At 54.5% G+C, this 69,359-nt stretch overlaps 2 protein-coding genes across 4 annotated transcripts in view; both read left to right on the top strand.

Annotated features, from left to right (window-relative positions):
* The first annotated feature begins 27,430 nt into the window (after positions 1–27,430).
* Positions 27,431–59,895, top strand: PAXBP1 (PAX3 and PAX7 binding protein 1). 2 transcript variants are annotated; one of them, XM_054713439.1, is made up of 18 exons: positions 27,431–27,834; positions 29,139–29,267; positions 33,551–33,730; positions 36,079–36,300; positions 36,809–36,912; positions 37,933–38,150; positions 38,607–38,796; positions 42,409–42,532; positions 45,679–45,778; positions 45,858–45,973; positions 47,586–47,785; positions 48,810–48,954; positions 49,534–49,655; positions 50,436–50,512; positions 50,877–50,943; positions 55,150–55,296; positions 56,738–56,892; positions 58,765–59,895. In XM_054713439.1, exons 1-18 carry the CDS (start codon positions 27,507–27,509, stop codon positions 58,886–58,888), a joined length of 2,748 nt encoding a protein of 915 aa, XP_054569414.1. In that variant the 5' UTR covers positions 27,431–27,506; the 3' UTR covers positions 58,889–59,895. The 2 variants fall into 2 exon arrangements, with proteins under 2 accessions (XP_054569414.1, XP_054569413.1); XM_054713438.1 differs by lacking the exons at positions 50,877–50,943; positions 56,738–56,892; positions 58,765–59,895 and having other exon boundaries at positions 27,447–27,834; positions 55,150–55,196.
* A 6,091-nt stretch (positions 59,896–65,986) lies between these two features.
* Positions 65,987–69,359, top strand: part of SYNJ1 (synaptojanin 1) — a 57,507-nt gene continuing 54,134 nt past the window's right edge. For both annotated transcript variants that reach the window (XM_054713402.1, XM_054713396.1), the window contains exons 1-2: positions 65,987–66,118; positions 66,890–67,030. In XM_054713402.1, the coding sequence (XP_054569377.1) occupies positions 66,907–67,030 (124 nt within the window). In that variant the 5' untranslated portion in view covers positions 65,987–66,118; positions 66,890–66,906. The remainder of the gene's footprint in view (positions 66,119–66,889; positions 67,031–69,359) is intronic.

Below are 69,359 nucleotides of genomic sequence, written 5' to 3'. Positions count from 1 at the left end.
AGACGGGGTGTCGGTGGGAGAGCCCACGGGAGGTGATGAGGAGAGACGGGGTGTCGGTGGGGGAGCCCACGGGAGGTGAGGAGAGACGGGGTGTCGGTGGGAGAGCCCACGGGAGGTGAGGAGAGACGGGGTGTCGGTGGGAGAGCCCACGGGAGGTGAGGAGAGACGGGGTGTCGGTGGGGGAGCCCACGGGAGGTGAGGAGAGACGGGGTGTCGGTGGGAGAGCCCACGGGAGGTGAGGAGAGACGGGGTGTCGGTGGGAGAACCCACGGGAGGTGAGGAGAGACGGGGTGTCGGTGGGAGAACCCACGGGAGGTGAGGAGAGACGGGGTGTCGGTGGGAGAGCCCACGGGAGGCGATGAGGAGAGACGGGGTGTCGGTGGGAGAGCCCACGGGAGGTGAGGAGAGACGGGGTGTCGGTGGGAGAGCCCACGGGAGGTGAGGAGAGACGGGGTGTCGGTGGGAGAGCCCACGGGAGGCGGAGGAGAGACGGGGTGTCCGTGGGAGAGCCCACGGGAGGTGAGGAGAGACGGGGTGTCGGTGGGAGAGCCCACGGGAGGTGAGGAGAGACGGGGTGTCCGTGGGAGAGCCCACGGGAGGTGAGGAGAGACGGGGTGTCCGTGGGAGAGCCCACGGGAGGCGGAGGACTGCAGTGACGCGCCCCGTGCCCAGGCAGCCAGTGACGTGGGGTTTGGAGAAAGCCCGGGAGCCGATGGTCCCTCCGCCGCGGGAGGACCCGCCCTGAGGCTCCGCGTCCCAGACTTCCAGCCTCCGGGCCTGGGAGACGATCATCCTCGTTTAAATCACCCAGTGGGGTGGGGCGAGTAGGAGAGGGAAAAGGGGGGTAGCGGTGATGGGAGGAGGCTGACTGGGGTGGTGGACGCACCGTACAAATACAGAGGCTGTTCTAGAACTGACTCCTGTAACCGGTGTGACTCAGTAACCAATGCCACTCAGTGCGTTCGATAAAAAATAAACACAGAAATAGAAAGAAGTAAAGCACCGGGTTTGTGGGACCGTGTTACGTCGGCCCGGAAGCGAATGCACCAACACGTCAATAGCTTCAGCTGATGTCACCCCACAAAGGACAGGATCTGAAGGGATGGGATGATGGTAGACGACAGACAGACAGACAGACAGATGACAATATGTAGACAATAGATAGTTAGACAGATAGAAAGGTGATAGGTGAAAGGTAGATGTAGCTAGACACATCCACACATAAGTGATAGGTGATAGGTGACAGATGCATACACACGTACATGGATGATAGACAATCGATAGGACCAGAGAGAGATGATGGAGACAGACACCATAGCAGTAGATGGAGATGACAGGGATTGATGGAGGGGGCAGGTAGATATCTTAGAGATAGCGGAGAGAGAGATGAGAGAGAGAGAGAGAGATGAGAGAGAAGAGAAGGATGGGTGAGGGTGGGTGGCGGTGGGGACAGGACACACGGGGGGGAGGGCACTGGGGGGACAGGGGCAGGACCACGGGCCTCACTCCTCCTCCTCGGGCTCTGCAGGTGCCTCAGGCGAAGTGCCCCTCGTGGTCAGACCGCCCCAGCTGGTGACTGCGCGTGGGGACGAGGGCAGCCCGCGCCGAGAGTGGCCGCCTCCCGAGAACGCCCGGCCGCCCGCAGGTTCCAGACAGAGCCCGGGGCACAGCCGCCATTCCGAGGAGATTCAGGCCTGAAAGAGCCACACCGCCCAACAACTGCTCCCTAGAAGCGGGCAGCGCCGGAGGGAAGCCGGGCGCCCCATCGATGACGGAGGCGCCAGGGGTGAGGCCTGCCCCAGACGTAGCCCCTCACCCTCCTCACCCTCCTGCCCCCTCGCCCTCGGCGGCCTGAGTGCCCACGTTGCCCCGCCCAGCACCGGCCTCCCGGGCACAGGCCGCGGCAGCCAGCGTCCCACCACAGACGTGCGCCTGTCGCCTGGCCGCCCGCACCGTGCGTGGCCGGTGCTGTGAGCTGCGCGGCTGGCCGAGGGGACAGCAGTCACCATCGCTCAGCGGGCAGTCGGCTGTCGCCCCTCCCGGGCTCCTCTGACCGAGGGTGCGGCTCGGTGCGGGCAGCTCGATGGTGCCGGCACCTGGGGGGGGCCCGTGTGTTTCAGTAGCGCACCCCACGCACCGGCCCTCACGGAGGACGGACTCTCCTCCTGCTTCCCTGCTCCTCCTTCTCCCCTTCCCTCCCTCCCCCCCCCCCCCCCCCCCCCCCCCCCCCCCCCGCAGACACCCTGTCTGTGTTTGCTTGTTGCTCACAATCTCCCAGGTGGGCCTTCCCTAGCGGCCCTCCGGGTGGGGCTGCTCTCCTCACTCTGCCTCCTGTAGAGGCGGAGAAGCAGTGAACGGGGAAAGGAAGAAACGGAAAGTCCCCTCTCTTCCCGGCGGCGTGGCTCAGCGGCTGAGCGTCGACCTAGGAACCAGGAGGTCACGGTTGGATTCCCGGTCAGGGCCCAGGCCCGGGTTGTGGGCTCGATCCCCAGGGTGGGGCGTGCAGGAGGCAGCCGGTCAATGACCCTCTCTCATCACTGATGTTTCTCTCTCTCTCTCCCTCTCCCTTTCTCTCTGAAATCAATAAAAACGTGTTTTGAAAAAATAGAGAGCCAAAATACCTATCAAAAGAAAAATATCTTCCAAAGTCTTACATCCAGGAGTTCCGGTGAACTGTCCGGGAAAGTGACCCCTAACTCTCGGAGGGCTCTCCTAGGTCCGTGGTCGGCAAACCGCGGCTCGCGAGCCACAGGCGGCTCTTTGGCCCCTTGAGTGTGGCTCTTCCACAAAACACCACGGCCTGGGCGAGTCTATTTTGAAGAAGTGGCGTTAGAAGAAGTTTAAGTTAAAAAAATTTTGCTCTCAAAAGAAATTTCAATCGTTGTGCTGTTGGTATTTGGCTCTGATGACTCATGAGTTTGCCGACCACGGGCCTATGTGGTCATCTTGACGCTCAGCTGCCCAAGGAAGGGAAGGTGACGCCGCGGAGCAGCAGCAGGCTGCCGCGAGCACCCCTGCCACGTGGGAGCCTGCAGGAGCACCTCGGGCCGCCGGAGCCGTCAGCGAGCGGGCCCCGCGCAGCTGTCTGTCCTGCCTCCGCGTTCACCCAGACACGACCTCATGTGGTCAGCGGGGCCTCTCCCACTTGCGATGCTTAAGACACCAGAAATTCAGCTCCCTGGCTGCGTCCGTGGGTCGCATGAATGGCAATGCTCATTTAGGATATTATTAATCCCGAGTTGTCCTCTGACCCTTGGCTGTGCAGGGCTGCCATTCAGCGGAGTCTGCGCACGGCCGGTGCTAGACACGAGAGGGTTTTGTGTGTGTGACCAGAACCGGCGTGCGATTGTGTAACCTTCAAAGTGCCCCTTTGTCTGGGCCTAAACCCGGGGCCGCCGCCGGGCCCTCGAGGTGGATTTGGCTCCGTTCACACACCTTGAGACAAAGGCTCCTCGTCAAGACGCCCAGGAAAAGGGCCGTTTTTTGTGTGCGAGCCGCCGCGGAGAAGGGCCGGAGTGTCTTCGGAAGAAAAGGGCCCTGAGTAAGCAGGGCATTCAGATTGGCTCGCGCTCCGCGGGCCGCGGGAGAGAGGGCGAGCTGCTGTCAGGTTCGGGGTGTTGATCGGCCCCCTCGAGACACTTGACCTGGGGCTGTCGCCCCCTAATCCGCTGATCTGCATGCGGCGGCCTCGGCCCAGCCCCCACGGCTGCAGCCGCGCCGGCACTTGTCCTGATCCCTCGCACATTGTGTGCCGGCCCCGGCCGCCCCGAATGGAATTCTGCTCACAAATCGTGAACTGCGTTGTTTGGGCTGGATTCGGGCGGGGATTGTCCCGCTAATGAAACAGTCTGTTCATTATACAGAGGCGGGGCCGCGGAGGCGCCGGAGCCGCGGGCAGGGCAGCCCTCGCAGGGTGACAGTTGACAAAGGAGCGAGCGGCCGGCCCCTGTCGAGTCGGCTCCGTGACCGCGCGGACTGCGGGCCACCCGCTAAGCCCAGATTTGTCAGGACAAATCGCCCCGTCCTCAGACTGTTTGCGGAAGGAATAAAAAGACCAAAATTAGTTTGTTTTAGCCTCCGCCCCTCCCCCACCGCCCACAAGCGAAACATTAAAAAAAAAGCAAAGGATAAAAAAATAGACGGGGTGGGCGGGGGGCGGGGGCTCACAGAATACCATGGGGTTTTCGCTGAAGGCGTCGAGTTAAGCAAAAGGCCATCGTTCGGCAGCAAACGCTTCGTTCCGCTCGGAGCCCTGCTTCTCCCGGAGGAGCTGAAGCCCAAGGAGCTGGTTGGTTGAAGATGGTGGGGTTTTTTTTGTTTTTGTTGTTGTTTTTTTTAATTGTATTGATTTTCTACAGAGAGGAAGAGAGAGGGATAGAGAGTTAGAAACATCGATGAGAGAGAAACATCCATCAGCTGCCTCCTGCACACGCCCCACTGGGGATGTGCCCGCAACCAAGGTCCATGCCCTTGACCGGAATCGAACCTGGGACCCTTCAGTCCGCAGGCCGACGCTCTATCCACTGAGCCACACCGGTTTTGGCAAAGAAGATGGTGGTTTTAAAGGGGGGGGGGGTTGGGGAGCAAGAACTTCATTGCTGTGCATTTCGGGGCCCGTGGCTGGGGGCTGGGCACACCCCCTCCTTTAGCCTGCGGTCCAGGCACACGGCCACTTGGGTTCCTGAGCCTCGGCCACTGCCCGCCCCGTGCAGACCAGGTGAAGCCCGTTTCGTTTTTCTGCGGCGCCGCCCACTGTCTGGGGAGTCAATTAGACGAGGGTGAAATCATCGGGTCAGAAAGCTTTACAGGAAGTGAGAGGAGGATCGTTACGGGGACCCAGCCTCCCTTTGGCGCTGGTTCTAGGCTGGGTTGGTCAGCTCACGCTTTGGTTCGCTGCAGCCACCGCAGAACAGTGAGCAGAGTGAAGTGTTCCCTTCACTGGGTAGGAGAAGCGAACAAACGGGAGGAAGACGAGGAGTCTCCATCCCGCTGATTGGGGGGCCGGCCGGGCAGGCGGCCGCACTCCGGTGATTCCAGGAGCTGCCCTCTCCCGTTCGCAGGTTCGTGACCCCGTTTCCGACGGCAGTTTGTGAAAAGCAGACGCTGTTGGAAACGGCCGGCGGCCGTCCATTCAAACACCTTCCAACGTCTTTCCCACCGGCGCCTCCTCCTCGCGGACACTCACAGGGCGGGCTCCCAGCCAACGGCGCCACCTGCCTCCGGCCTGGCGTGGCCGCGGGACCCGAGCACGGAAGGCGGCGATGCGGGAGGACAGCGGCGGCCGGCGGCCCAGGCGGCCCAGGCGTGTCCATGGAGCTGCCCGCCTCTAGGTCTCACTGCGTGTGCCCCCAGCCTGGGACGGGGGGGGGGGGGCGGGGGGGGGAGAGAGTTATGAACAACTCAGCCAGAGCAAACGGCACACCAGGCTGCACGTGGGACAGGCCCCCAGAACTGTGCGACCTCCCCCCGCAGCACCCCTCCCCATGAACACCCCTCCCCCTGAACACCCCTCCCCCCGCAGCACCCCTCCCCTGCCCCCAGAACTGTGCGACCTCCCCCCGCAGCACCCCTCCCCCCGCAGCCCCCCTCCCCCCGCAGCACCCCTCCCCCCGCAGCACCCCTCCCCCTGCAGCACCCCTCCCCCCGCAGCACCCCTCCCCCTGAACACCCCTCCCCCTGAACACCCCTCCCCCTGAACACCCCTCCCCCCGCAGCACCCCTCCCCCGCAGCACCCCTCCCCCCGCAGCACCCCTCCCCCCGCAGCACCCCTCCCCCGCAGCACCCCTCCCCCCGCAGCACCCCTCCCCCCGCAGCACCCCTCCCCCTGCAGCACCCCTCCCCCTGAACACCCCTCCCCCGCAGCACCCCTCCCCCTGAACACCCCTCCCCCAGCACCCCTCCCCCCCAGCACCCCTCCCCCCGCAGCACCCCTCCCCCCGCAGCACCCCTCCCCCTGAGCACCCCTCCCCCCTGCAGCACCCCTCCCCCGAAGCACCCCTCCCCCGCAGCACCCCTCCCCCCGCAGCACCCCTCCCCCTGAGCACCCCTCCCCCGCAGCACCCCTCCCCCCCGCAGCACCCCTCCCCCGCAGCACCCCTCCCCCCCGCAGCACCCCTCCCCCGCAGCACCCCTCCCCCTGCAGCACCCCTCCCCCGCAGCACCCCTCCCCCCGCAGCCCCCCTCCCCCGCAGCACCCCTCCCCCCGCAGCACCCCTCCCCCGCAGCACCCCTCCCCCTGCAGCACCCCTCCCCCGAAGCACCCCTCCCCCGCAGCACCCCTCCCCCCGCAGCACCCCTCCCCCTGAGCACCCCTCCCCCGCAGCACCCCTCCCCCCGCAGCACCCCCCCTCGCAGCACCCCTCCCCCTGCAGCACCCCTCCCCCCGCAGCCCCCCTCCCCCCGCAGCACCCCTCCCCCCGCAGCACCCCTCCCCCTGTAGCACCCCTCCCCCTGCTGTCACACCTGAGAGGCTTTCCCGTGTGGTCATGACATTTTAGAACATTTTAAAGACAAAAGCCAGCCGGCCAGCGTGGCTCAGTGGTTGAGTGTCGATTAGATTCCCGGTCAGGGCCCAGGCCCGGGTTGCAGGCTCGATCCCCAGTGGGGGGCGAGCAGGAGGCAGCTGATCCATGATTCTCTCTCATCGCTGATGTTTCTCTCTCTCCCTCCCTCTCCCTTCCTCTCTGACATCAGTAAAACCATATTTCATAAATAAATAAACAAACACAGAGGCCGTGACCGTGTGGAAGTTTGGGCTCAGAAATGACATGCTGAGTGGACTCGTGTTTCGGAGAAACGGCATTTCCCTGTGGACGTTGCGATGGATGGAAGCTACCAGAAAACGCAGGGCCGTCAGCAACCGGTCACGCGTGTGGGCAGCTTCTCCTCACAACCCGTGAAGCTTAAACAGAACCCAAGGTCCATGCGAAGATGTGGGGGGAAGTGAATGAATAGGGCTGCTGTGGTCTTACTCCTGGCGAGAGCAAACGCTGCTGGCGGAGTACTTTTACCAGCACACGGCAGCCGCCAGACAGAGCCTCCAGCCCTAACAGGGAGACCGATGCTTAACAAAGCAGCTATGCCTGGCGGGAGCGCACTGACCACCGGGGGCAGCTCCTGCATTGAGCGTCTGCCCCCTGGTGGTCAGTGCGCATCATAGAGACCAGTCATTCCACCGTTCAGTCGATTTGCATATTAGCCTTTTATTATATAGGACTAGAGGCCCAGTGCATGATTGAATCATGCCCGTGTAGGGTCCCCTACACACTTTGGCTTTCGATCGCGGGGGGGCTGGGTGCCTGTCCGCTGGTGCACCAGGCCTTTCAGAAGCCTCTTGCACGGCGAAGGCTTCCGAAAGGCCTGGTGCCGGAGCGGACAGGCACCCAGCTCCCCCGCTTTTGATGGTCCGCGGCGGGACGTGAGCTCGCTGCCCCAGAGGCCCCTTCTGTGCTGCAGCACAGCCATGGCGCAGACGCTGAGCTCGCGCCTCCACTGGCGACGCGAGCTCAGCGTCCCGCCAGCCCAATCGGCCACCCCAGCCACCCCGAGTCCCGCCCCTTGCGCCTCCCTCTGGCCCAATCCTGGGCGTAGCGGAGTGATGTTAATTTACATATTACCATTTTATTAGGTAGGATATATATGCGTGTATATATCCTAAATACTAAAAGCCTAGGCTGCATCACGCCCTCGTGCTACGTCGTTACAAGATGGCCGCCACAAGATGGCTGCCACAAGATGGCCACACACACAGCAGAGGTGGGGCCCCGGCGGCCGCTCTGTGCAGTGAGGCCTGGGGGTCCCATGGCTCTGCACAGCGCGGAGGAGGCGGGTCCCGGCGAAGAGGGCGGGTCGCGGCGGGGGAGGGCAGTTGTGGGCCATCAGGTCGGCAGGGGAGCAGTTAGGGGGCGATCAGGCTGGCAGGCAGAAGCGGTTAGGAGCCAGGGGTCCCAGATTGTGAGAGGGATGTCCTGTGGGATCGGGCCTAAACCGACAGTCAGACATCCCCCAAGGGGTCCCAGATTGGAGAGGGTGCCGGCCGGGTTGAGAAAAGTTCGTGCACGGGGCCTCCGGTATATATATATTTTAAAGCTGCACATTAGCAAGAAGGGATGGACGCTGTGTGTGGGTCCCTGTGGGAGGAGATGCCATTGACCTCTGCGTCCCGTCTCCGTGGCTGTAAGTGAGCTCTCTAACGGCCTTTCCGCCCGGCTGTGCAATGGGAAGCCGCAGAGCTGACAGTGTGTGTGTAGCACAGCCCGGTCGCCTGGCCCAGCAATCAAGCTGTAAGTTATATATACATAACGTATCCATATCTCTATATGGTCTTATGGGGGGTTGAGCAATCCCCACTGGCTAACGTGGGAAAACACTCGTGCCTTATGGGACATCCAGAAGCGCCCATGGAGAGCAGGAGGCCATGGCTGTAGCTTAATAAGGGGACCTGATTGGTCAGCCTCACTCTGCCTCACATGCCAATCAATGTGAGGTCTGGGTGTCTCCCTCCCTCATTCCGCAGATGAGGACCCTGAGGTCCAATGTCCATGAGGCTGGACCCAGCCTCCCTCCGGAGCCAGCTCAGGGATGCTCTCCGTCTCCATCGTCCATCCTCTGAAAGGAGACGCGGCCACACCCGCTCGTCTTGCTGACACGGCTCTGCTTTCGTTTGTGTAAGAAGGCGTCTTCGGGGGAGCCGGGCGGCTTTCTGGACGGAGGGCTCCCTTTGCCTGTGGGTCCCGGGGAGCTGTTTGTCGACGTCGACTACACGGTCTGCTTCTTCCCAGGGCAGCGTGGAGACGGCCGTTCTCGTTCTGGAACTTGCGAAGCCAAGTAAACAAGCAAAAGGAAGCCAATCTATTTGCTGACGCCCTTCCACAAGAGAACGTGAAAAACACATTTTTCACATAAAAATGAACAGGTTTGTTTTTTAAATATATTTTTTTATTGATTTCAGAGAGGAAGGGAGAGGGAGAGAGAAATAGAAACATCAATGATGAGAAAGAATCATGGATCGGCTGCCTCCTGCACACCCCACCCTGGGGGCCGAGCCCACACCCCGGGCCTGTGCCCTGATCGGGAATCGAACCCTGACCTCCTGGTTCATAGGTCGACGCTCAACCCCTGAGCCACGCCGGCCGGGCTAGTGCATCTGTTATGATTGGATCTTCTCTACACCCTCCAAGGCCTGCTCTCCGAGGTGGTCCTCAGGCCAGCGGTCAGCACGGCGTCAGCAGCACAGACTCTCAGCCCCTCCCAGAGCCGCTGAGTCAGCTCTGAGTTTGATGAGTCACAGCACATCCGGACACACGTCTGTCTGCACGTGTCCCTGAGGCTGCGGGGGGAGGGCTGTGAACACAGAGCACGCTGGAGTCTTCGGCCGGGCCTCCTATGCCAGCGCCCTGCCAGCGCGGGGTGCCAGGCTGGTGCGTGAACGAGTGTTCTGACACATTCCACCTCCCGGCCTCGCGGCGATCTGACCCCTAAAGGCAGGGCTTTCTACAGGCGCCCCGCAGGCCGACTGGGCGCGTCTCAGGGCGAGCTGGTGAGGTGAAGTGGGAGCTGTCACACGGAGTCCCCCCGGCAGCCAGGCCTGCTGTCCTCGCGGCTGACCGCGGGCATCGTGTCATCGAAGGAACCCGGAGGGATGCGGGGAAGGCAGCGCGTGGTCCGCCCCGGCGCCTCGCCGGCTCCCTGAAACCTTCCCATCGCCGCGCGGCCGGTGTTGGCTTTTGCAAAACAACGTCCCATCGAAGGGCTGCTGGGCCTTGCGGGCTCGCCGCTGTGGGGAGCGCCAGGGTGCGAGCGTGGAGGAGCGGGCGTGGGCCCTCAGGCGGGGAGACCCCCGCCCCCCTTCCCTGCCCCCGAGCATCCCCAGACAAGACGCCTGTCCTCGCTCCTGCCCCGAGGGCGGCTGGGCTCAGAGACCGGCTCCTGTCCTCTCTCTCTGAACTGTGGTTACTTGTTCATCTGACCCACACAGGAGAGAGGTCACGTGGTGTCTGTCTTTCTCTCACGGCTTGGCTCGCTCTGCACCACGCTCTCCAGGTCCCGCCCTGCCATCCCAAAAGGTAGGGTTTCCTCCTGTTTGCAGCCGAGCGGCGTTCCGCTGTGACGATGCACCACAGCCGTTTGTCCGCGCGTCTGTGGCGGCCCCGGGGCTGCTGCCAGACCTTGGCCGTTGTACGTGGTGCCGCGATGAACATGGGGGTGCATGTGGCCTCTCTGATGGGTCTTTCGGGTTTCCTAGGGTATATCCCCAGAACCGGGATCACTGGGTCCAATGGCAGTTCCATATTTAATTTTTTAAAGGTAACTCGGCACCGTCTCCCACCGCGGCTGCCCCAGCCTGCACCCCCACCCGCAGTGCACGGGGCTCCCTTTTCTCCGCTTCCTCGCCCGCCTTGTGGTTTGTGGATGTGTTGGTGACAGCCGTTCTGACAGGTGTGCGGTGGCCCCTCGGGGTGTTAATTTGCATCTCTCTGGTGACTGATGGTGCCTCAGCGTCCTGGGGGATGTTTCAAAGTCGGGATGGGAATAGTTGCATGTGGTTCAAAGACTTGCTGAGAAGATTTCTCTGCCCACAGGGGATGGGGAGGGGTGCTTTGGGGGGCACCGGCCGGCCTGGGAGCTGGAGGCTCCGAGGAACCCCGCAGTTTGGGAGAAAGGCTTTACATGCCACTGAACACGGAGACCAGCCCAGGACGGAATTTTTGTAAAATATATTTTTATTGATTCCATAGAGGAAGGGAGAGGGAGAGAGAGAGAAACATCAATGATGAGAGAAAATCACTGATCGGCTGCCTCCTGCACGCCCCCCACTGGGAGCCAAGCCTGCAACCCGGGCCTGTGCCCCGACTGGGAATCCAACCCTGACCTCCTGGTTCATAGGTCAATGCTCACCCACTGAGCCACCCGGCCGGGCCCCAGGACGGGATTTCAGGAGAAGAGCCCTTGGGCAGCGTGAGGAGCTGTTGGGCTGTTCTCTCCGTTTCTGTGGCTGCCCTTCCTCCGAGCAGCAGCCCCCGCAGCGCCCGTGGGCTCGCACCCGCGTCGGAGGCAGCAGCCACTCCCCTCTTCCAGCTGTAGCTCCCTCCCCCCCTCGAAGTTCCCCCAAATAGAAGGGCGTGGCCCACCTGGTGCACAGGTGACCGGAAGTGTGACCTTCCCGCCCTCCTCTGGGCACCGCAGCCCCCACCCGCCGCCTGAGGCTGCAGCCCCCTCTGTGACTCAGAGGCCAGCACTCCAGGCAGGGCGGGGCTCTCCGAGCCCTTGAATCGCAGCCTGAGAACAGATCTTGTCTCCGTCTCTGTCTGTCTCTCTTTGCTGGTATTGAAAACCAAGATACAAATGCTCTTTTCGTTTTTCAGAATAAACTGGAGAAGATAAAATAAAAGTGAGCCCGCCCGGCGTGGCTCAGGGGCTGAGCGTCGACCTGGGAACCAGGAGGTCAGGGTTGGATTCCCGGTCAGGGCCCAGGCCCGGGTTGAGGGCTCCATCCCCAGTGTGGGGCGTGCAGGAGGCAGCCGATCCATGATTTTTCTCTCATCACTGATGTTTTTCTCTCCCTCTCCCTTCCTCTCTGAAATCAATAGAAATAAAAATAAAAAATAAGGGAAAATAGGTGAGCACCTATCTAGCTTTAAAAAAATAAAAAGTGAAAGTCTTATCCGCTGTCCCGCTGCCTCCCTCTGTGCTGGGGACGCTGTCCCCTCGCTGTGCGCCCTGAGGGCCTTGCTCGCTGCCTGATCGGCTTCCCATGCAGATTGGAATGTCCTCTGGATGCTGGAGTGGCCAACACGGCCCTGCAGCTGCCCCCGGGGACGCCCTGGGGGTCAGGAGCCACTGGCTGTTGTCGGATTTACTTATTGTTTCACTCTGCTAGGATTATGCCGGGGCTTCTCGTCCACCCTCCTGGGGCGAACCTGATCAGACTCCCCACGTTCCTCCCAGGGGCCAAAGGGCAGTAAATAACTCGGGTCCAGGGCGACGAGACCCAGGGCGACCGGTCAGGGGCCTCCAAGCCCCGCGTTATCCCCCGTAACAGAGCCAACGGTAAAAGCTGCAGAGGAGCAGGAGTTGAATACACGACGGTCCAGGCCATTCGCTGCCACGGACGCTGTTCCTGAGCGACAGGGCGGCTGAGAAAGCGAGCGCATCCTCTGGCCGATGAGGAAACGGGGCGCTTTCGCTGCGGGCGTGAAGGGCCGGGCGTTCCGGCCGGAGGAGCAGGTGTCTGCGCGGATGTGACCCCCACTCCCGGCGCCAAACAACACGAATCTACGTCCCCGGCCCCGGCCAGGAGAGGCAGGGCCTGATGACCAGGTCCCCCCCCACCCCCGGCCAGGCAGAGGCAGGGCCTGTTGACCAGGTCCCCCCCCCCCCGGCCAGGCAGAGGCAGGGCCTGATGACCAGGTCCCCCCCGACCCCCGGCCAGGCAGAGGCAGGGCCTGATGACCAGGTCCCCCCCGACCCCCGGCCAGGCAGAGGCAGGACCTGATGACCAGGTCCCCCCCCACCCCCGGCCAGGCAGAGGCAGGGCCTGATGACCAGGTCCCCCCCCCCCCGGCCAGGCAGAGGCAGGGCCTGATGACCAGGTCCCCCGGCCCCCCCCACCCCCGGCCAGGCAGAGGCAGGGCCTGATGACCAGGTCCCCCCCCCACCCCCGGCCAGGCAGAGGCAGGGCCTGATGACCAGGTCCCCCCCCACCCCCGGCCAGGCAGAGGCAGGGCCTGATGACCAGGTCCCCCCCCCCCCCGGCCAGGCAGAGGCAGGGCCTGATGACCAGGTCCCCCCCCCCTTCCCCCCCCCGCGTCGGCCAGGCAGAGGCAGGGCCTGATGACCAGGTCCCCTGGCCCAGGGCTGGTGCAGCGGCCCTGTCACTCAGCGAAAACAGAGGCTGCACGGGACCAATTAAAGGGCCTTCAGAAACCCGCTCCGAAGCCAGCAAACAGCCATCCTGGGGGGGGGGGGGGGGGGGGGCACTGCTCCAGCACCTGGACGAGGGCTCGTGTTGTTTTTGTATCGATTTGAAACCCAACCCCCGATGCGCCGTGGCCTCCGCAGAGCGCCTCGTCAGGCGGCTAATTAGCCGGGGAGGCTGTTGCTAACAGCTACACGGCTTGTAAACATGCCGCCGCCGGCCCGGGCGCGGCAAGTGACATCCCAGCCCGGCTGGCAGGCCGGTCCCCCCCGGGACCCACCGGGGGGCAGGCAGCCGCTCACAATCAAAACAGCGAGCTCCGGCCGGCCGCGTGGCTCAGGGCTGAGCATCGACCTATGACCCAGGAGGTCAGGGTTCGATCCCCGGTCAGGGCACAGGCCCGGGTTGCGGGCTCGATCCCCAGTAGGGGGCGTGCGGGAGGCAGCCGATCAATGATTCTCTCTCATCATTGGTGTCTCTCTCTCCCCCTCCTCTCTCTGAAACACTAAAAAGCAGACGGACACCAACAGGCAGCTGAGCTCCCTTTGCTGTTCCCGTGGAGGGGCGGCCTCGGAAGCAATGGGACAGCAGAGGAGGTGGACACAGGGGCCAGCAGGAGGCGCTGCGTTGGGCTCACTGGGGCGCCCTCCTCCAGGCCGGGTGGCACTGGGCAAAGAGGGGCCCTTCCCTGAGGCAAAGGGACCCAGGAGGCGGCAGAGGACGAGGTCTGTCACTCTTCCCTCGGCCGAGGCGGCGGCCAGCAGCCCCCAAACTGAAACCGCTGGGCAGGTGCGCAAACCGCCTGCCTTCGGGGGAACTCTCAGACCTCCCTGCCAGCCGGCACAGATCAGGCCCACCCCACCCCCCCCCCCGGAGGCCCGCAGTGCGTGGTGAGGGCCCAGGTGGGAGCGTGGGGCTGGTCGCTGAGGTCCGCAGGCCGCCCTGGACATGAGCATCTTGTGAGATTGTTTGTGACCTGTAACCCTATTGGCAGCACCGGAGGGCAACGCCGGTGGCGAAAATAAAACCCCAGAGAGCTGGCCGCCCTGGGGAGACCCCGGAGCCGGAAGGGCAATCTGCCTGTGCCGGCCGGGCCTGCCAGGCTCGGGAGGAGGCCTTGGGCGGAGCCCTACCCCCCCACCTCCACACACGCACACCCTCCCCCAATCCCACTGGGATCGGGCCTAAACGGGCAGTCGAACATCCCTCTCACAATCCAGGACTGCTGGCTCCCAACTGCTTGCCTGCCTGCCTTCCTGATTGCCCCTAACCACTCCCCTGCCAGCCTGATTGATTCCTAACTGCTCCCCTGCCAGCCCAATTGCCCCCAACTTCCCTCCTCTGTCAGCCTGGTCACCCCCAACTGTCCTCCCTTGCAGGCCTGGTCCCTCCCAACTGCCCTCCCCTGCTGGCCTGATCGCTCACAACTGCCCTCCCCTGCAGGCCTGGATCCCCCCAAAACTTCCCTCCCCTGCAGGTCTGGTCTCCTCCAACTCCCCTCCCCTGCTCTCCTGGTCCCCCTCAACTGCCCTCCACTGCAGGCCTGGTCCCTCCCAACTGCCCTCCCCTGCTGGCCATCTTGTGGTGGCCATCTTGTGTCCACATGGGGGCAGGATCTTTGACCACATGGGGGCAGCCATCTTGTGTGTTGGAGTGACAGTCAATTTGCATATTATCCTTTTATTAGATAGGATTAGATAGGATAGAGGCCTGGTGCACGGGTGGGGGCCAGCTGGTTTGCCCTTGAATGGTGTCCCGGATCAGGGTGGGGGTTTCCTTGGGGTGTGGGGCGGCCTGGGCCAGGGGCCTGTGGTGGTTTGCAGGCCAGCCACACCCCCTGGCGACCCAAGCAGAGGCCCTGGTATCTGGGGTTTATTTATCTTCTACAACTGAAACTTTGTAGCCTGGAGCGGAGCCAAGCCTCCTGCTCACTCCGTGGCTGGCAGCCATTTCTCTTGGGGTTTGTGTATCTTCTATAATTGAAACTTTGTAGCCTTCAGTGGAGGCCTAGGCCGGCAAGGGCAAGCAGAAAGCTTGGCTTCCTCCATTGTCTGGGAAACCCAGGCCTCCCTCCTGCTCTCTGTGGCCGTAGCCCTCTTGGTTGGGTTTATTTGCATATCCGCTACTGATTGGCTGGTGGGCGTGGTTGGTGGGTGTGGCTTGTGGGTGTAGCAGAGTGATGGTTAATTTGCATATTACTATTTTATTAGATAGGATAAGAAGTGCTCCTGATAATGAAAAATTATGACAAATTTTGGTAATGCACAGAGAAAAATATTGACACCAAAATGTTAACATGATGATCTCTGGGGATAAGTTTGGTGACATTACAATACTTTTCCTAAGAGTTACACTTTTTAATAAGCATAGGTTACCATAATGGCCAAGAAAATGATAAAATGTGAAGTAATACACTGTATTATGGGTTAATTCTGAAAACTAACTGCTATGTAAAACATTTTAATTAGAAAATGTACTTTGTGTCCCAAAATATTGGCCCTCGCAGGTAGGCAGCTGGGTGTGGTTCCGACGGCCCGGCATGGTCACGCAGCGTGTGACCGTGCGCCCTCCGTGCCCGCAACGCGCTGCGCACTTCACTGGCCGGGGGTTCCCTGCGTACATACCTGTGGGGGAGCAGCACAACTGAGAGAAATGTTCGGGGGAAACTCCGGATAAGGAGGCCGATGACGGCAACGCCAGCCCTGCCGGTGACCGGACCCCCGGCCGCGTCCCAGGACGCCTAAAGCCATCTGCTCGGTGCTCAGCTCCCTTCCAACACCACCCACCACCGGGAAGGACGCCTGGCCTGGGGCCCGAGAGAGAGAGGGAGAGAGAGAGAGAATGGAGAGAGAGAGAGAGAGAGAGAGAGGAGAGAGACAGAGAGAGACAGAGACAGAGACAGAGACAGAGACAGAGAGAGAGGAGACAGAGAGAGAGAGAGAGAGAGACAGACAGACAGACAGACAGCAACTCCAGTCTCCTTCCAAGTCAGGGCCACGCTCCTTCCCAGAGCCGCCCCGGTGTCCGCACTGGAGCTTCGCTGTGATGCAGGGACCTGGCGCCCCTCCTGACCCCCTCTCCCTCCCGCCCTGGCCCTGACTGAGTCCCTGGGGGCTCAGCATCGCCCCCCGGGGTGCCGAGAAGGCTGAAGGCGGTGCCACTTGTGATCCGGCTTCTGAGCCGGGAGCTCCCGGGAGCCGGCGGGAATCCGGTGTGGTTTTTGGAGAAACAGCGCCATCTGGTGCCAGGAGAAGCACTGTGTCCCCGTCTTTCCTCCCGCGGGTGACATCGCTGTGGCTGCGTGTGCACAGCGCCCTCTCCCTTCCAAGGGGAGTCCCGTTACACTTCCCCAGGAAGAGCCGATCCCCTCCTTTCTTTCCGTCAGGGGGTCGAAGGGAACGTCCTGGGCAGGCCTTCCCTGTGGGCACTGCCCAAAACCGAGCAGCCGGGAAAGGGAATGAGGGGGGTGATCAACCTGCTGTCTCCCTCAGGGCCAATGCGTGTGTTCTTTTACCAAAAACTGTGTTTTTACTGACCTGAGAGACAGGAAAGGAGAGGGAGAGAGAAACACCAGTGATCAGAGAGAATCACCAATGGGCTGCCTCCTGCTCACCCCACACTGGGGATGGAGCCTGCCACTGGGCATGTGCCCCGACTGGGAATCGAACCCGTGACCTTTGGGTTCACGGGCCAACGCTCAACCACTGAGCCACGCCAGCCAGGCCAGCCAGGTTCTGTATTCTTTCCTAATGAACATATTATGGCTCTTTTGTCAAAAGCTTCTCCTGCCCTGGGGTGAATCACCGGGTAGGCAGGCAGCGCCTCCTGGTTGCCACGGAAACGCCCAGCCTCTGGCCCTCTGGAAACAGCAAGTGCCAGACCACGCATTCCATTCCCCACGTGAGGACCTGAGGACCCGCAAGGCCCGGGGAGGAGGCGCGCCCACAGGTGAGGGTTTCTTGGTTCTTGGTTGCAAGCAGGCCGAGCTGGACAGAGCTTTTCCTGCCCCCCAATCCCCGTGCCTGGCGGAGGCAGAGGCAGGTGGGGGGGGTGAAGGGGGAGTGTGCAGGGGTGAAGAGTGGCATTTGCTCCTCCTCACGGTATGTGCGGTATGTGCATTCCTCGCACGTAACCTGCACTAGGGGTGGTCTCACGGGCCCTCGGAGGCTCCCGGTTCTGGGTTCTGCCGTGGAAGGCGATGTTTCCCGGCATTCGGCAGTGGCCTGACCTCCTCTCGGCCGCCCAGGCAGGTCACGTAGGCCGATGGGACCGGCGGAGACCTGGGCGGGGTCGGCTGCGTGTTCCCGTTGGCTCTCCCCGCTAACCAACAGCTCAGTGAGGGGGCCCACCGCGTTCGCTGCGTGGGCCACAGGCAAACCCGGGCGCTCTCAGAGCACCCCCTGCTGTGGCTCCTTTGCCTGATCTCATCCGATGGTTTTCTATTTGCTGCTTATTCACATGCGACTCGTTAGAAAATGCAGGTAGGTGAGGAGAAACTAAGCTTAGGTGATCATTAACATCTGAATTGGTTAACTTTTCAAAAAAATTGGTCCCTTTATTCAAAAGCGAAATAAAACGCGATACATACTTTCGTTAAAGGCAAGACGATGTTCCAGTCAAGACCCGAAGTCCTGGCACAGCCCGCATGCATTTCCTGTTTAACAACCACGTTTGTGAAAGCATCTCAGCAGCAAGTGTGTCGGTGCATATTGAGGAAAGAAAACAGTTCCAAAGAATTGTGCGTAACGTTGATTTAAAAAACCTGCGTTTCCCTGTTGGCTCTGAGCAGGGCTTTTAATATATTTTTATTATTTCGGAGAGGAAGGGAGAGATGATGAGAGAGAATCATGGAAACCACCCTTAGACACGACCCAACTATCACACCCCTTTGTCTGGATGTTTTTAATAGAAAGAGCGGTGGTCTTTGGGAAGGCTTTTATCTTTAGGCCAAATAACGCGGTGTATTTGAAAGAAAATGTTTTTAATTTATTTTATAGACATGAGGTACTTTCTGAAAATAACAGATTCAATAAAGATTTTATGGGAATGAGTTCTTTTCAACAGCTGGCTTAGATTCCCCAAATTCCTTTCCCACATCAGTACACTTACTGCTTCAACTGGTAGACCGTCCACTTTAAAAACTCAGTGTCAGCCCAATGGGCGCGGCTCAGGGGCTGAGCATCGACCTATGAACCAGGAGGTCAGGGTTGGATTCCCGGTCAGGGGCACAGGCCCGGGTTGTGGGCTCCATCCTCAGTGTAGGGCGTGCAGGAGGCAGCCGATCCATGATTCTCTCTCATCATCTCTCCCTTCCTCTCTGAAATCAATAAAAATATATTAAAAGCCCCGCTGAGCGTCGGCCTGTGGACTGAAGAGTCCCAGGTTTGATTCCGGTCACGGCATGTGCAGGAGGCAACCAATCGATGTGTCTCTCTCACATCGATGTTTCTCTCTGTCTCTCCCCCTCCCTTCCAAACTTTCTAAAAATCAATGGAAACATTTCCCTGGATGAGGATTCACAAAGGAAAATATTTATCAAAAATAACAGTAATGTGTTTGATTCCTCCCGCGTGTTACCATCGGTGGGGGGAGGGGCAGCAGTGGGAGGGTGTGCCCTGCTCCTCACAGTCACGCCGGGACCCCGGGTCCCCCAGCTCCTCCTGCCCACATTGCATTGGCCGGAGCCCCGCCCCACGGCACCCCGCTCCTCACTGCAAGCAGCGTGGGCGTGCAGGCCAGCTCTGTGCGGGAGGAGAGGGGCCGTGGGCACCTGGGCACCCGGCGTCTGACACGCCCGGGTTGTAAGACACAAGGAAACGCTCAAGTGGTCTCGTTCCCCTGAGCAAGACGCTGGAAACTGTGACTCTTAAACCCTTGAGCCCTGACATCCCTGCGCACGGCGAGAAGCCAGAGCTGCTGCTGGGAATCGGCGCTCCTCTCATTGTGGGCCGGCCGCTGGACAAACCTCGACGGCAGCCACAGAACCTGCCTGAGAGCAGAGACACGAGTGACTGCAAAACCAGTTCCCGGCCGGATCTCCGTCGGGGGCACACCCCGCACCAGGGTGCTCGCACTCAGGGCCGCAGCGGCCCGACTCCCCTGCCGGCGGGAAGACGGGACGAGAAGGGAGATGTCGCCCACGGGAGGTGGCCTGGGGACCAGCTGCCCAAAGCGGGTTGGTAACGTCATGAATAACGAGGGTTTGAACGCTACAGTCTGAACACGATCGTCGGGATGTCCGGTGTGGAGACCGTGACCCTGCTATAGAGCCTAAGACCATCGGAAAACACAGATATTTACATTACGATTCATTAACAGTAGCAACATTACAGTTATGAAGTAGCAACGAAAATAATGTTATGGTTGGGGGTCACCACAACATGAGGAACTGTATTAAAGGGTCGCGGCATTAGAAAGGTTGGGAACCGCCGAAACCGGTGTGGCTCAGTGGATAGAGTGTCGGCCTGCGGACTGAAGGGTCCCGGGTTCGATTCCGGTCAAGGGCATATACCTTGGTTGCGGGCATATCCCCGGTAGGGGGTGTGCAAGAGGCAGCTGATCGATGTTTCTCTCTCATCTATGTTTCTAGCTTTCTATCCCTCTCCCTTCATCTCTGTAATAAATCAATAAAATATATTAAAAAAAAAAAAGAAAGGTTGGGAACCACTGGTCTAGACAATAATCCGTTCGGGGTAAGTCTGCACCCAGCTTTGCCTGGGCTGGGAGATGCCACGAGAAGCTTCATGGAGAGGTGGCACCTGAGGAGGGAATATTCCTCGAGTGGGAGAAAGGACGGTTATCTATGTAATTAACCTGGTTTTCAGGCTTTGAAAACTGACAAGTGGACAGAGAGAGGGCGGCTGTGGTAGTGGGAGGGGGAGTCACGGGCTGCGGACTCGCCCCGACATCATTGACTCAGCTTCCGTGGGCCCCACCCCTGACCCCGCCCCCACCCAGGCAGGGACACAGCCCCGGGCAGGCCATCGTAGCGTACGTGTGCCCACTCTGCTCATGCCACACGGCATCTGCCCACAGGGGAATACACACGTGGAGAAGGTAGGGTGTCCAGTCAACAAACCCGCAGCAGAAATTCGTGGCGACGCCGACGGAGAAAAAGGCCGCTGGCATCTTTGCGGGGACCCCGTGAGTGTTCCCAGGGGCGCGTGTCCCCGTCTGCACCCCACCTGGGCTTCCTGTGGCTGGCCTCCGGCTCTGGCCTCCGGCTCTGGCCTCGCTCCCCCAGGTCCAGAAAGCGGGGCCTGGACTGTTGGGAATTTGCTCACAAACCCCTTTGGGGACTTTCAGCCGCACCCCCTCCAGGAGATCAGTGTCCTTGTCCCCGTCCTTCACCCACGCATGCCCCCCGACGCTCAGGGAGACCGACACCCCCGCGAGGGAGGGGGCACTCGAGGAGGAGCCCTGGGCCCTGGCCGTGGTGGGGACCTGGGCGATTTCAGCGCGCACGTCCCCCAAACATCCAGTTGCTGGTGCTGAGTGCCTGTGGGCCCCGAAACGCGCACACCCGCTCCGCCGGCCACACCTGGTTCCCGGACCCACCGACGGCGCTCCCTGTGGACCAGCACCGCGGCCGCCGCCGGCCAGTCAGTTCACGGGAAACTTTGATTTCCGACCAGACAACGTGCCCCGTCCCACTGATGTGCTGACAGGGGACCCACACGCCGCCCGGCCTCCGGCTCTGGGAGCACCGAGTGGGTTCCAGCTGCGCTGACAGACAGTGGAAAGGCCAGTCTCACCAGTTCCTCCCAGCGACCTCCACTCAGCCGCTCCTTTCCCGGGGCAGAGCCTATGAACTGACTTCACCCAGTCAGAGCTCAGCACCCCACTCACTGCCCCCCCCCCCCCCCCCTCGTGGTCCAGATAAGGCAGGAATGCGGCGGGGTTACCGCAGCACCGGGCCAGCTCGGGAAGCGCCCGAGTGCCTGGCACTGATTGGAATCAGATACACATCACGGAACTGGGCCCCAGAATTCAGTTTTGGGAAAATAATGACATTTCCCCTGAGCTGATGACTGAAGAGAGAGACTCAACAGCACAATACAATTTGTCTGTATTCGCAAGGCCTCATGGGTACAGTGAGAAACGGGGGTGACCTCTGACCAGGAGAGTCCAGAGCTAGGACTGGGCCCCTGCAGGGAGGGACATGGAAGGGTCCGTCTGGGAAGTACACACGTGTCCACAGAGGCTGGAGACGGGAGGACAGAGGGGAGCCAGGGGCCAGGCCGGGGGCCGCGGGGGCCAGCCGGGGGGGGGGCCGGGCGGGGGCCGCGGGGAGCCGGGGGCCGGGCGCCGTCGCAGCGGCACAGCAGGCAGGCCAGGCTGTAGTCACAGGCCCGGATGTTGCCGGGGCAGCTGCAGCTCCGCACGGTGCTGTCCTGGGTGAGGACCAGGTGCTGCTGAGCCGGCCTCGGGCAAGGAGGTCGAGGGCAGGCGCCCAGCGTGACCAGGAGGAGGCTGTCCCCATGGGGCCGGCGCGCTGGGGTTCCCTGGTTCCCTGGTCCGCCAGGTCACGGGACTCCCTGAAAGAGGGGTGCAGCTCGGTTACTCTCCTCAGCAGGTGCTGCTGACGGGAAGGGAGCCCTGAGACGCCGCGGCCCTTCTCCCTGGCGCTCTAACCGAGGCAGGTGGTGCGAGGGCCGCGTGCAGGATGCTCCCTCCCCACAGGCAGCGGCCAGCGCGGAACTGCTCATCCGAGGCCCAAACTCCTAAGGCAAATTTTTAAAAATTAAACCGACTCATCAAAGAACATTTTTCCTCGCAGAAGCCAACTTACCATTAGAGTAGAACGAACAGAAAGAGTCCATGGCGATTATGACAGAAAGGTCTAAGTTCAGAGTGCAAAGGGATGAAACATGGTTGCATTCGTGATACCATAATTAGAAGACAGGATTTTATTGTGATGTCTTGGGGCTGGTGACTCTAGGTCACATTCACCATAGTTTTCTCTTAATGTAACAGAAATAACCTGAAATGTCTACATTTGCTTAATTGGTGGGGGATTTGGCCATCCGGGCTAATTAGCATGAGTCCATAATGTCAGTGTTTAAATCAGGCCACAACTAAGACCAAAGTATGAATTTTAATAGAAAAATGTAATGACCTCATTACTGACATTCTACTTGAGAGATGAGTGAGATTAAAGTCGTGGGGAAGACAAGGAAGGAATGAGCAAAGAAAGGCAAGGAGGACATCAGTGAAAAGATTAATGATAAATACATTAACTGTCATCACTTCCTGAAAATGTGAAAAATTGAATTTTAATGGGCCTTTACTAATAAAGCCTAAAGTTGAATGATGTTAGAAATTCTGGACATTTTAATGTGCTTATCTTCCATTTGGTGGCTTTTAATCGTTTCAAAACTCTTTCTCATGTGAGTTAAGTGGTTCTTATAAGAAATAATTGTGGGTCGATGGGACTTAAATCAATAGATGAGGGAAGTTACTGTGTTAGAAATCAGGCCTGAGGTCGCCGGATTTCTGGACTGAAAATGTGTTCCCGGTTGCCCTGACGGGATAAAGAACAGAAACCCCACAGCACATACATGGGGAGGGGGGAATGGTGACGCTCCCTATTTTAAAACCTGAATCTTTTAAACCTAGAGTCCATTAATAATCACAGTTAGATAGAAAAGATAATCTTCCTGAATTGGAGATAGCGGCTAAATTTCAATAGAGTTGGAAAGAATGCAGACATTTTCTTTCTTTTGTTTTGTTGTTAATCCTCACCCGAGGATATTTTCCCATGGATTCTTAGGGAGAGTGGGAGAGAGAGGGAAAGACAGAGAGAAACATCGATGTGAGAAAGAAACACATCCCTGGTTGCCACCCGCATGAGCCCTGACCAGGCCCCCGGCCGGGGAGAAGCCTGCCACCAAGGTACGTGCCCTTGACCAGAATCGAACCCAGGACCCTTTGGTCTGCAGGCCCACGCTCTATCCACTGGGCCACACCGGCCAGGGCCATTTTCTAACCTGTTGAACGGGACCACTCAGATGCTCTGGATGAAGGTACCTGCCTCTCATTACTCGAAATTACTGTATTCTTGCAAGGTAAGGAGCTCTCCTCTCTCGGCCCACTGCGTCAGTGCCAGGGAGCATATATGCATGGCTCTTTAAAAAAGGAATAAAGTGAGTAAAAGCTCCTCTCTGACCAAAGCCATAGCTGAAGACTATTATTAACTAGTGAACTTCTTTTAAACAACCACATAATTTACACAGGTAATATTAACATTACTACAAAATTCAAATAACTCCTGGTTATTCTGTTAGAATTCTTTGGTCCTCGTGTCCTCAGGTTCTAACTAAGGGAAACGAACATGAATTCCTTTAAGCAAACAGTAAAGCATTATCAGCAACAACAAAACAAAGATGTGCCCGGCCGGCGTGGCTCAGGGGTTGAGCGTCCCGCCTATGAACCAGGAGGTCAGGGCACAGGCCCGGGTTGTGGGCTCCATCCCCAGTGGGGGGCGTGCAGGAGGCAGCCGATCCATGATTGTCTCTCATCACTGGTGTTTCTCTCTCTCCCTCTCTGAAGCCAATAAAAACATATCTGAAAAACAACAAGCACAAAGCAGCAGTGTGTTCTGGGATTCTGGGGTCCCTGCGCGGACAGGAGCACTGTCCTCGAGGAGGAGCTGTGAGCAGCCCCGGGAGGCAGCCCCACCCCGCTCTGTCCCCTCCGCTGCATTCTTCCCTCCTGCTCCGCAGACTCCTTCCTCAGCTCCTGACCTGCATGGGGATTGACGGCTTTCCTTTGGCTCCTGAGTTCATTGCAAGTCCAGCCACAAGCAGGACTCATTGTCTCTGTTTCAGGTGCAAAATCTTGGGAGAACCTGACCCGGCACCTGCGTCAGGGGCCTGTCCCTCGCCGCCCAGTCTGAGCAGTAACTCGGCTCCCAGCCTTCTCCTCACTACGGGAGGCAGTTCCAAAGGCGGGGCGGGGGTGGGGGGATCTGTTACTACCTTCGAGACTAATCTGCTGAGTAATCTGTAACAAATGCACTTCGATCTTGTTTTGGGAACAAAGGGATGCGAGCTGTAGAAAATGTTAATTTACATCAACACAGGGTAACACATCGCTCACGAATTAAACAGATACTGCTCGGCATCATTCCGTCAACGGATATTGATTGCCTGTTGTGTGCCAACAGGCCCTACTGTAATTACCGTGAAAACAGCAAAGAACAGCACATAAAATCTGTCCCCCACGAAGCTTGTATTTTACTTAAGTTAAAGCAGACCTACCTTCAGCAAGGCAAGGTTTACAATTTTTAACTAAATTTATTCAGCCCCCCCCCCCAGAATAGAATTGTTGAGGTATAGTTTTAGAAATAAAATAAAAATTCTAAAGCAGGGATTCCTAGGCTATCGGATTCCACCTGCCAAATAAAAATTTTAGGTGAAATAAAAAACTGGGGAAGACTCGTCGCTTTTTAGTTTGCCAAATAAGGGTATGAGAACAAACGAACACGCTCTCCACCATTTCCCAGAAGGCAGGAGATTTTGGTGTCTCAACGTGGAAAGAGAAAGACAATCTCAGAATAAAGGACTGTTTTCCCCAAGTCAGGACATCCGCTGCTCCAGGCAGACAGGCTGTCCTCCGCTGCTCACGCGGCGGCTCACCCCGGCAAGTTTCCAGGTCGGGGACCGCGTTTGGCAACCACCGCGCCACAGCGCAGTCACCGCTGATGGGTGGGCCAGACACACACAGCTGACTGGCCTATTCTGTCTGAATTTATGGGTCAATTATTCCAGTCGCAATCTGGTGAGAAAAAAAACGAATCAGAATTACTGTTTGGAAAGATGGCTTTTTAAAAAAAATACGTACGTTTTTACTTTTTTTTTTTTAAGAGAGAGAGGAAGGGAGAGGGATAGAGAGGTAGAAGCATTGATGGGGGAGAAACATCATCGATCTTGCACACCCCCTACTGGGGTTCGAGCCCACAACCCTGGCATGTGACCTGCCTGGGAATGGAACCAGTGACCTCCTGGTTCAAGGGTCGATGCTCAACCATTGAGCCACACCAGCCGGGCAAGACGACTTTAATAAAAGAATTGAACCAACTTATGACTCAAACACAATGGTGGATGTAACCGTTCTAGGTAAGCAATCTTTGTCTTCCCAGAATACTGAAAACACTCCAATATTGATGAAATGGCGATGACAGACTATATTCCACAAACAAACCAGTTTAACACAAAGCACAGAAGAATCTTATAAAACAATTAATGTCTGATGATATGCTGCTGACAGGAGATTAGAGCAGCTATTCGGCTCCAGGGATTTAATTTCCACAAGGTCTCTAGCCGCCAGGAGGACCCGTGACTTGCTTGGGCATCAAGATAACTTTTAAGTGTTTAACTTTGCCCTTTAATTATTGACTATGTAGACTGTCAAAGTTATAAATACATTTGTTGTCTTTTACTATCTTGGCTCTCCCTCTATCCATACTAAATCAGCATTTTCACAGTGGGAGATCTTTTTTGAAGTTTTAGGCCAAGATATTAACATGTTCTGCTCTGACTTTATTATCTTTTACCTTTACCGGAATCGCGTTACTGCTAATCTGTTTCTTGGCTCGGGTGTCTGGAGGCTGACCTGGCACAATTTGAATCTTTTGTGATGGGAACCGGAGTTCAGTTTCACCAATGAAACACTCTTGGAATCAGAGCTTAAATCAGTGCTGAACTGCCAGAACACAAGAACTTAGAGGAGCTTGAATAGAACGGGAGCCATTTCCTATTAACTGGAAGAAACTGTTACAGAGGATGCTCTTAGTCTAGATCTGTGGTCGGCAAACCGCGGCTCGCGAGCCACATGCGGCTCTTTGGCCCCTTGAGTGTGGCTCTTCCACAAAATACCACGGCCTGGGCGAGTCTCTTTTGAAGAAGTGGCGTTAGAAGAAGTTTAAGTTTAAAAAATTTGGCTCTCAAAAGAAATTTCAGTCGTTGTCCTGTTGGTATTTGGCTCTGTTGACTGATGAGTTTGCCGACCACTGGATAAGCACTCATATTTGCTGGTACAAGTACAAATCGGCCCAGCCTCTGTGAAGAGCAACTGAGAATTAGTGAACTTACAAACGCACACGTTTGGCCTAGCGATTCCAATTCCAGTTCATCCTGCAGGTGTGACCTTTTTTTTTTTTTTTAAGCTTTTATTGCAGCGTTATTATACCAAAATAGACTGGAAATAACCTCAACATCAACTGTTATGGGGTGGGTTACGTACATCTATGTACACAACGGGTCACGATGCAGCTGGTAAAAGAAGAGACACTTTTTGCCCTGGCCGGGTCGCTCAGTGGTTAGAACATCGGCCGGGGGACTGAAGGGTTGGGGGTTCGATTCCTGACAAGGACCTGTACCTCCGCTGCAGGCTCCAAGCCCGGCCCGGATGTGGGGAGGAAGGGCGCAGACGCAGGAGGCAACCAATGGATGTGTCTTTCACCTGGATGTCTCTCTCCGTCTCTCCCCCTGCCCCCACTCTCTCTAAAAATCAACGGGAAACGATATCCTTGGGGGAGGATGAACAACGGAAGGGCACTGTTCACGTACAGACAGGAACCGATCTCCTCTCTGTGTTTCGTTAAACAAAAAAGTCCCTGTGTATTCAGGGTGTAAGGAAGGTTCCGCACAAAAATATTTGCTTCGATGCTGAGAGTCCCTGGAGGAGCCTCGCCGGGAGCTGGTGGCTTAGAGACCGTGGCTCCGGCACGGTGAGCGGCCGGGGTCCCCGCCGGGTGCTGACACCTGGAGGTGCAGCCACGTGGACGCGCACCGGGAGGAAAAGGCCCCGGTTCGGCGGTCCCGCAGGAGAGCCGCGAGCCCAGCCTCGGGGTCCGGTGCCGGCGCCGGCCGCGCCTCTCAGGGCTGTCGCCTCGGTGACGCCAGTCCGAACGGTGTCCTCACCACCTCCGGCCGCGCGTTTCTGCAACCGGCCAGCCTGGCGTCCTTCCCGGGCACCGGCACGCGACGCTGTCGCTGCCATGGCGGGAAGGGGGCTAACCTCAGGCCGGGTGTCGTCCATCACAGATGAAACGCAACGGGGCTGAACGCGCCGATCACCATCTCACACCCAACTCACAGGCCCGAGACCCACCGGGGACCGCACGTCCCCCGCCCCCCGCGCCCGCCCCTCCTCTGGCCCCTCCTCCGGCCCCGCCCAGCCTCCGCCCTCTCCTCCGGTGCCGCGCGCTCGGCGGGAGGTCTTCTCGCGGGACTGCCCCGCGAGAGACCGGAAGATGCACAGCAGCCCCTTCCCCGGAGGCCGCTCTCGCCTCCGCTCTCTATGGTCCTCTTTGTGACCCGTCGAATTGCCCCCGAGTCCCAGAGTTCCGTGCCCCCATAGTCCTCCCAGCCGGCAGGGGCCAGTGCAGGAGGCAGAGGTTCTCGCGAGAGGCGCGGAGTTCGCTCCGAGTGCCGGGAGCGCGAGCGCATGCGCGCTGGGGGTGCGCGGCCGGCGAGGGCCGACGAGACCGCGCTGGGGCTGGGAGTGCGCGTGCGCGTGGCGAGCTCGGCGCTGCCGGGGCCGCCGTGCGGGAGCGGGTGCGAGGGCGCCGTGCGGGCCGCGGGGATGTTCCGAAAGGCCCGGCGAGTGAACGTGCGCAAGCGGAACGACTCGGAGGAGGAGGAGCGAGAGCGCGATGAGGAGCAGGAGCCGCCGCCGTTGCTGCCGCCGCCGGGCACTGGCGAAGAGCCGGGCGACAGGGCCCCCGGGGGGGAGGTGCCGCTGGGCCCGGGGCCGCCGCCGTCCGCGCTGACCGCGGGCCACGGAGCCGAGGCCGGGGGCTGCTTCCCGGGCGGCGCCGACCCCGGCAACGGGCTGAAGCCGCGCAAGAGGCCGCGGGAGAACAAAGAGGTGCCGCGGGCCAGCCTGCTGAGCTTCCAGGACGAGGAGGAAGGTAACCGCCGCGCGTAGGCCGGGACCCCGCACCCCCGGCCCCCGCCCCCGCCCCGCCCAGCCCACCCCCGGTGCCCGCACCGCCACGGAGCCCCTTCCCCGCCCGGCCCGCGGCCTCCTGCTCCGGCTGGGACGCGTTCCCGCGCCGCCACCCCCTCTCCCAACAGCGCCTCCTCCTCGCCGCCCGCCGGCGCCTCCGTCCGAGACCGGCCCTCCGGGAGGTTCCCGGTGCGAGCCCGAGGCCCTGCCCCGCCTCTTTCCCGGCCGCGTGCTTCGGGGGCAGCGGCGTCGGTCCCCGGGCTGCTCGTGGCCGGCTCTCCGAGCCCCGCAGGCCACCCACGCCTCTGGGCGCCATGTCCGTCCGCACATCCTCGACCCGGAGGCCGGGTGTGTGAAACCCGCCGCGATACCGGGTCTGGGAGCTGAAGCCCGGCGTTGAAGCTCGGGTTCTGGGCGGCCTTGGGCCGGTGCCGGGCAGTCGCCGAGCCTCAGTTTCCCCTTAGAAGTAAAGGGCGCGTGGACCTTTGGACAGTGGAGAGAGACGGGGTCACAGTAACGGGGCCGGTTCCCCAGCCGATGGGGGAGGCCCGGCTGCCGTGCGCTTAGGTTTCTGGCCGTCAGTGAGCCTTCAATGTTTTGGGGTGTTTGTATGACCCCTCGTTATGAGTCCACGTTACAGAATAAGGAGTCGGGACTTTTGGAGATCCCGTTTGCATCTGGGTGTGAGATGCTTTCGTGTTTCCCGTAAGGCAGGCGGTTCTCTTCGGCCTTTCTGTCCTTTTTGACTTTGTGTGAGAGGAGGACAGCCTGGTGGTCGTTTTCGAAGATGTAAGGACTATTTGGCAGTGTTTGTGTTTGACTTTAAACTCTTCAAATCCAAGAGGATGGAGACATCATCAGAACTTATTTTTGAAAAGTGTTTTGTCCGCTGAGTCCTGAAATAACAGTGTATCCACTGGCGATGGGTTTCCGCTCAGACTTGACAGCTCGGCGAGCGGCACCTTTGATTTTGGATATTTTGTTTCAAGCGCCCGAGTCTTTGCCCATTAAGGGCTTTCCTGCGGTTTTCCTCCCGAAGGAGGTGATTTGAGGAAGACAGGAGGACATCAGAAGGTGCAGTTTACATGTTTGATGCCTTTTAAACAGTCTCAGATGCGCATTATTCCAGATTAGTTTATGAAGTTGCCTTGGGTGTCAGAGTGTATCTTGAAAAGAATTTGAAAAGCACGTAAGATCGTGTAAAATGGAAGGGAGGAGTGTGTCTGAAAATGGTTGCTACAGACTTTGTTTCATTTCTTTTTTAAGAAAATGAAGAAGTTTTCAAAGTGAAGAAATCAAGTTATAGCAAAAAGATAGTAAAATTACTTAAGAAAGAATATAAAGAAGACCTTGAAAAATCGAAGATTAAGACAGAACTCAACTCGTCAGCCGACAGTAAGTACCAAGCTAACGGGCATCGCTGGAAATGGCACCGGCAGCCTTCCCGTGGGCTGGAATGGGTGAACCTGGTGGTGGGTCTGGTGGTCTCTGTCACTGTGCTGGTCTCACGGGCGGCGATACAGTTCTCTTCTGACTAACACGGTTGCAACGTAAATGCGTGTTTTAAAAGGACAGAATGTTTCCACTGCACTGACTGCATCCTGCCCGGTTCCTCCGGTTCCTCCCGGTTCCTCCCGGTGTCCAGCCTGCGCGGAGCAGAGAAAGGCTTCCCTGGCCTGGTCCCGAGACCCCTGGGTCCTCCCGAGGGGGCTGCGCAGGCTCCTGTGTTTGTAGACAGCTTCCTGCTCTTTCGTGGTGCCCGTGCGCGGGTCTGATTCCGAGAGGCCAGGAGGCCTGCGCTGGTGCTGACGCCGCTCCACAGCCGAGCAGCCGAGGCTGAGGGCGCCCAGCCCCCCGTGCAGACATCGCTCCTGTCCATCCTCCTGTGCTGTGTCCGAGCTAGTCTCCTGTAAACGCCCTTTAGTTTAAGGAACTAAAGATAAAATTATTATTTCCCAGTTTCTCCGCTACAAGCTTCATGTGAAAGAGTATGTATCACTGTATCTCAAATTTTCAGTCTAATTTTGGAGACGTCGCTTAAATGTATAATTGGGCCCACTGTTGGCAAAACGTCCAGCGAATTGTTTAAGGGTAACTACACTCTTGTTTTAAGAGGCGGGAGAAGGAATGCATCAGGTGAAGTAGGTTTGCAGCGGGACTTTGACGACCTAAATTTCAGCATCGAAGTGGGCAGGTGGCTGGTCGCAGAGTCAAGGTGACGGGCTGTGTGGAAGGAGCAGGCGCCGGCAGAGGAGGCGGGTGTGGGAGAGGGCGCTGCTGACAGGTGAGGAGGATGCTTCGTGTCTGGGGGTTAGAGTTGCTGTGTGCACTGGCTTGCCAAGGTGCTGACATGATAAATGCCTGTGGAACCTTAACCTGGTGTTAGCGTGCAGCATGGATTGGCACCAGGATTGGGGCCTGAAGCACTTTAAACACAAGGGTCAGCTTTGATCCATTGCTGGTGGGTCAGGAATCTCAGTGGAGCAAGACCGAGGCTTCTGTCTCGCTGGGAAATTGTGGATGCGTGTAAATGTTTGCTATGGGTGGAAGAGAAGAAATGGAAAGAAAGCATTATTTGAGAAACATTCCAAGGGAATAATTGGCAGGTTTGATGTATGCTTTAGCCATTGGATTGAAAAGAAATTGTCATGCCTGGCTGGTGTGGCTCAGTGGTAGAGCGGCGACCCATGCACCAAGAGGCCGCCGGTTCGATTCTCGGTCAGGGCACATGTCTGGGTTGCAGGCTGACCCCTGGTGAGGGACATGGCAAGAGGCAGCCAATCGATGGACATTTCTATCTCTTTCTCCTTCTCCCTTCCTCTCTCTCTAAAATCAATAAAAACTTTTTTTTTTTTAAATAGGGAAGCCCTGGCTGGTGTGGCTCAGTTGTTTGGAGCATTGTCCCGTACACTGAAAGGTGGTGGGTTCAATTCCTGGTCAGGTTGTGGTGATCCTCATTTGGGGAACATACAGGAGGCAACCGATCTCTATCTCTCTCTCTTTCCCCGTTTCACTCTAAAAATCAGTAACATTTTTTTAAAAAGAAATGGTTAAATCTGAGCTTTCCTGCCAGGTGACTGAGAGAATAATTAAGTATTACATACAGAAATGGGGACGGCAGGTGGGAGGAGGAGTATTTTTAGGAGAACCAATTATCTTGGAGTCTAGGAAACGGCTTCGTTTTTTCCAGCACCTGCGTGTGATGAAATAACACGAGGAAGGTCAGGAAGAGGGAGGCCGGGAAAGGACCATGTGCTGTTGGGTTTTGAAATCTGAGTAGGTGCGAGGGTGATGAAGCCATCCCCTGTGACACCTCTGTCTCCACTCCACGTAGCTGCACCAGGTGACTCGGTCAGTCCTCCCAGGGGTGGACTCTGGGTCGGGTCGCAGATGGCCATCGTTACCCCTGAACGATGGTGCCGTGGGGCTGTCGCTCACCTGCTCACAGCCCTCCCCAGGCAGGCCGAGCCGTGTTGCCTGCAGCACCAACCTGAACCCTCTGTGGCGTTCCTAAGATGACAGTCCACTTTGAACTGGACTGGACTGGAGTGGACTGGAGTGGAGTGGCTGCTGACCGGGGGGAGAGGTCGGGTTAGGTTTGGTGTTCATTGAGATGATAGAGGAAATGGAACTGATGAGGGCTCAGCATGAAGAAAATCTTCCTGAGGACCAGAGACCTCAACTTGTGAGAAGCGCACCCACAGAGGAGAAGATTCTCGGGGAGATTCAGGAACCGGAAAGGCGGAAGGAGGAAAGACAGAGACGGTCAGTTGTGTGACATGGTGCCAGCAGAGGAAGGGCCGTTGGCAGGTGGCCAGGTCTTTTCTGGAGGAGACTGGCCCACCAGCCGCGCTCTGCCCGTTGGGGGGCATTCTGCACGTTGCTCGGGGCACTGGATAAAGTCGCTGTGGCTGCAGCCATTTGTTGGCGGGCGGGCTGGTAGGGAGGGGAGAGCACAAAGGCCATGCGGGGTTGGGGCGCGCTGGTGGGTGAGGAAGGAAGGAGAGGCAGCAGGTCCCCACTGCTTCCTTTGGGGGTTCGGCAGAGAGAGGGGCAGAAGCCAGCGGGCCATTGGACCAAAGCGTGAGTCTGTGAAGACGGAGAGGGAGCTGAGCAAGCCCGCGGGGGAGCGTGCCTGTGGGCGCGTTGCCTGAAGCAGTGCTCGGTGCTCGGTGCTCGCAGGGACACGGGCGCAGGAGCCTAGAGAAGGGCTGCCAGCGCCTCCTACGAAGACGTCTGGAAGCGGCATCTGACCGCGGACAGTGCCGCTGTCACTGGGCTGGAGACTAGTCCTAGCTCCGTCACACGCAAAAACGTGAACTTACAGAACCCGGCACCCTCAAACCTGCAGAAGCCATTATCGCAGCGTGTCTGCTCCGGCTGGCCCACAGTTCTGTTTTGTCTCTTACAAGCCATTGGTTTCATGTTGGCTGAGAGCTGGAGGAGATGGGTATTGTTTCACTACATCTAACCATATGCCTCTGATAAAGCGAATCTTAAAACCTCCTGGCCTCAGAATGCACTTCGGAAGGAAGTCCGTGGTGAAGGAGCCAGGATGGTAACGGGAAGTTAGAGCGCCTGGGACAGAGTGATGGACCGCTTCTCGGGGATGTTCGGGGCAGCGGGGTGGGAGTTACCCTGGGACTCTGGTCTCAGGGAGAGAATGTGCTTTGAGAAGAAGAGAGGACTTTTGAAGCAATTTTTGGGAAGGGAATGTGCTGGGGAAACAACAGACGGTATCTTTCATGTTTAGGAAAACTTTGATTTTCCTCTTTCCTTACATTCATCGTGCCTGTTAGTGCATTGCCAGGTTCACATGCTTCAGGGTGGAAAATTTTGATTTTTTAAATTTTTGCTTGGGACGGAGGATGTAATAGGACTATTCAGTTATAAATAAAGTCAACACTTGGTGTAAAGTAAACAACTATAGGCTTTCAAAACCCAGTGGCAGGAGAGCAGTCTTGAACCCGGCCTTGGGAATGACCCGAGAATTAGCACCGAGAAAGGAGAGCTCTCCCTCCCACGCGGCAGCATCCAGCCACTGCGCACTCCCCGCCTGGCGCACACGCGGACGGTCTTGTGCCTCCGGGTCTCTGGCTTGTCTCTGTCCCAGTTCTGGATTCCCAGGGAGAGAATCAGGTTGTCTCTGCTTCGGTCACAAATTCGGTCTCAAATACTTAGACGTGGCAATGAGGTCAGGTTCCACAGGGTCAATGTGACTTCTGGCCCCCTTTCAGATGATGGGTGGCAAACGGTGATGAACTAAGAAGGTATCCCCGGACCATTCATCCCAGAGAGATTTCTCTGGTCCATAAACTTTGTTCTGGATAAAAGCTGCCTGGAGTGGGCTTCAGGTTTAATGAAATACTGCCATGTAAAATGAAATAATGTTTCCAAGGGTGCACACAGTTACCTCTCGGAGTTGAGAGGGAGACACAGTTCGTTTTGATGACATTAACTAGAGATGGGATTGAGCAGGACTCAGAGGCAGCTCTGTGTCCCCTATATTGTTTTTATCTTCCAGTTATGTCTTGTGATTTTTCATTTTCATACATCAGTGGTTTGAGGTTTTTATAAACAATTAAAATAGTCCAAGTTTTAATGAATTGATCCCATAATTAAAAGTCCCTCCTTAATTTATGGATTTTTAAAAATCATTTTAATTTTTTCAAAACTAGATGAACCGCCTTTGGACAAAATAGGACATGTTAAGGACCCCAGCCAAGAAGACGGAGCTGCTGCTGGTGAGCACGGGGAAGATGAAATGGACATGGAGAGCGAGAAGGAAGAAGAGAAGCCCAAGGCTGGCGGCGGAGCCTTTTCCAATGCTCTGTCGTCTTTGAATGTTCTCCGTCCAGGTGCGTCCTCACCGGGCACCGTAAGCCCCTTAGTGAGGAGGGAGTTAGCCAGGTGGTGTTTCTCAGGACGTCCTTAGGGGAAGCCGGGGTTCCTTCTGCAAGTCTAAAAGAGGGGGAGAACTAGAAACTGCCAAGGTCCTCGTCAGACAGGCAGTTGTGTTGTCAGAGCAAACGTGGGGTTCGGGGAAGTGGGTAAATGGTGCTGAAGTCTTGTTGTGTGTTTCAGGTTAAGGTGTAAACTCCTTTAGAACTGCTGCTAAAGCAAAACTAGCAGCTACTACTTTTCTGTCCACACTTCCTTCATTTTTTGTACATTTCTGTAGGAAGTAGTTTGCAGATCTCTTTACTATTTAATCAGCTTTTGAATAATTAAGTGCTTAGTAGCTGAATTTAAGTTATGAAAAGGTATTTAACTCATTAACATTTTTAAAATTTAAAATGCTTACTCGGCTGGTAAAGCTGTAAAACATTATGTATAGAGATCTAGTAGCATTCTAATTGGTACAGTCCTTTAGCTATTGGCAATTATTTTAAATGTTCTTGACCCTGCAATTCCATATCTAGAAGTTTATCCCAAGGAAGCAATGTTTGCATTGCAATATTGCAGTGAGCAATATTTGGAAACAATATGTAGCCAGAGAGGCATAGTTTACTAATGAAGGTACATTTACATGAAGGGATATTACATAGCTATTAAAATAACAATCTGAAAAGAAGCCAGGCAATTGTTACTGTAGGTAAAAAGGTCAGTTAATTTAATTGTGTAGTAAATTATGCTTTGTCTGTTAAGTTGTTGAGCTAGCTATATATATAAAAGCCTAAGTGACTGTTACGACCGAATGACCGGTCGCTATGATGCACACTGACCACCAGCAGGCGGGCAGACAATGCAGGAGCTGCCCCCTGGTGGTCAATGCGCTCCCACAGCCAACCTCCCCAGCCACCAACCTCCCGCGGTTCTCCCCCCCCCCCCCCCCCCCCGCCAGCCAGCCCTAATTGGAACTGGGTAAGAGACAGCCCTGATTGGCCCTGATTGCCGGCCAAGCCGAGGGACCCCACCTGTGCACGGATTCGTGCACATTGAAAGGAAATTAACCCTTTGCACTCGGATGTCGAGTGTGACTCGACACGGTTAGCAGTAGAATAAAGGAATCAAAAAAAGCAAGCGAGTGCAAAGGGTTAATTAGAAGATGGCCGGTGGGGCGGGACTGGGTGAGATGGGCTGGGCACACCCTGGAACCCACCTCCCTTGGTCCTTCCCCAGCTGGCCGCATCTGGGGCGGCGCCAGGGCTCGAAGGGCGTCTGCGGAGTGAGCGGGGTTCCTCCAGCAGGTGGAGTCCCTCAGCCTGGCCTTTGGGGATCGGGCCAAAACTGGCAGTCTGACATCCCCTGAGGGGTCCCAGAGCTCGAGAGAGCACTCTGCAGAGTTGCTGTTGAGCGGCAGCTCCTGCATTGAGTGTCACCCCCTGCTGGTCAGCACACGTCATATCTACCAGCTGGTCAGCTGGTCACTTAGCGTTTTATATATATACTAGAGGCCCGGTACATGAAATTAGTGCACTCGGGGGAAGGGGGTCCCCTCAGCCCAGCCTGCGCCCTCTGGGGGATTTCTGACTGATGGCTTAGGTCTGCTCTCCCCAGGGAGCGGGCCTAAGCCGTCAGTCGGACATCCTTAGCGCTGCCACAGAGGCAGGAGAGGCCACCGGCTCTGGCTGAGCAGCGCTCCCTCTGACCACCAGGGGGCAGCTCCTGCGTTCAGCATCTGCCCCCTGGTGGTCAGTGCGCGTCATAGCGAGCAGTTGAGCAGCCTTAGCATGTCATTAGCATATTATGCTTTGTTTGGTTTTGAACTGCCAACTGGACAACTGGACACTTAGCATATTAGGCTTTTATTATATAGGATAGATGTGCTTACAGGTAAACTGAAAATTATTTGCAAGAGAAATATACTATGAATGAAATAGTGTTTTTTGGGGTCATGAGATGTGGGCACCTTTTAAATTTTTATCTGGTCTAGTTATTAATAGAATTTCATTACCTTTGTTTTACTTAAAGATAAAAAATAGTTAAAGCTTCTTTTGGTGGACCCCCCACTGCCCCCCACACACATCTTCCCATATGGCCATTATGTTCTCATTTCCGTTTCCTCAGTGACTCTGAGTTTCCATTTAAACTAAATTAAACGCAAGTCGGTGGGCTGCAGGCACCGTGTGGGAAGGGGTGCAGCAGCTGGCGGTAGAACATCATCACTCGACAGGCCGTCGGTCAGGTGACTTACTCTGCATATTCTCAGGAAAATAGAAACTTCATGCCCTGACACGTTTATGATCCTGCCGTCTGTCTCCAGGAGAAATCCCAGACGCAGCGTTCATACATGCCGCGAGGAAGAAGCGGCAGATGGCCCGGGAGCTGGGGGACTTCACTCCGCACGACAGCGAGCCCGGGAAAGGCCGCCTTGTTCGGGAAGATGAGAATGATGCCAGCGATGATGAAGATGATGATGAGAAACGCCGGATAGTGTTTTCTGTGAAAGAAAAGTCACAAAGACAGAAAATTGCCGAGGAAATAGGTAATTTGATTGATTGAGGACAGTAAAGCTCATTGCCGTTAAACGTGATGTGATAGTGAAAATAAAGTCAGAGTGTCCACATTTATTTAACTTAGTTTAGTGTTAGAGGGCTTTTCTTGCTTAGGTACAGTGCCTTACTGAAGTTTTTTGAAAACTCTAGCATGATGTCTAAGTGAGCCCCTCCTGTGGCCGGTGTAGCACTGAGCGCTTCGCACGCATACCTCCGGACCCGGGGCTCGGCACTCTGGCGTTAGGGGTTCTTCCCAGCCGAGTCGATGCCAAGCGCACAGGTTAGGAAACCCGTCCACGCTTTAACCGTTCCGCTCATGCCGCTTCCCGCTGCGGGGCGCTGTGTGTAAGACAAGCAGGAGCGTCGGGGCGTGGCGATCATACAGACGTTTTAGTAAGGCCGAGCCAGCACCAGCAGTTTTGCTTAATTTCTGTGAAATATCAGGTAGCATCTCCCTTCCCTGCCCCTCGGCCATGACCTTCTCTGCTTCCACGGCAGGCATTGAGGGGAGCGACGACGACGCCTTAGTCGCTGGGGAGCAAGACGAGGAGCTCAGCCGATGGGAGCAGGAGCAGATACGAAAAGGAATTAACATCCCTCAGGTGAGAAATAAAGAATTAAGCTTCAAGAGTTAAAAAGTAAATTTTAAAAAGTAAAAAAAAAACAAAAAACGTTTTTACCTATTTTGTTAAAGTAAAAGTTAAAACATATTGAATTTGAATCTTTGTCATTTGCTGAAGTAACATAATTAAGAAAATTACAAAAAGGTATGTATCCAAGGAGCTTTTAGAAGAAACTGTATTCTAGTTTGTTCTTTTAGTCCAGTGACGGAAGAATTTCTAGTTTCTCAAAGTGGTTCTTCAACCAGCAGCATCGCTATCAGGGAGTTGTGGGAAATGCCAGGTCTCCCTCCCGAGGCCTAGAGAATGAGAGCGTACGGGTGGGGCGGGGGTGGGGCCGGGGTGGGGCCGGCGTCCGCCCGGCGTCCGCCCGGCGTCCGTCCAGTCGCCCGCCCCGCAGGTGCTCCGGAAGCTCACTGCTGCCAGGACCGCGTCCAGGCCCCGGGCTGCTGTCCTGCAGCGCTTACTTTCTCTGACTTCAGAAATCATGTTGTAGAAGATGGCTTCTCTTACTGTAGATGAAAAACGCCTTCCTAAATAGTCACAGCGTTTGTTTACACAGGAAGTAGTGCAGGGAAAGGTGCGTGAACGTGACCCTTTGTTGCCAGGGGGGAAGGCCTGGACCAGGTGTGGGCCTCAGAGCCTCATCTCTGCTTGTCTGTTTACTCTGTGGCCATGCAAGTCATTTATCTTCTTCCATCGATGAAATGGTGGCCTTGGATTATGTTTAATGTCCCCTCAACTCTTCGTTTCTCTGATATGTTTTCCTGAGAATTCTTAGAAATGAATCCGATAATTCCATAAGAGTTGACACAGTCATTCAGCCCTACTTTTATTTGATTTTGAAGAGGTCTATTTATTTTAATTACATGCTGTTTGGGAAATGGGTATAATTTTTGCTATTGATGGTGGTGGTGGTGGTGGTGGTTAACCCTGAAGGCTGAAGTTATTCTTTCCATAGCTTTTGTCACTAGTTCCACGGACCTCCCATTTCTTTTCTAGGTCCAAGCCAGCCAGCCCGCGGAAGTGAACATGTACTACCCGAGCACTTACCAGGCCATGCCTTACGGCTCATCCTACGGCATTCCGTACAGTTACACGGCCTATGGGTCTTCTGACGGCAAATCTCAAAAAACAGATAATTCAGCCCCTTTCAAAACTCCCAGTAATGAGATGACTCCCGTTACTATTGATCTGGTAAAGAAACAGCTTAAAGACAGGTAGGGCAGATCAGCTTCCTAAAGACCTGTCCTAGCTTTGTGTTCCTCAGCGCCGTGTAGTCGGGTGGCCAGAGCCACCGAAGGTGACGTCACTGTTCTGCCTCCTCGGATGACTTCGGTGGGAGCCTCGAGACACGTTAAAGGCCACTCCGTGATCTTGTTGAAGACACTTTGAGTTTGCGCCTCTTGGACTCTGAAAGAGTGTAGTCAGAGATGGGGGAGAGCAGAACTGAAATTGTGGTTAGCCCACCAAGTACTGTGGAGTCTAAACTTCGCCTTTGTTTTTTGGGGGTTTGTTGTTGTTTTTTTGAGAGGAAAGCGGTGCAGATGAAAAGATGCCACTCCAAGTACTTTTTGTAAAACTAATAGTGGAACTGATGCATTCTCGTATTGTAAGCTTCCCGCCAGCACAGACTTGGGGTGTAACGTGTTGTATGTATCCTTTGTGTTCCCAAGGTTGGACTCCATGAAAGACGAGCACAAAGCAAACCGCCAGCAGCACGAGAAGCACCTGCAAAGCCGCGTGGACTCCACCAGGGCCATTGAGAGACTAGAAGGGTCTTCCGGGGGGATTGGTGAACGGTATAAGTTTTTGCAAGAAATGCGAGGGTATGTCCAAGACTTGCTTGAGTGTTTCAGTGAAAAGGTAAGAATGCAAAAATATTAATCTCTTTGAATAGGCCACGTGAGGGAGGTGTAGGCGGCCTTGTGTAGATCATGTCTGTATTGCTCAGAATGTATCGCTGAATTCGACTTTAGACGTGATGAAAGCCATGCTCCGTTTGCCTCACTTCGTTAGTGGCTTTGTATCGTGGGGGCAGATATGCCGCCTTTGTTGAAAACAAAAAAGATGACAGCACATTTGCATCAGCCACTGGCCAGGCCTGCCTTAGTGTGACATAGGTGATTGGCCTGCCCCGGTTGTCAGAATGGAAGGGACTCGCCCAAAGGGATTAATTTCTGTGGGTCAGGTTTAAACTCGTCTTGAAGCTGTCTGTACAAGCAGCTCCAAATGTGCACAAAGTTGCAAAACAATAGTCGTTTTTATTTTTCCCTAAAGTTGCTCACCTTTGCTGCTCATGGTTTTCATCCAAATCAGCCTGTGCTTCATCCATTTCAGAAACCATTCATGGCATAGTGTCCTCTAAGGTCTCATGTCTTCCAGGTTCTGTCCTTTTACTGGGAAGTTCAGTTTTTTAGTGTGATTTATGCTTTTATAATTGGCTGTATAGAAAAACCCCTTTTCTCAAGTGACTTCTGGATTGCTGTTTCCTCTTTACGATAGAGCTGCTGTCTGATGGCTTGGTTTGGAAGCATTTGTGGACTTTGCAGCTCGGTCTTTAGAGTGCGCTGAGGGTGGTGTCTGAACATCCCGGGGCCTCTGAGCTCCGGCGGGGCAGGGTGGAGGCCCCTTTCCCAGCTCTTGGCTGTGTGGCCTGGCGCAGACTCTGAGCGTGTGGTAGGGTTAGGTGAGTATTTTAGCCTGTTGTGATCTCCCGGTGACTTCAGCACTGAAGCCGAGGCTGGCAGGAGAGCCCGGCCAGACGCTTCCTGGGTCTCGGCTCCAGCCAGGCCGTGGTCAGACCCGGCTGAGGCAGCATCGCCAGGCCCCTAGGACTTGCCCCCTGGTTTCTGGAGGAGCAGCCACAGCTGAGCTGTGCTGCGTCCCTTGTGGCAGATGGGAGGCTTAGGGTGCAGGGTGGGAAAGAGACACGGTGCTCTGTGCAGGGGCCGATGTAAGTGTCAGAGCTGGTGGTGTCTCTCCTACCAATACGCCTTTGACCCCGGGGCGTGGTGGGGCTGGAGAAAGGACCTTCCTGAACCTGCCTGGAGGGAGGCTGGTCCCTGAGGAGCTTGGAGTCGTTGGGCTTTTTCTTTGGACCTTCATGTGCCTTCCCTGCTTGGTCCCCGCTCCAGAGCAGCCTGCTTCAGCCTGAGGGGTCAGAGGCACCGAGGACTGGTTTGGGAGCAGATCTTAGTCCTTGTGTGTTATACAGTGACTACGTTTTAATAGAAAGATGTAGATAATTCCCCTTTTAAAGACGAGTATTTTATTTCATTTTGACATTTTCATATACATTCAATTTTAAGAGATTCCTGCTGAGTGAATAATCTCCTAAGTTGTCATCTGGGAAATATTTAGAACATTTGGGTAGATCTGAGTATTGATTTTAGTAATATTATAACTATTGTTTTGGGTAAGACCATAAAAAGATCAACATTCCTTAGTTTTTTTCTTTTGTTATAAAAGTTTTAAGTGATTTTGATCTTAGATTTTTAATTATCTGCAGATCATTTTAAGTTTCCATTGTTTTGTTTCTCTATAGTCATCTTCCTTCTTATGTTTTCACCTTATATTTGGTCTTGAATAATAATAATCAATAATAACAGTTTGGAGAGGCTAAAGATTGTTCATGGTGCTTACTCTTGAGATCAGTCCGTACTGTTAAAAACCGTGAGTGAGAGCTGAAAATGCGCCTCAGGGCTGTGGTTCTCAGTAGGATTCTCTGGGCGCGGTTAAAGACATTCCAGTTACCTGAGCAGGAAAATCGCATTATCGGCATTTTCGCTAAGTTGAATAATTAAATCCTGTCCCCCGCTACGTCAGGTAGGGGAGCGTTCAGTGGCCAGACCGGAGGAGTGCCCGTAGGTACATGGGGGTGTGTGTGGCCGGCCTGGTCAGAACAGCCGCAGCCATTGCTTCAGAAGCCGGTGGGAGTCCACTTTACAGGTGGTCGCTGGCTCAGCTGTCGGCCATAGTCAGTGCAGGTGTGGGACCCGCTCCCACGGGGAGGCGTGTCAGGATGAAGGACTCACTGGGACCTTCCCGCCCCCGCAGCTGCTCTTGCGATGGGGTCGTGGCAGCGTGTGCCATTGCTTTTGTCACGTCTGTGTCCCACCTGCCTTTTGTTTCCATCGCAGTCTGTCCGTCCAGGAAGCTGCTGCCACACCTGGGCCAGTGCCCGGGCTAAATCATGTGTTTCCATTCGCACCAACCACCGGGGAACTGGAGTTTCTGGTTTCCTCCGGCATCTGCGGTGGTCGTCAGTGTTTTGTGAAAGTTTCGTAACATTTGGTTATAAGATAAGGTTATAAAGAGACCTTTTCTTCTGAAGATTTTTTTTAATGTATTTTATTGATTTTTTACAGAGAGGAAGGGAGAGGGACAGGGAGTTAGAAACACTGATGAGAGAGAAACATTGATCAGCTGCCTCCTGCACACCCCCCACTGGGGATGTGCCCGCAACCAAGGTACATGCCCTTGACCGGAATCGAACCTGGGACCCTTGAGTCCACAGGCCGACGCTCTATCCACTGAGCCAAACCGGTTTTGGCTCTTCTGAAGATTTTTAAATTGATTTTTAGAGAGAGGGAGGGAGTGAGAGAGAGAAACAGATGTGAGAGTGAAACATCGATAGGCCGCCTCCTGCATGCCCCCCAACCGAGGATGGAGCCCACCGCCCCGGCATGTGCCCTGGCCGGGAATCGAACCGGCAGCCTTTCCGGGCACAGCATAGCGCCCAGCTAAGGGAGCCACCCGGCCGGGGCTGCTCTCTTCTTCTCAGTGAGGTCTTTTTTTGTCAGCTTTTGTGTTCTGTGTGAGCCACGGAGAGTAACTGAAAAAGTTCGTGGCTCTGTAAAGTGACAGTTCACGTGAAGACTTACTTTATTTTATTATGAAGGACGGACACACAGGAGGGGCTTTGTGGCGCGTTAGTGAGCCAGAGTGTTACTGGCCGGACTAACGTGAGCGAGGGCCGTTTCCCTGGGAGGTGGAGAGAGCGGCAGTCAGGCCTCTGAGGGAGGAGCGGCTTATGCCTGAGGGCTTAGCCCCGTTCTCGCCTGCGCAGCACCCAGGCTTGGTGTCAGGGAGGAGGGGTTATTGAAAACTAGGAGACTGCGGGCAGACGTGCCGCTGGGAAGTTACAACTGGACGTGAAGAGACTGCCAAGGACTTGATTCCAAAGAGAGGCGATCGCACGTCTGCATCTCTTCACTAAGGTTGAAGTGTTGAGTCTCCTAACCAAACCTTTGCTCCAGGAACTAGGCACCGGACATGCTAGCGCCGTGTGTGGATTAAAAAGTGATGTTTCCTGAACAGCCTAGAACTAACCGCATTGCTCTTGGTGCCCGCTGGGGACTGGTGATGTTCTGTCCTTAGAGGGGACTGGTTCAGAGACCCGGAAGTAGTGTGGAGCCCTCAAGGACGTGCGCAGCTGAGGAGCTGGGTGTTACGGAGTGTGTTGTATTTTCACAGGTGCCACTGATTAATGAACTTGAATCAGCAATACATCAGCTGTACAAACAGCGAGCTTCCCGCCTTGTCCAAAGACGACAAGATGATATTAAAGATGAATCTTCGGAGTTTTCAAGCCATTCAAGTCAGTCCATCTTGAAGGTTTTTATTATTCATTAAACAACCTTGTTTACTTAGTGCAGCCTAATTGAAAATTAGATCTCAGAGCATCTTTTTTTTTAAATAAATGAATTCCCTTGCTCTTGTGTTAGATCTAAAAACTATAACAGCATGTAGCTGCGTTGTGTTTACAAATACTGCTTCATAAAGGAGCTCAAGAACTTACTCTGCCTCCGCCATCTTACTCTCCCTCGGGCATATTGTTATTCTCTGGAGTTCGCAGAGACATCCCAGCATTCATCTTAAAGCCACTGTCCGTTTGGCTCTGAATGATTTTTGCCCCCATTTTCATCCTGCCAGTGGCCGCAGTGCAAACGCCATGGCTGCTCACAGTGAGAGAGTCTGCATGAGGGACTGGAATTTGGGGGGCAGACGGGTTTATTACATAAATGAGTTTTGAGCTTCACCCCTTGGAGAAAGCAAATTTTTTGTATTTAAAAATCATTTGTATTTTGCAGTCTGTCATATACTACACTAGGATTTTTAGTAAGTCAGTTGGTACCTCTATTTCTTGAAATATTGGTGTGAAAATTAGAAATTGAATTTCCCCTCTTGCACTGTGATGAGTGTTTTGGAAAACCAGAATGAATAGGAAACCTCTTACTCACGAGCTTAGTGAGACCCTTTGGCCAGGTGTCTACAAGTTTTCATTCCGTTTCCACGGCCCTCCACGTTGGGCGCTGGAATGGGAGTTCTCCCAGCCGGGCTGCTGGTGGCTCTCTGTCATCTCTGTTCCCGAGCCAGCAGGTCCAGGGGGAATGTGCATGGGAATTGCCCGGGCGTTCATTTAAATGCAGGTTCCCGTCCTTACGCGGTGCTGGCTAGGCCTTGGATGGCGGCAAGTCACCTGCATGTTCAGCCCCGCCCCGGTCCTGCGCGGCTCAGGGCCCTGGTGCCTTCTCCCTGAAGACCAGGCTTTGTCCGGGGAGGCCCTGGGGAAGCCGCCCTCCTGGTGGTTTAGAGCATCGTGACGAGGTGGTGACAGAGGTGGGGACGCGGCCCCCGCAGAGTCAGACTCGGGTGACGCCTGGGCACGTCTGGGACCTTTTATTTTTGCCCCTAAGTTTAAATTGGCGTTCTGTGCCGGCGCCTGAGTGACAAGTGCACCTCCAAGGCCCTTTTGGTCCAGACGGAAGCAGCATTCTGGGGCAGGTCCCAGCCGCCAGCACGCCTCCCCCCACGGGGAGTGGCTCCCTCGGAGGGACCGGTGTGCGCTGCGCCCTTCCTCAGGCCCTTCCTGCCTCGCGGCCGTTCTGCGCCGTTGGAGCTCCTTACGTACACGGAATGGGAAGGAGGCTGGAGTGGTGCTGTATGCTAATCAGACGAGAGTTGGAAATTGGAAGGTAATGAGAGAGTGAAAAAAATACTGCCCTAGAGGAAGTACTCATTGCCAACGATTGGAGGAAAATTACCTGGGGCACGGAAGTACTAATTCCCTTTCTGATCTTTATAAACAAACAAGCCAGAGTTCATCTCTTTCCATTTGCAAACACTTGTCACAGTGACTGCAGGTGGTTCTCACAGAAATGCCGGGCTGTCACGTGAGCCGCCAACTCACACCCCCCTCAACATAGGTATTTCATACGACCCATAAATACGGCAACATTTAAATACGTGTCATAGTAATGAGTATTCTTTAAAATAGTTCTTCAATGAAGGGTCCCTCTTAAAGAGGCAGGAATTGTTTTGTGGGTTGGGAACTCACCCGGCAGGGAAGGCTGGGCCTCTGTGTCCTAGACTCACCCCTTTATCCTTTGTGAGAGCTGGAGCACCCTTCCTGCTGTCTGAGCTGTTTTGAAATATGAATAAAAAGCCCAGTAAGGAAGTCAGCTTTACAAACACCACGGTCTAGAAGAGTTAGGTGGGGCCGGGTAGAGAACGAGTCCTTGTTTTTATTGTTCCTGTTGGTGACACATGGTGGGGGCAGCGGCTACGCTTGCTGTCATTTCGCACGTGATCTCCTCTCACCCTTGGTGGTTTCCTCCCCGCTGCCGTCGGAGCAGGTCCTTGAGTGTTTGGCTGTGACGCTGTAGGCACTTTCCTCTTGCTCACAGCAGGTAGCCTGTGGTGAACTGACGGGGTTAGTGAGGACTGACTGTGTCACAGGACGTCGTGGTGCGGAGCTCAAGTGTAGATGAGGAGGGATTGCAGCCAGACGCTCAGAGATCCGAGGATTCTTTTCTGGAGAAAGAATGGGTTTGGAGAGAAGACCCTGAGACAATCTTGGGCCCCAACAAAAGAGTTGAGTTTCTCCCCAGCGATCTGACGGAGATGGCTGTGTTAGCTTCCCCGTGTCCACAGACCTCCCGTCTTTATGTGAGGTAGCTGGTAGTCAGAGCCCCCCAGGCAGTGCAGGTGGCAGGTCACCTTAACTGATCTTGGGGGGACAGTGAAAGGTCTCCCACACGGAAGGCAGGCAGAGGATGCTGAGGAAAGAGTGTTGTAAGAACAAGAACCGCCTCATGGAAACTAAAAATACGGTCATTGGAAATAAATTTAAATAGGCAGGTTGGAAGCTAACGCTAAACAGTTGCCCTAGAAAGTTAAGAAAAGAGAGATGAGAAATAGGGAAAGAAGGGAAAGAAGGAAGCTGCTTTAAAAGAGGAGTGTGAGAAGCGGAAGTCGGTGCTGATAGATAGTTTCAGTGTACATGTTGATTCTGCCCTGGTTCTGGAAGTGGTAATAGAGAACACAGTGCTGCACAGCAGAACCAGAATACATGGTTAAACTGCGGCAAAGCTGTTTTCACGTCCTACATGTGTTTTTTTCCTGTCATTTCATGTCATTCAACATGTCTTATTTGCCCTTTGCAGAGTTAATGCAGATTTTTTATTTGGTCGTCATGATCGCATCAGCTTCTGTGACTTAGAGATAAAAATAGGGATTGAATCCATCGCACTCACGCAGGGTCGTTGAACTTACTGCTCTGCTCCTTTTTGTGAGGACAGCGATAGGAGGTTTGCCGGGGGCTGGAAAGCGATCTGGTGACCGTGAGGCTGGCAGACCCTGCTGTTGAGATTAGCACGCGGTCTGTCGTGTGGCTGATTCTGTGCAAACTCTTTCCTCCGGGGGTGGAGAAGGGTTCTCACTGTGACCGTTGTTGTTTTACAGATAAGGCTCTCATGGCACCAAATCTCGATTCCTTTGGGCGAGATCGGGCCCTGTATCAGGAGCACGCAAAGCGGCGGATCGCAGAGCGCGAGGCCAGGAGGTACCCGGCGCCTGCTGCTGGCGGCGTGGGCAGGGCGGCAGCTCTCTGGTCGGGTTTGAACTCGGTGTTTGTTGTTTAGGACTCGGCGGCGACAAGCCAGAGAGCAAACGGGGAAGATGGCAGATCACCTGGAAGGCCTTTCCAGTGACGACGAGGAGACGTCCACAGACATCACGAACTTCAACCTGGAGAAAGGTCAGCCGTTTGTTTGGGAATGAGACTGGTCAGTTTGGTTCCTGCTGGGGTGTGGCCTCTGTTAGAGCCCATTGTGCAAACGTGACCCGTTTTTACGATGAGCATCGTGATGAGTTCTCAGACTAGTCGTGGCCCTTGTCGTGGGGTTGACGGAGCACTTGCAGAGCGAGTGTTGCTGAACTTCAGAACCGTAGGACCTAAGTGACAGCAGTGGTGTCAGGTCCCAGGGCGCCTGCCTTCCGGAAGGTGAGCTGGCGGTGGAGCCGCAGCCCTGGGGACACTCCCGGCCTGGGAGCCCCGAGTAATTCCCACCAAGAGGGAGGTTAGTCTGCGCCGGGCTTTTCCAGAGGGTCCCCGAGTAGAAGCCCTTGCCGGCTCCAGCCCTCTCGGGACTTTTTCGTGGTGAACTTTTCTAACAGAGAAAACTCAGCAGGACAGCACAGTGGTTACCGCGCACCTGTCCCCAGGCCCACCGTGTCACTCCTCCGCCAGGTTTGCTCTGTCCCTTCCTGGATGGATGTCTGTCTGAACGTGGTGTTTGCCGAGCCATTGGAGAGTCACCCACACATCCTGCCGACACCCCTTACAGCTTCAGGGTGTGTCTCTGAGACAAGTGTGTTTTTCCTGAATCACAATGCCATTCACACCTAGAAAATGAACCAACGTTTCTTAACACCATCTGTGTCCTCATCAGCCCCCACAAAATTGTGATACCTTTTGTGAGTTATTCTGTGTTTTCCAAACCAGGACCAGCATTTGGTTGTTAGCGCTTTTTTCCTGGAATTAATGAATATCCACCCGCACTTGACACACACACACACTCTCCTGTTATCCATCGGCTTGTCTCAGACTTTCCTTTTGAAAAGGGCAGGCTGCTCATCTTGCAGAGTGTCCTGCAGTCTAGACTTGTCTGTTTGCTCGTGGTACTAGCGTGTTCCTCTGTTCACTGTATTTCTTGTAAACTGGAATCTAGTTCTGAGCCCTTGATTAGATTGAAGTTACTGTTTTTTGGGTAAGAATACTTCATACAAAATGCTGTTTGTTGTTGCATAATAACAGCTGACCAATGTCAGATAGCCCCACTATTGGCGTGTTAGATGGATTTTGAGAAGTAGGTTGTCACACTCAGATCCCCATTGGAAAGACTGCCCTTTCCCAAGTCATCTGGGGCATCATGTGGCCTTTCCCTGAAAGACCCTCAGCGCTGTCACTGACTCTGGTCTGTGTCGGCATCGCAGTCTTGGAAAGAAGCGGCTCTGTGGGTCACTGATGACCGTGATCTGTGGACTGCAGACTAGCAGCATAGTTGGTACTTTATGTGGTTACTCGCTAGGGTACCATGGTAACTGAAGTTTGAACTGAATTGTTGGGGGACAGGTGATATTTAACTAAACCGTACAATAGCAAATGGTACGTACTGGAGCCGGGCAAAAGAAAGGGTGCCTGCACTGTGGGGTGAACCTACACTCCCCTGTGTATCCCTCCCCCTAAGGGTAGTGAACAGGTAAGACTCGGTAAGGAGCCAGGCTACAAAGAAAGCGCTGCCACATTGACCTGTGCTTTCTCTGTTACATACTGAGCCATGTCCTCTGCGGGGTGGGCTTGTTTTTAGATCGCATTTCAAAGGAGTCCAGCAAGGTTTTTGAAGATGTCCTGGAGAGTTTCTACTCGATCGACTGTATTAAATCCCAGTTTGAAGCCTGGCGTTCGAGATACTACACGTCCTACAAGGATGCTTACATTGGCCTGTGTTTGCCCAAGTTGTTCAACCCCCTCATCCGGCTGCAGCTTCTCACCTGGACTCCTCTTGAGGTGGGTGGCTCTGTCACTGCCTGAAAGCCACGTGCCCGGGGCCTGGGAAATGCTCATCTCAAAGCTAGAGATGGGCGCTGAGCTAAACCTTCCTCGGGAGAGCGTGCAGGGCTGTGGTTGGCGCCGACTGCAGCGGGCCTTCACCGAGGACCTCTCTTGTTATGCTCCACTCTTCTCGAGAGCACTCTGCTGCTTTCCAGCAAGGCCTTCCTCAGCCACTAAATTTACATGTGAACACGCGTGGGAAGGAAGAATTGGTCCGTTGAGCCTGAGCTTAGAGCCTCATGGGGAAGCGCAGTGAGGCAGGTGTGAAATGCGGGCCCGAACGAATGAGCAAGGTGATAAGTCCAGGAGGTGGAATCAGTAGGCCTGCTGGCCTCGGATCTCAGAGAGGAGACTAGACCTGACTACATATGTCTAGTGGTTGTGTTTAAGATAGGGTTTTGGAAGTTACCCACATATGAATGGGCGTGAATGTGATTGGTTGGGTTGAACGTTTAAACGGGAGTGAAAAAGAATTGAGGTTGAAGCTCTGGAAACGATTGAAAAAAAATGTGAGCTCTAGAATGATCCAGCTCACAGCCCCCTGTCGCTCTTTGCCAGACCTATGGAGTGTCCCCCGTGCATGTGTATGTTAGTACACAGCACAGGCCTGTGAGGACCGGTGTGCACGTGCACGTGTGTGTTAGTCCACAGTACACAGTACACGGCCAGGGCTCCTGAGGACCTGTGTGCATTCTGTTCTCCAAGTGTAGCTCCCTCTGCCCCGCAGCTCCCTGAACCCAGTTTCTGTCCCCTGAGCTCAGCAAGTCCTTACCCGGCCTGCAGCCCCCACCCTGCCCGCCTGATGGGCAGCTCTCCTCGTCCGATGCCCGTCTTCCAGGGCCGCGTCCTTGACCACCTGAAAGCGGGTTTCCTGTCCTTCGTCCGGGTGCACTGTGTGTGACTGAGGTGAACTCCTGTGATGGCTCCAAGCAGCTGCCGCCTCCGTTTCAGTGTCGGTGACCTTGTTACCCTTTCGTAGGCCAAGTGCCGGGACTTTGAGAACATGCTGTGGTTTGAGTCGCTGCTGTTTTATGGCTGTGAAGAGCGCGAGCAGGAGAGAGAGGACGTGGACATCGCGCTGCTGCCCACCATTGTGGAGAAGGTGATCCTCCCGAAACTCACAGGTAGGGCTCTCGTCACGCGTGTTCCTCATGGGCGGTCATTATCAAGGACAGTTACCCCGGCCGGAGCAGCTCAGGGGAGATGCCTGTCTCTACCTGGACTGGAAGGCCATCTTGGAGGGGCCTGGAGTTGGGACAGTAATTGATCCAGGGACAAGTTTGAGAGACCTTTAAAGACTGCCTGAAACAAAACATAAATTTGGGGGCATATGCATTTTTCTGGAGAGCAGTTTCATTACTTTCATCTGTTTCTCACGAGATTAGAAATACTTGATGCAGGAACTGATTGAAAGTATTAAATATAAGTTTCAGCTTTTTTAGTTAGAAAGTCTTGGTGCTGGGACAATGTTTCTTAGGGTATTGAAATCTTTCCCCCGAATTAATTTTCACTGGTCAGCAGAAAATGGAGGAATCTCTCCCCTCTCACTTCTCCTAACCCCCGGCATTCCCCAGGTGTATGACAAGGGACAGGCTTAGCTCTAGAGAAGCAGACGGCCACTGCGTGAGCGAGGCAGCTCGGCGTCGGGTTTCAGCCGGCTGCAGTTGGCATTGCGTCTGAGCACCTTCTCCCTTCCCTCACAGTGATCGCGGAAAGCATGTGGGACCCCTTTTCCACCACACAGACGGCAAGGATGGTTGGGATCACGTTAAAGTTAGTAAACGGATATCCTTCCGTAGCGAATGCAGAAAACAAAAATACACAGGTAATGTCACTACTATCTTGGGAAGGTGTTTTGCTTTTGTTTTTTTGTTTGTTTTCTTCTTTTGAAAACAACAGGAGTTGAGAGGATGAGGGGAATGTTGTAAGTCAGCTAGAAAGCGGTTCTCCCGCGTGGGCCTCTGGTCCTCTAACGCCTGAAAGGCACCAGCTCCGAGCTTATGGTTCGCAGTTGGAAGTCTGCATTGGCAGGTGCTGTAATGAGTCCAGATACCCCCTTAGTTTGACTGTTCTCACCCTCTTACCGCCCCACCCCACCTCCCAGTGGGACTGATCAAATATCCCTGTAAGAGCTGTATTGTTAGGGAAAATAAAAATGTAAAACTACTAGAATAGATAACAATTGATTATGTAAGTGCTAAAATGTTTAAATAGCGTGTAAAACCACTGGGTATTGTTTCATAACTAGTTTCCAAACTTCAAATTGCTGTTCCCCTCGGGCATTTGTGTGCGTTTAGCCAGAGAAAAGGCGCTCTTGTCCTGGTCATGTTTTCAGGGATGTCATTTCGAGCAGGACCGGTCGTGTGCCTGGTCGCTGTCTTTGCACACAGGTTGAGGCTTGAAGGGCTCTGAGTGGCTTTGCTGCCTTGTCGTTGAGGCGGGACTAATGGGAGAGTGGGTGCTGGGACCTCAGGGCTGTCAGTGAGGAAGGGGAGTCGGAGAAGAGAGTCCACTCTCAGTTGGTACTTCCTTCTCTGAGTTGGAATACGGCTGATGAGTCTTACCGCCACCCTCACCGCAGTGTGTGATGTTTGTACCTCTGTAGGTGTATCTGAAGGCACTCTTGCTGAGAATGAGGAGAACTTTAGATGATGATGTATTCATGCCCTTATATCCCAAAAAGTAAGTAACAAGGAACTCCTAGGAACGTTAAGGATGGTGACAGTCTCCGTTACCTTCCAGAGAAGGCTTCTGGAACTTGGAAAGACGAGCGGTCGCTTAAAATACGCACTTGACCTCTGTGATGGGAGCCTGTCGCCGAGGAGACAAGCTCAGAGGGACATTGTCCCTTAGCTAGAACAAAGCGGATGATGCTTTGTTCTCCCTCCGAGTCCAAAATACATTCCCATTACTTCATAAGATTATTATAGTTTGAAATGTTTAGTTACTTCTTTTGCTTACTCACCTTCCTTGTGGAAGAATTCTCTTCTGGGAACCGTGGTGCTGTCTCTATGAAACGCTTGAGCGTGGTGTGTTTCTCTTTCAGTGTCTTAGAAAATAGAAACTCTGGGCCTTACTTGTTTTTTCAACGACAGTTTTGGTCTTCAGTTAAGGTATGTATGTGGTATCCAAAAGATTTCAGATTTGCCTGACTTTATATATTATATCTTGAAAATTGTTTTTATGTTTGATGAACTCCATGGGCTTAGATCTGTGTATACACAAAGTCTCCATTTTGCAAGATGATTTTCTTCCAGAAGTTTATTCAGGTTTAATGTTTCCATAGGAGAAAATGAAGTAAGATGCAAGCTAGTCAGCAAAATGCCTTGTTAACCAGTTTATTCAGAAAGTAGCACTCGGCACCGAGTGTGGGGAATAAGGCGCCCAGTACGGAGAAGTGGAGCCTTCCTGCAGTTCGCCATCCGCAGGGCCGACCGGGGTGGGGGGGCGGGAGTGGGGGGACCAGGCACCTCCGGTGGAGAAGGACCAGTGCACGGAGACCCTTTCACCCCGAGGAAGCCATATGCGAGTTATTAGACCCTGAGGAAGCCATATGCAGGTTATTAGACCCTGAGGAAGCCATATGCGGGTTATTAGACCCTGAGGAAGCCATATGCGGGTTATTAGACCCCGAGGAAGCCATATGCGGGTTATTAGACCCTGAGGAAGCCATATGCGGGTTATTAGACCCTGAGGAAGCCATATGCGGGTTATTAGACCCTGAGGAAGCCATATGCGGGTTATTAGACCCTGAGGAAGCCATATGCGGGTTATTAGACCCTGAGGAAGCCATATGCGGGTTATTAGACCCCGAGGAAGCCATATGCGGGTTATTAGACCCTGAGGAAGCCATATGCAGGTTATTAGACCCCGAGGAAGCCATATGCAGGTTATTAGACCCTGAGGAAGCCATATGCGGGTTATTAGACCCTGAGGAAGCCATATGCAGGTTATTAGACCCTGAGGAAGCCATATGCGGGTTATTAGACCCTGAGGAAGCCATATGCGGGTTATTAGACCCTGAGGAAGCCATATGCAGGTTATTAGACCCCGAGGAAGCCATATGCGGGTTATTAGACCCCGAGGAAGCCATATGCGGGTTATTAGACCCCGAGGAAGCCATATGCGGGTTATTAGACCCTGAGGAAGCCATATGCGGGTTATTAGACCCTGAGGAAGCCATATGCGGGTTATTAGACCCTGAGGAAGCCATATGCAGGTTATTAGACCCCGAGGAAGCCATATGCAGGTTATTAGACCCCGAGGAAGCCATATGCGGGTTATTAGACCCCGAGGAAGCCATATGCGGGTTATTAGACCCCGAGGAAGCCATATGCGGGTTATTAGACCCTGAGGAAGCCATATGCAGGTTATTAGACCCTGAGGAAGCCATATGCAGGTTATTAGACCCTGAGGAAGCCATATGCAGGTTATTAGACCAGAGGCATCAGGAGGAGGGACCTTGAGGGCAGGGGAAGGTTCGCTGGAAGAATAGAAACCAGGGTGGCTCAAGGGAGGGAGGATGAGGCAGGAGCACCAAGTCCTAGGAAACTGGTCTGCACACAGTCACACTGACTCCGTGTATAGTCCTGTTGGTTCTGATGCATGAATTCAGTCATATGCTCACTACCCAAATCAAGACATATAACACTTCCATCATCCCCCGAAACTCCCCACGCCCCTTTGTGATCAAGCCCACCCTACACCCTGGCCACTCCTTTTTATGGTCCTACTAGAGACCCTATGCACGCATTCGTGCACTGGTGGGGTCCCTCGGCCTGGCCTGCACCCTCGCACAATATGGGACCCCCTCGGGGGATGTCAGACTGCTGGTTTCAGCCCGATCCCCGCAGGCCAGGCCGAGGGACTCCACCGGTGCACGAATCCGTGCACCGGGCCTCTGGTGTGCATATAAGATCTTTGGTTAATCTCTTCCTGTCTTTCCCCCTCCCCCCTTCCCTTTGAGATTCATCAGTCTGTTCCATGTTTCCATGCCTGTGCGTTGAGCGTCTGTCCCACAGTGGTCAGTGCACATCATAGCTAACAGTTGAACGGTCACTTAGGCTTTTATATATATAGATGGTTTACTTTGCAGGAATGTCTTATGAATGGAATTACACAGTCAGTAGTCTTTTGAGTCTGGCTCCATTCACTTAACATGCATCTGAAGTTTTCCAGTGTCCTGCCTTATCAGTAGGTCATTGCTTCCTATTGCTAAGTGGTAGCCCATTCATTGTTTAGTGGATACACCACTTTCTTTGTCTTTTTATCCATGCCTCAGTTGAGGGCTATTTGGACTGTTTCTGATTTGTGGTCATTAGAATAAAGCTACCATAAGTGTTCACACACAGATTTTCCTGGGAATCAGTTTTCATTTCACTTGGGCAAATACCCAGGCAAAGTTGTTTTCCAGAGCAACACTATGTTAGCGGTCCAGTTACTCCATTCTTCCTCACTCTCACCACGCAGTGCACTTGCTACTGCCAGCGGTTTGGCCGGCTGTGTTCGAAGTCCTTCTGTTGGGGGGATAGTGCATCTCGTACTATAGTTTGCAGCTCCCTAATGACTGGTGGTGCTGAGCATGTTTTCAAGTGCGTATTGGCCATCTCTGTGTGTAGTTTGGTGAAGTATCTGTTCAGACCTTTTGCCCATTTTTTAAAATTGGGTTTTCTTATTATTGAGCTTTGAGTTCTATATTCTAGATATACTAGTAAGTCCTTTATCGAATAAAGGATTAGAAAGGGTTTTTCTTTTTTTCTGCAATCTGTGGCTTGTCTTCATTTTCTTTTTTTGTTGTTGTTGTTTTATTTAGTTGTTTTTTTGTTTTTTTGAGTTGTGTGTTTTTTTAATCCTCACCTGAAGACATTTTTCCGTTGCTTTTAGATAGTGGAAGGGAAGGGGGGAAGAGAAGGAGAGAGAAAGAATCATCGATTGGTTGCCTCCCAAACATGCCCAGACTGGGTGGGAGAATTAAACTGCAACCCAGGTACATGCCCTCGACTGGGAATCAAACCTGATGTTCTAACCACCGAGCACACCAGCCAGGAGTGTCTTCATTCTCTTAACACTGTGTAAATGTGCAGAAATTCTTAATTTTGACGAAGTCCAATTTATTGGTTTTTCCTGTTATGGTTTGTGCTTTCAGTGTTCCAAGAAGTATTTGCCTAACACAAGGCCACCAAGTTTTTCTCTATGGACCTTCTATAAGTTCCCTCGCTTTAGGTTTTACTTTTATATATTACTTCTTATGTAGAGTGCGAGGCCTGTTTGAAGTTCATTTGTTGTAGCACTGCTTTGAAAAGACTGGTCTTTATTGAATTGCTTTTCACCTTTGTGTGTGTGGGTCATAGAAGGGTTTTTATAGCAAGAAGTGACATGAACAAATTTTTGGAGATACTGGGTTGAAGCAGGAAGGATAGTAATGATGGAAATGGAAGTGAGTGTTGACTGTGTATTCACTGTGAGCCAAGCTCTGGGCCACTCTTATGTAGATTATCCTGCTGGGTCCTCACGGGCCCGTGACTGTGACTGTGACGGACAGTGAGGCCGGTCTCCGGTGGGAGTGAGGGAGTCCAGCTCTGGCCAGGCTGGCTCGGCAGCAGCGGGGCCTGTGGAAGAAGGAATCCCTGATGCCCTCCGGCCTCGGGGGGGAGGATGAGTTCTCCTTCCGTTCGCATCTGGAATGGCACTAGCCGTGCACCATCCCTGGGAAAAGTAATCAGCCACGCCATTGCGTGCCCTGCTGGAGCCCTGCTGAGGAAGGCTGACCAGGGCTCCTGCCCACCGGAGTGATAGGAAGGAGGGGGGGCAGCTGAGGGAGGCGCAGAGGGAGCTGCGAGAGACGGGTAGACGGTGCAGCTGGGGTCACACCGCCTTGAGGGAGCGCTCAAGAAGGACAGCCCAGCGGCTGCCACACCAGTTGGCTGGATGTGTTACTACTCACTGAGTGAGAGATCCTGGGACGAGACATGGCGGCGGGTGGCGGGGCTGCGCTGGGTGATGGCGGCTCGCAGGTCACACGTGCTGAGCTGGCTGAGCTGGCGGAGCTGGAGCTGTCGGTGCCCTCGCTCAGGCCAGCCTTCCGAGCCCTGGTGAACACAGTGCTGCAGTCAGAAAGGGTGACGCCTCGATTAATTAACAATTAAAATGGAAATATTGGGTCGTTCTAGGAAGTATTTGGGCCTTTAAAGTGCTGTTAGGACTCTTGCAAGACAAGGTTCACTGTATTCTAATGGTGTTTTATTTGACTAATAATTAATTTATTTTGTACCTAATTGAATTGCTTGACATTGCCCTCACTATTTTTTTCTTCTTTCTAGCTCTTAGGGAATTTCCTTCAATGGTATGGCATTTTCTCCAATAAAACTCTTCAGGAGTTATCAATAGATGGCTTATTAAATAGATATATTCTCATGGCTTTTCAGAATTCAGAATATGGAGATGACAGCATAAAAAAAGCCCAAAACGTGAGTTAAATGACACATATTATCGTTTCCAAGGCACATACATTAACATGAATTGTTTTCTTTGTTTGAAGAGAAATTTGAGATTTTATAAAAACCCCTTTGATTTTTGGACTTAGTGTGAGGTTGACCCAGGTAGTTCCAAACAAACTAACACAGCATTTTTTGCATAAAATGTGTATTGTTGTATATGGGTAATTTTTTAACAGTTGAATGAATGCTATTTTGAATGTTACTAAAGAAATAGTTCATTTCCTAACTTAAGATATGATTTTTTTAATATTGCTTTTCCTACTTTATACAGGAGTTCCCTAATTTGTTCTTTTAAAAAATATTTTTTGAAACAGTCACAACATTAAGGCGGATTTGCGAGGGGAGTTTTTCCCGGGACGGGGTCGGGGTCTGTCTGTCTGTTGCCTGTGAGCATGGATGCTCTGTCTGTTGCCTGTGAGCATGGATGCTCTGTCTGTTGCCTGTGAGCATGGATGCTCTGCTCCGGGCTGCAGTGTAGCCTCCCTCCGCACCAGGAGCAGCTGATGCTCACACCTCTGCCCCGCGGCCCGGGAGCAGTCACAGTGATGAGGGGAGGAAAGACGCCCCGGCCGCCTGTGGCCATTGATCATCTCGTCTCTCCCGTCTCCTTTAATCTGGGGGACTCTTCAGTCTCGTCCTGGCCTTCGTCACCTTGACGTTTTCTAAGATGATAGGCCAGTTCTTCTGTAGAATGTCCCTCAGTTTGGGTGTCGGGTAATTTCCCATGAGATCCAGGTTCTGCCTCATTGCCAACGATTATCCCAGATTGCATCAGTGGCAGTCCTTCAGGTGGACTTCTGTGGCCTTCTGACATGTCCTCTCGTTTTGAGGGACACTGTCTTGCTTTCTGGCACATGATGCTCGGGCCCACCTGGGACTTGCTCAGCCCCAGCCCTGGGATCATCTCTCCAAGCATCCCTGGCTCTCTGTGGGCTCGGCCTCCTCTCTACCCGCGCCTGACTCCCTGGGGAGGGCTGTCCTCTCCCAGGCGGGACTCGGCCGCCCTCGCCTCTCGCAGGCTCTCGCGCTCGGTGCCCCCGGGGGAGCTCCCTGTGGTGTGTTTATGCTGCACTTGTTTTTAAACCACAAGCTGCTGATAAAGGAGCATCCGACCACTCAGGGCTTCTGGAAGGCTGGAGAGAGGAAATAAAGCCTTTGGTTATCAGTGTTAAGTCCCTAATGTACTTAAATGTGGGGCCAATCATTTGCCTTTTGCTTTGAGTACCTGACCTACGTGTTGAAGTAAAACCTCAGGTACGTTAAGGAAAATGATACAGTTACTGTAGATTGAAAGAATATCCCTCAAAGTTATTAGTTATATAAAGCCCAGTAGCAAGTCTTCTAGTTCGTATCTAGACTCAGATTTTAGACACTTCTGTGTATTCTGTTTTGTTTTGCATCTTCTCCATAGGTAATCAATTGTTTCCCCAAGCAATGGTTCCTGAATCTGAAAGGAGAGAGAACTATTCCTCAGTTAGAAAACTTCTGTCGATACCTCGTACACTTAGCCGATACGATTTATAGGAACAGCATCGGATGCTCTGATGTGGAAAAAAGAAACGCAAGGTAATTAGTTGTGATTATTTAATGAAATGGTGACCTCATCTTTACTTAATTGTTAGATTTAGTATTAGAAAATGGTTTAAGACATGCTTATATTTTACTTTAAACTGTACATTGACTTGGTCTTAGTAAACATTCCAAAAGTCTACATTATTTTCTGTTTCTGTGGTTTTACCTAATCTTTTTCAACAGGATATTTTATGAAGGCATAAAAAAAAGACTTCTGTACCCCTAACACAGACCGAAGGTCATCACTCGAGAGTTTTGGGGAGCAGCTGACACATAATTTTTATCCAAGGTTGCAAGAAAGGGATAAATAAATTGTGACTTCTTTTTGTGGACATTGTTTTGGATATTCGTGTACTTTTGGGATAAATATCTAAAAATAAAGAGTAAACAATAATTAGTATAATTTAAAAGACTTTTTAAAAATATATGTTTATATCATACCATTAATCATACCCCTTTCACAAAACCTATTTTTTTCCTCATTCCTCTTCCATGTAAAAGAACCTTATTTTCCAAAGAGAAATTTTGCTCTATTTTATGATAAAATTAAAGGCGAAGTAGGTGTGGCTCCGCTGGTGCAGTGTTGTCCCAGGTTGGGGCTCAGTCCCCTTTGGGGGGCGTGCCGGAGGCAGCCCATCAGTGTTTCTCCCCCTCCTCCTTCCTCTCTAAAATCAATAAAAAATAAAAAAAATTTAAGGCAAAGTAGGTAGTAAAGATTTTCATGTTAAAATTCTTTGGCAGGTAATTTTGCTTTGTATCTTAATTCTATTTTCTGTGTTGGTGGTTATTAGCACTATTTCTTCTCACAGTGTTACATTTTCTTAGTGAATTCTGTCTACTTTTTAAAAATTGATTTCAGAGAGGAAGGGAGTGGGGGGAGAGCGATAGAAACATCAGTGATAAGAGAGATTCATGGATTGGCTGCCTCCTGCACACCCCTCACTGGGGATCAAGCCCAAAACCCAGGCATGTGTCCTGACCAGGAATCGAACCCTGACCTCCTGGTTCATGAGTCGACATTCAACCACTGAGCCAGCTGGTCGGGCTGTGTCACTTGTTGACACTGTTTTTGTCTGGGGTGAAATATCCCCAGTGTGGGCTGTGCACAGAGAGCAGCTTTCTGCACCTGCTGGGCACAGTGCACGTAACATGCGCTCCACGTCGGTGGCCGTTTCACAGATGTTCGTCCTCTGCTGAAAGGCACTTCCTTCAGTTCTGTAAAGAAGAGACAACGCTAGTGTCACTTGTGTGACCACTCAGAAGTGCTTCCCACTAAGTGTTCACACAGCCCACGGCAGAGCGCAGTTCCCGGGCCAGCAGCACCAGCGTCACCCCGGAGCTGAGTCAGAAATGCAGCGTCTCGGGCCCGCCCACCTGCTGAGTCAGCTCTGGGCGGGGCCGGGGCCTGGTCCCCATCACTGGCTGTTTCTGCGTTTGCTAGAATGTGCGAGAAGGCAGAATGGCTTCCAGCCAGGATGCTGAGGAACCAGTGGGTTCCGGAGCCTGGGGATCGTGCTGGGTCTTGGGCGGTGCTGAGTGGACAAATGGCCCGGTTCCGGGGGTGTTCTGAGAGAGCACGCTGTTGGGGGAGGAACAGGGCAGGGCCTGGGCAATTGGGAAATAGATTGCTGCTTCTTCATTCTGGGCAGTAATGAAAATCCCTGATCTCCGTGAGATTTCAGGGTGTTTTTTTTAATGGGTAATTTAAATATGCTGTAGCTTGCTCATTTCTTTGTTTTCCTTTAAAAATGTATTCTTGGAAAAACTGATTGTAAAACCTTAAAAAAGGTCATAAAGTTAACAAATTTTCCCTTTAGGGCTTTTGTACTAATTAATGGGATGCTACTACATTTTTTTCTCTTTTAGGGAAAATATCAAACAGATAATCAAGCTCCTTGCAAGTGTCCACGCGCTGGATCACGCGGTGGCTGTCGCAGGCGAACACAACGTGAAGGAATTCAAGTCCTTGGTGGAAGGGAAGTCGGCCTGACACCGCACAGCCCACTTGCTGTAGTACCATTCCTCGTGTACAGACCCTGTATATATGTAAAGTTTCTTACACTGTAAATAGCGATTCTTGTTTTAATACAAAGAACATTAATATCCAATACTGTGTCCTTAAATGCGGTTTCTTCAGAATGAAAGGAGTTGAGATTATTTCTAGGAAGTTTTACGAATGTTTTCCTTGTTGCCTGTCATACTTTGTTTACAGAAGTATTTTATATGGTTATTCCAATTAACCCTCTCAGCTAATTGTTCTCTGTAAACAATGTGTGCAGTGTAAATTGTGTAATTAATGCATATATATATTTATACCACCATGAGTTACTTTCACTGGAAATTCGTGGTGTTTTTCTACAGAGTAAGCCTTTTAACAGCAGGAAGTTATTCCGGAGCAGATTGTCTTGGGAAGCCACTGTTGCAACAAAGGGCTGGCACGTGCTCAGGGTCCTCCCTGTGGGCAGCAGCGCGGGGGCTGCTGTGCTGCCCCCCGTTGCGGTCGGTGTGGCTTGATCCCTGGGCGGCGGCGAGCTCCTCCCGCATCGGCGCTGTGTCCAACTTGGGCTTCGTGGAACTCAACGTGCAACGTAGGGTTTTCAAAAGAATGTGGAAGTGTAATTCTTAAAAATAATAGACCCACAACCTAACTGCATGGTTTTGGGCTGACTCTCCTGGCTCATTCATGATTTTACTCCCTAAGCAGCTTACAAATACATGCATTTGAATTTGGTATCTGTCATTTTAAATCCCACATATGTGAGTTATAGATGCAATAAATAATACGCCTTGCTGGTTCGCCACACACCCAGGCGACTGAATATCCATGGTCTTCTATGCTGTTCATACGCGGTGTAAATACCCAGGGACTTGTTTCAAAGTTTATGCTTTCTGATTCTGTGATTTTCAAAAGAGGAACTTTTTAGAAATTAAGGACTATTGTTTGATAATGATATATGTAATTAAGCTTTAGCCAAGCATTAAATTAATTTTCACTTACGTCCTTTGTTGTATTTGCTGGGAACTAATTTCAGTTGGAGCGTTTCAGGTGAGTTACTGTAGGGAGACTGTTAGCACGTGTGCCCCGGGTCAACTCGGATACTAAGTAGGACAGTGCCACCTGCTCACTGCTCGGTGACGTTTGTATTTCCTGCGGGAGCACGGCTGACACCTGCGTGTTTTTTGGCTCTGCCCTAGTGGGTACTGAAAAGAAGTACAACGAGAACACGTGTGTTCAGCGCCCGTGGCATAAGAGGTAGAGGATGTGTGTAGATGACAGACACATCATGGTGCCTGACCTCTGTCTCCCACCCCACAGCCTGAGGACGCTCCTCGGGCTGCTGGAGGCGCCCTTGCCCGCCGGGAACACTGGGCACGCGGTCCTGGGACACGCCGCTCTCCTGGCGTCAGCACTGGCCTGAGCACCCGCCAGGGCCTTGGCGGGAGCGGTTCGCGCCCAGAATGCGAGATTCTCCCAGCTCAGCTCCGTCTGTTCCTGAACTAGCCGAGCGCCCTTTCTCACGCAGGGAGCTGTCAGACGGTCGGAGGGCGACATCCTAACAAAGCCCAGGTCCCGCCTCCAGTTTCTTCCTTCGGAGCAGTCTTCTGGTTAACTTCGAAACAGGTACCGAAGGCTTCTGGAAAGGAAAACTATTTTACCGTGACGGTGTAAGCCTCGGTCAGTCAGACTCCGGTTGTACCAAGTGATGGTGCCCCTCGCTGTCCCTGCGGATGCCACGGTCCAGTGGCCAGCACCCGCGGCTCTGCTGAGGGCTGTGCGGCCAGCTGAGCGTCCCGGTGATGTCCTGGGAGAACCCGTTCCCCAGCGTGCTCGCCCCGTCGGGGGAGCAGTCGCCGGGATGGCATTGGGGTACAAGGGCTTTAGACAAACTCGGTTTGGAAAAAGGAGGGGAGCTGGAGGAGGCCGGACCAGCCGGAGGCGTGGTGAGGGTGACGCGTGGGAAGGAGAGGGAAGGAGGTGGACGGTCTCAGACATGGGTGCAGGTCTAAGAAAGTTGCGGTAAGGCTGACGGAGCCCCTGCCCCAGAGCACCCCCTCGGCACCCCGCACAGTCACTGCGGAGACCTGAGGGCACGGCTGCGTCCTCACCGGCTTGTGATCAGGAAAAGGAGCGGCTCGTCACGCCCGGGCCGTGCACCCTGCCCGCAGCGATCCAGTCCCCGGAACTGGCCAAAATGCACGCGTCCTAAAGCAAGTACCTCCCTCCAGAGGGCGTACTAAAGGGTAGAATCCCCTCATTCTTCAAAAGCCGGGTTTACTGAAGCATCAGTTCTAACAGCGAAGTCTAAGTTATCTGACGTTCGAGCAGATTTGACAAATTCCTCGTTCTAAGGGCCACCTTTGCCCTGGCCGGTGTGGCTCGGAGTGTCGCTCCCGCGCACCGGAAGGTGGCGGATTCGATTCCCGGTCGGGGTGCGTGCGGGAGGTGGCAGCCCATCAATGTTTCTTTCCCTCCTTCTCAAATCAACTTTTAAAATGCTAATTCCCTTGAAACCATGAAGCCCTCCTAAATAAAAGCGGTCCAGGTTGGGGGGCTGCAGACTGCAGCTAAGACTGTAAGTTGCTACATAGTAGTGGTTCTGGGTTACAGGAACTCTCCTGGTCAAGGACGTTGCATTCCGGTCTCCGTTGAAGTAAATGAGGGTGAGAGCCATTTCTACCTGAGTGAGAGCAGCGACGTAATGTGTGACTGATGAGAGCCTCCCACTCCAACGGGCTGTCATCCAAAACCCTGTGCAGGTTGTCCTCCAGAGCTGAAACTCTGCACGCTGGGTGCCCACCACGGCGGGCAGGCTGGAAGGTATTCCACAGGGTTGGTCCTGATGGGCAGCACTTGGCCTGCTCAGACCTCTGGGCCCTCTGGGCTGGCGTGGTGAACCAGGAGGTCATGGGTCGATTCCCGGTCAGGGCACATGCCCGGGTTTTGGCTCCATCCCCAGTGTAGGATGTGCAGGAGGCAGCTGATCAATGATTTTCATCATTGATGTTTCTATCTCTCTAAAGTCAATTATCCTACCTAATAAAATAGTAATATGCAAAATGACTGCACCTTCGCTACGCCCAAGCCACGCCCACCAGCCAATCAGTGCAAGTATGCAAATTACCCAACAAAGATGGCGGTTAATTTGCATATGCTGAGGGAGGGAGGAGTGAAGACTGAAGACAACTTAGAAGGAAGAGGGAGGAAAAGCAGAAAGCAAGGTGGCTGCCAGAGGGAAAGCCCGGGTGGGGCGGGGTGGGCGGCAGCGGCGCGCAGGTGCAGGCGTGGGGGCCGAATCTGCGGCAGCGGCAGCGCACGCGGCCGCTTGCAGGATTCTTCCTGCAAATGGGCTACTAGTGTATATATATCTCCCTCTCCCTCTCTGAACTCAATAAAAATATTAAATACGTTATTTAATATTTTTATTGAGTTCAGAGAGGGAGGGAGAGGGAGAGAGAGAAACATCAAAGATGAGAGAGAATCATTGATTGGCTGCCTCCTGCATGCCCCCCACTGGGGATTGAGCCCACAACCCGGGCCTGTGCCCTTGACCAGAATTGAACCTGGGACCTTTCAGTCCTCAGGCCGGTGCTCTATCCACTGAGTCAAACCGGCCAGGGCAATATATGTTTTTTAAAAATAGAATCATCCAGCACCACAATGGCTAGCACAGCCTTTCTCAGAGGACTTACTGTGGTCCAGTTAAAAAGATCTGTTGGAACATACACCTTATATCCTCTACTTGATGATTCAAAGCACATGGTACACTACAGGATTTGACATCCTGTAGAAGCTATTTTAAGCTGCTTTACAGAAACACTTTGACCACAGAAGCTTCCCTTATGCATGTGACCTTCGATGTCCAAGTTCCAGAGGCGCCCGCTGGGCGGAGGCGCCCATCCAGTTCCAACAAGGAGCCTCCCTCCATGCTGACAGGTCCCCGCAGAGCCCACACAAACGGTAGCGCTCGCCCGTGTACCCGAAAAAAGCTGGCAACGGTCATCGGGTCAGACTGTTCATATTCTCCGATTTGCCAGACATCCTCTATCCCAGTGGTCGGCAAACTCATTAGTCAACAGAGCCAAATATCAACAGCACAACGATTGAAATTTCTTTTGAGAGCCACATTTTTTAAACTTAAACTTCTTCTAATGCCACTTCTTCAAAATAGACTTGCCCAGGCCGTGGTATTTTGTGGAAGAGCCACACTCAAGGGGCCAAAGAGCCGCATGTGGCTCGAGAGCCGCAGTTTGCCGACCACAGCTGTCGCATTTTAGATGAGAAAATGCAGGCTGTACGGAAAAGGTAAACAGCAAACATCTGCCAAAATTCATAGTCTGGTGACATAGCTGTTTTTATGTCATTGTTTGGGATAATCATTAGTAATTCCTAAATTGTTAATCCTAGCTGTAGTTTACTGGGGACAGACTTTTAGATTGGGCTATTTTTGACTTATAGAAATGGCAATTTCATGTTTCAAGCTGATAGAATTTGCCCGTAGGAGAAATAACTTGGTCAAAACTCAACATCTGTAAGTCAGGTGTTTGCTTTCAATTCCTTGAGGCTGTTGAAGCTGGTATCTGTACCACCTGCCTGGTATCAGCCCATCTCTGTGGGCCCTCGGAGCCTCGCCCGGAAGGGTGGGTGCGCCGCTTAACTGCGTTCTGTCAGCCCCAAAGACATTCTTGGGATTGGGTGAACATCTGTCCCGCTGTTTTCAAGCGTTACAAAGCACAAGGAAGTGTAAACGGGAACAGGGCACAAGAAAAGAGAAGAAAGTCACTAGTAAAAGTGGCCCTTGTGTTTTCAAACCGTGGGCCTGTGCTTATTTCATGACTAAACTGATCAGTTTTGAAAGGATCTGGAAAAGCCGTGAGCTTCTACTGTCCGTTCTAGGAATAAGAGCCCTGCTTTACCACACACACACACACACACACACACTCACACACACACACACACACACACACACACACACTCACTCACACTCACACACACACACACACACATTTTAATTTGAACAAATAAGAAAATTCCATCCTCACCCACTCCCTTGCAGTTTTCTCTGGAAAATGCAATCTCCAACTGAAAAGGATTCTCCTGGAAAGAAAGAACCGCCCTCAGGGCCAGGGGATTATCTTCATCTGAGTGTTATTTAGGCTGCTGTCCGCAGCCACTACAAGGAGCAAATAGTTTTTCTAAGGAAATCGTGTCAGGTTTTGGCCGGTGAGTGGAGCGGTGAAAGAGTGCACACCTGAGGGAGGAGAGAGATGCCAGAGGAAGTCTGTTTACTTTCCCCCAAGGGAAGGGCTGGGGCAGTGCTAACTAATACCAGGGCGGAATAAACACTGGCCTGCTCCTTTAAAGGGCGCCCGCTGCTGTTGCTAGGTGACAAGGAAGGGAGGGGGCCTGGGTCTGAGATAGTGGGGCGGTGTCTTATCAGTATCTGCCCACGCCTGTCAGACAGGCTTGGAGGGACGGTTATGAGGAGTTCTAAGAGGCTTGTTTGAAGAGGAGGAGGGAAGGGAACTTCCCACTAACTGGGGACTCCTTGGGGTGAATTACCCCCGAGTTGTGAAGATTGTCCCTGAGCGGGAGGGGGGGGGGTGCAGGAATGCAGCCTTGAGAGTGGCTGCTCTCGTCCTGCAGTTTGAACAGAGGGGCTGTCGGAATCAGGGGCGCCAACAAGCTCGGGGAAATGGCCAGGTGCCTCTGATAGATCGGGGAGCCTCTGATAGATCGGGGAGCCTCTGATAGATGGGGTGCCTCTGATAGATGGGGTGCCTCTGATAGATCGGGGAGCCTCTGATAGATGGGGTGCCTCTGATAGATGGGGTGCCTCTGATAGATCGGGGTGCCTCTGATAGATCGGGGAGCCTCTGATAGATCGGGGAGCCTCTGATAGGTCGGGGTGCCTCTGATAGATCGGGGTGCCTCTGATAGATGGGGAGGGCCACAGCCAGGAGAGAGGCCTTTTCCGTCCTCACACTCACAGCACCAAGTGAGCAGGCCCTTCCTTCTCAGAACCAAGTCCACGCGTGTGCGCACCTCCTGGTAAGAAGCGGCCTCTTTCCTACTGAGTGACACTTTCCTAATCAGGACCCTGGAACCTGGGTGGGGCCGGCTTCTCCAAAATGGGGAAAAACGACCAGTGGAGCCACTGGCCAGGCCTGGAGGGAACTGATCGGTGTGCCAGGCGGAATTTAAATCTGCTGGCGCTGCTGCAATGGAAGCTCGAAGGGGAAGAAGAAAGAGCAACTGCCAGGGAAACCCTTCCCCAGGGTGCTGGGGTTTGAGGTTTTCCATTCCTTTTGGGGGTGCTGGTTTTGACTTCGTTTCCATATTTAGATCTGTGAGGAGGAAGCAGTGAAAAGCCCTTAGGACGTCGCCCTTAGCCGGGGAGCTGAGAAAGGGGGGCGCATGGAAGGGAGGGTGGCCTTTAGGTACTGGGTTCCACAGCCAGAAGCGGGGCCACTCAGTGACAATGACGGCCGCCGGGGCCTCGGTGCCATCCGGGGGTGCCATCCGGGTCACCCGCGGACGGCTTTCCTGGGGCGCTCCCGACCGCCCCTGAGCCCCCCAAGTTCCAAAGCGGCGCTGCTGCTGCTTCCTTCCGCCCCCGGACGCTCAGCGACACCATGGACAGCTCTCCAGGCGCCGCCCCGCGGCCGCCTCGCCGTCCCCTCGCCCGGGTGCCGCGGGGGCGACACGGGGGGTCCTGGCACCTCGCGGCGCACGTGTCCGCACCCAGCCCGCAAGGCTCTCCCCGGAGGCCCCGGCAGCTCCGGGAGCCCACGCGCGGGCTGGGGAGGCCGATTGCCCGGCACCCCGGGCGGCGGGACCTGCCGCTGCGGTCGGGGACCCCGCCGAGCGACGCCCGCTGCGCGCGGAGGCGGCTCCCAGCCACCCCCGCCCCCCGCCCCCGCGCCCGGCAGCAGGGCGCCCCGAGTGGGCGTGGCCTCCCTGACGCCCGCCCCCGCCCGAGCCTGGCCCCGCCCCCGCCCGAGCCTGGCCCCGCCCCCGCGGTGCAATGCGGAAGCGCTGGGTCTGCTGGACCGGAAGTGACGCTTCCGGCGGCGGCCCGGGCGGCGGGCGGCGGCGGCGGCGGCGGGGAGCCGGGGGCGGAGGCGAGGCCGGCGGGCGGCTGAGGCACGTCCTGACCCACGGGCGGCCGGGCCGCGGGCGGCTCTCCCGGAGGCGGTGTCCGCGGTGCCAGCGGCGGCGGTGAGGGCGCGGGGGGCGGGCGGGCGGCTGGGGGCGCCGCCGGCGGGTGTGGTGACAGCGCTGTCAGCCCCGCGGGACGGACGCGGGTTCGGGCGCCGTGGACGCCCGGCTGCTCGGCGCCTCGGGCCGCGGGTCCAGGACCGCGAGGAGCCGGTCAGGTCCGCGCCCGCGTCGTGGCTTCCCGCCCGCAGCCCGCAGCCCGCAGCCGGCGCGGCCTGGGCCGGGGTCGCCGCCCGGGGAGCGCTGCGGGCGGGTCCCCTCCCCCTCCCGCCGGGGAGTGCGGCCTCCGTCCGGCCTCCCGTCTGGGCCGGGGCTGGTTCCAGCCTCCGAACCGGTCCCTCCCCGCGGCGGCAGCCCCGGAGCGGGACGCTGTGAGGCCGGTCCTGCCGCCGGGCATGGCGCCCGGGGCCCCGCTCCGGCTCTTTGGTGACTGAGCGACGCCTTCCCGGTGGACAAGCCCTGCTCTCCGCTCCGCCCCCGCGGAGGGGCCGTCTGGGCGCCGGCAGCCCGGCGGCGGGGAGGGGGGCCCGGCGGGATGGTGCCGGCGGAGGGGAGGGGGCGACCGGGGAGGGGGAAACCGGCTCCGGGGGGAGGGGGGCCGGCTCCGGGGGGAGGCGGGCCGGCTCCGGGGGGAGGAGACCGGCTCCGGGGGGAGGCGGGCCGGCTGCGGGGGGAGGGGGACCGGCTCCGGGGGGAGGGGGACCGGCTGCGGGGGGAGGGGCACCGGCTGCGGGAGGGACCGGCGCCAGCTCCGCTCTGCTCGCTCCACAGGCCGCCCCGCGGACAGGATGGCGTTCAGCAAGGGCTTCCGCGTCCACCACAAGCTGGACCCCCCGCCCTTCAGCCTCATGGTGGAGACCCGGCAGCGCGAGGAGTGCCTCCTGTTCGAGTCCGGGGCGGTGGCCGTGCTCTGTGAGTCCGCGGGGCTGGGGCGGGGCTCGGGGATCCTTCAGGCCCGGCCCGGCCTCGGGGAGACCCCCCCCCATCCCTTCTCCCCGGAGGCTCTTCTGTCTTAGACCTCCATTCTTCCTCCCCTGCGGCGGGGTCCGGGTGGGGGTGCAGGTCCTGTCACAGGTGTTTGCTCCAGTGGGTGCTGCTGCTGCTGCTGCTCTGGGCGTGAGCCTTCCCCCCAGAGAAACGCTGCTGCCGCGTGTGCCGCACCCCCATCCCCGTCCCCATCCCCACCCCCACCCCCATCCCCCCCACCCCATCCCATCCCCACCCCCATCCCCCATCCCCACCCCATCCCCCATCCCCACCCCCGTCCCCGTCCCCACCCCCACCCCCACCCCCACCCGCATCCCCACCCCCGTCCCCCCCACCCCCACCCGCACCCCCATCCCCATCCCCACCCCCACCCCCATCCCCACCCCCACCCCCACCCCCACCCCCACGAAGGGAATGGCTTGCCTCGCATTTTTCCTGTGAGGACACAGGTTCTTACAGCTCAGTTGTGTCGGGAACTGCTCAGACTGTTGAGTGTTTCTGGAGTGTCTTATGGGAGGACCTTATACACCCCCATTTAGAGAACGGTAAGCTCTTTAAAACTTCCTGTGCAGTGGGCTTGATGTCACGTCCTGTGAACGCTGTTTGGCGAGGCTCTCCTCAGGGAAAGGACCGCGTGTCCCCGGAAACAGTAGGCTCGGCTCTGGCGGTGGCTCCGTGGTTGGATGGAGCATGGCCCCTACACCAAAGCGTTTCTTTCCCTTCGATTCCCGTCAGAGAACAGACCTGGGTTGCAGGTTTGATCCCCCCTGGGGGGCGTACAGGAGGCAGCCAGTTGATACTTCTCTGACATGGATGTTTCTTTCTCTCCTCTCCCTCCCTCCCTCCCCCCCTCCTCTCTAAAAATCGATTAAAAATATTCTTGGGTGAGGATTTTTTTAAAAAGTAGATTAATATGTTTTGGGTTATTTTGTGGGCAAATGCATGAAATTAAAAATAAAAATATTAATTTGAATATTGTCTTTCTTAATATAAGATTTTGGCAAATAAGTTCAGTTTGGGGCTATTTGAAATGTGATTGTGTTTTTAAGAGTGTTCTAGTGATAACTGCTTATCCTTTATATGTTTTTGCTACGTAGAGACGTAGCAGGAAGGGGCCCTATGTGTTCTAAGAAACAAGTAATAATGTGGGTTATTCTCAGTCAGCACGGGCTTACGTTACTCAAATTGTTTTTTATACTTAAACACACCAAACCTAACTTGCTATAATATTAATTTGCATAGCCTATTTTTTCCTACTACAAGTATAATTATACTGATGAATTCTTAATTAAAAATATTTGGGGGAAATGTTTGGCTTAGCTGCATGTGAAACATTTTTTAGCGGCTTGTGTTTTTGATGGCATTACCTGATTTTCTAATTTGTCTAAATTCAAATGTTTCTTTAATTGTCGTACTGGTGATGACAGGGATCCAGATGGTCAGCTCCTAGGTGCGCGTTGCCTGTGGTTATCAGGGTTACTCTGTCCGTCCCTCCCAGGTCAGGGGGCCTAAGGGTGACCATACTTCCAAACCTCCAGCCGCCCTATTTTTGCCAAAAAATTATTTTTAAAAAAATCCCCAACCATCCATTTGGCATTGATATTCTAAGGAGAAAGGATATAAAAATACTACCCTAATTATTTATTAATTCTCCTTCCTGTATTAGATTTAGACTACGTAAGTAATTCTTTCAGGAGGAAAAAATAAAGCTTGAATATTGCCTCTCTGTAAAGCTAGCATAAATGGATGTATAATCTCTTGGGTATGTTCTGTTTTCCTATTATAAACTTTTAATGTTTAAGAGCTAACAGACCTTTTTATAAGTCACTTGACTTAGAAAATTAACTTGACATTGAGTCTGGAGTGCTGTCAAGGTTTGTGTGCGCTCTAAGCTCCCTTTACAAACCCCACGTTCTAAAAAGCCTGCTGTGTTCGGGGCACGTGCCGGGAAAGACGGAGGCGTGCTCCGAGCTCAGCCAGCCCGGCCCCAAGCTCAGTGCGTCCTGCCTGTTCACCTGCCAGGAGAATCTCCTAACACCTTTTTATATTAAACAGGAGCATAACCCCCGCTCCTGTAAGAGTCAGTTCCAACTCCTCACCCGTTACACAAGGCCCTCCCTCCCGTTTGTCCTGCTGATGTCCTTTACGGAAACGCTGGGGTTTCCTCGTGCTTTTCGGGGTGCCAGGCTGCTGCCAGCGCCATCATGCTGCTCCTGGCTCCGCCCGCTTCCTGACTGCGAGGATGCCCTCTCCA

The sequence above is a fragment of the Eptesicus fuscus genome, chromosome 3 (assembly GCF_027574615.1).
Source record: "Eptesicus fuscus isolate TK198812 chromosome 3, DD_ASM_mEF_20220401, whole genome shotgun sequence".
NCBI lineage: Eukaryota > Metazoa > Chordata > Mammalia > Chiroptera > Vespertilionidae > Eptesicus > Eptesicus fuscus.
Note: the sequence above shows the minus strand (reverse complement) of the source record. Positions and strands in the feature narration are given on the sequence as shown.

Excerpts from the sequence above, each read along its gene's own strand:
- PAXBP1 (XM_054713439.1), top strand. The coding sequence starts at position 27,507 with ATGTTCCGAAAGGCCCGGCGAGTGAACGTGCGCAAGCGGAACGACTCG. Across the intron at positions 47,786-48,809 it reads TCACCTGGACTCCTCTTGAG|GCCAAGTGCCGGGACTTTGA; the intron begins GTGGGTGGCTCT and ends ACCCTTTCGTAG. Across the intron at positions 50,944-55,149 it reads AGTTTTGGTCTTCAGTTAAG|CTCTTAGGGAATTTCCTTCA; the intron begins GTATGTATGTGG and ends TCTTCTTTCTAG.